We start from the raw sequence: 72,089 nt of genomic DNA, 5'->3' as shown, positions 1-72,089 counted from the left end.
TGCATATCTCTCTATCAGTGTTATAGAGGGCGAACAATTTATGAGTTTACCCTGCATAAGCAGGGTAAAACGGATTTATTTGGGTTTAGACCCCATTGGGAGTTGGGCATCTGAGTGCTAAAGACAAGCATACTTCTGTGAGTTGTCTTCAGGTTTCTGTGATCCAACCCGTCACAATAACCACTTGATCATGGCTATGACCCCAGTGAAAATGAGCATGTAAAGTACTGCTGTTTGTGTTGGCAGTGGTTTTAAACCAAAGGTGTGAAATGGCCAGACTGGGGTCGTAGACCCATTGAGATCGTCCGATGGAAGGTGCAGAGTGACTGCAAAGTAATGCCATTACTGTTAGTCCACGGAAATGTGTCTGTTAATGGCACAGTGGAAAGCGCGTGGAGGTTCCAGGGCCTTTAACCTAAGACCCCTTGTCTGCTAGAGAGCACATTACGGGGCTTTAAAGTGCGCAAGGGGTCTTAATGTAAATGAGAATCCAGCCCAATGTCTCTAGCCATAGTTAATTACGTTGCTAAATAGAAACCATTTGGATCTGAACAGGAGTGTCAGGAGCCTAGATCTAACCTTGATCGCTTTCCTTCAGAGGTGCTGCTATGTAGTGAGACAGTTTTGTCAAGTTGTTCGCCATTTGGATACATTCGCTAAAACCCTTCAGGGAGGGGGTAATAGCACATTTATTTGTACAAGCATCAAGAAAGGAAACTCGGCAATTTCATGCAGCTGCCTCTGTGACTTTGATGCTCTGGTTCTCCCTGAGGTATCTGTGTTATCCACCATCACTGTTTAAGCCCCTGGTTTCTTTGTTTCATGGCTGACTGGGCATTCTGCAGCCGCGTAGCCATATAAAACCATTGTCAGGAGAATGTGTACAGTGCAGTTTATTCCTTGTATGCCTGTTTGCATTTGGTGCTCTTAATTAATTAATGAGCTGGCTGGTTTGTCTTTACCTCTGTAATGGATGACAAATTACAGCTTGATTTTCTGCTTCACCAGTTCGTTCTGCCTTTGCTTGTTTTGTCTTGGTTCTCATCTATGACAGAAACATTATCTGCTTGATTATTTTACAAGCAAGGTGTCAGATGCATCCCTGGTATAATCCCACTGAAGTCAGCAATGAATTTGACTAGCCCAATGGCTTTTCTCTTTAAATAAAAAAAAAAATGTCTACAGCTAGAGTTTGACTCTCCATTGCCTTGAATCTTGTGTCGTTGTTTACATCTGCACAAAGTGAATGTAAAATAATCACTATAAAGGGGATTTGACTCCCACTTTGGACTCACTTTACATAGATGTAAATGACCTCCATGAGGTGCAGAGCACTGAGAAGAAGGGCCCCTGGCTGGATTTTTTTATTATTATGCCTCCACTTTTTATATCTTGGATTTCATTTTTTTGGATAATTGACGTACCTGAGAACAAATAATTTGAGGTTTTATGAAGGACAGCGTGGTTGAGAGATTACTATTACATGGCACACTCTTTTCAAGGAGAACAGATACTGGACCAGATTCTTAGCTGGTGTAAATCGGCCTGGCTTCACTGAAATCAAAAGGACTATCCTGATTTATACCATCTCAGCTCTAGCCCATTGTCATCGTGATACTTTGAATAATGCTTGACTAGCGTCAACCGTTCTTTTTTGTCTAGAAGTGTTTGAGAAGTAGAGTTATATTTTGAGATTCCCTTTCCTTCTAAAACTGTGATTTAGACTTCTATGTTTTTAAATCTTTTCCAATTGCTTGGATGAAATGTCTCTTCAGGTCTAATAATCTCCTTTGGCAGGATATGCAGTGGAATTTTTCCACTTTGACAAATCCAGTCTTATTTGGTTAAATGAAGTTCAGCTTTAAAACAGAGAGCGACCCAGGTATATGAAAATGTAAGTGAGGAGAGATCAGGACATACAGAGCTATGAAGCGGGGAGAAATTCTTAACAGCTGTAACTCAAAGCATTGTGCAGCAGCATGCACATCTTTTAATCTAATTTCACCCCCATTACAGGATTTTCAGATCTGTTTCAGTTGAGTGATTGTTCTCAGGTTCTTATTTACACAAGTTATTTAGTGCCAAAAAAACCCCCCACAACCCCCCCCCCCAAAAACCCAACCAAAACCTCCCCCTGCCATGTCCTCCAAAATACAAAGAAAACCCAGATCAAACTTCTGTAGTTTCACGGGAACAGGACAGAATTATTTCCAATGAGAGAAGTAACCACATCAAAAATATCCTGTTGGGCTGCTAAGTGTTTCATGAAAAGAGAATCATTAAAAAGCAGAAGGTTTAAACACAAATGTTTAAAGTGTCTTGCCAAGATCAAGCCCTTCAGAGTTCATGAGGGAGAGATCAAAGAGAGTAAATTTTCTTATTTTGCAACATGAAATAATGTAATAAAAAGACTCAGGAACGGTGGGGTGGGGGGGACTGATACAAGACAAATGAGTTATGAAGACAAAGTGTACTGCAAGGTGTACTCTATTTACTTCTCAAAGAGAGACCCTCAGTAATTCACCGTGGAAGGATATTTAGAGAGTATTTTGTGTTGGGATGTGGGGGACAATCTATTTTGTTGTCTTTTGATCTACTTTAACCCCAGTGAGTGGGTGTTACAAGTGCCCATTCCCCAAGAGATATGAGTCTGTTGCAGCCCTAACTCGAGAGATGTAGTTCATCCTGTAGTAATTCCCACTTTTAGCTCGGAAGGGCAGTGGCTCAATACCCATTATGCTGGCAAAGATGGTAACTGCCACACCTGCCTAGCACCTCAGTTTTTGGACTGGTGCTTTTATAAATCCAAATAAATTATTAAAATAAAACAGAGAGGCTATGCCAATATTAGATCTGCCAGGGTGCTCAAATAAGAACAAAATACAGGCTGTTGAGTGTAAGAAATGGGAGACTAACAACAACAACAAAATTTCTGAAGCCATTCCCCATTCCAGAAGTAGAAATGTTACATAAATGTACCAATTCCTCTACCAAAAAAGATCTTCCCACGTAATTAACTTTGCAAGTTACATGGACTTTGCAGGCAGACGAGGGTGGGGATTAAACATTTTGCTTGGAGACAGACATGTCAGTAATTCCCAGCATTCAAGTCTAAAAACGAATTAAATGAAAAATAAAGGAAAAGTGTCGAGAGAGAGAGAGAGAGAACTGATTTGCAAGCACACCTCTTCAGTTCTTATGCTTCTTATTGTGTGGCTTGTAGTGCAAACGGATCTTAACAGAGATCTTCGGTTCTGGTTGTGTAATTACGTCCCTGCAATTATACACGTTCCAAACCATATTTATCTACTGCTCCATTTAATTAATAATTACTCATTTCAAAGCACCTTTAAAAATAAAAATATTTCTCTCTGATTCACTGATGTCTCATGGTACCACTTTTTCAATTATCTGTTACCTCCTGCTGAATAGTATTATTATCAGAAGATAATTCGACCACCTAGTTGTCTGTAAATATTTAAATATTAAATTCCAGGTTTGAATCATTTACAATTAGCAGGGAATTGTACAAGTTTAGAGACTTGATTGAAGAGGATGACAGTAGATCTTATTGTGCTGTGTTAACTTAAGATTTATTTTGCTTGATGTTCCTTTGGTCTCCACTCCTATTTGTGATTGCTGATATGCATATTCCTTTTAGGGGACTGACTTAATATCTTCTTATTGTCAATGTACATATCGCGCTAGCCCACGCATGCTTTTATCTCTAAAAATGTTCCAACCTAGAGCGTTCATTTGGATGACCTTTCCCATTGCTTAGTGCTTGCTGCAATCACATATTATCCCACCAGTAGTAGCCAAAGGGGACAATAGCTTTGATTAAGACTGAGCAGTGCATGCTGGGATCTGTAGTTTCTGCAGAGCACATTACCTAATTAAAATAAACATAGCCATGTTATGCTGCATTTTCTGGAAAGTCACTAGTGCAGCCTTCAAATGGGCAAAGTCTAGCAACTACTGATTTAACCAGATAGTAAGACAAATATGGTGTGTAAAATGTGTATGTAAATTGTGTGAAGCAAAAAAAAAATATATTTACAAAATTTAGGAAAAATTGCCATGTCTTTCAGAAAAATCAATTTACAGATGTTTGCAAGATTCTTTTAAACCTGTATATTCAGTACATTGCGTGTGTATGAGCCCATGCGTGCTCTTTTTTACATTGCGTGTTACATGCTTGGTGGTGTAGGTTATAAATAAAGAGATGTGGCATCCATAAATTGCACTCCATTGATCCATGTATTCAGACCAATGTCATGGAAAAGTGAATCAGATGTATCTTGCTCCATAAATATGTGGTCTCAGCTTGTTTGCGTACTATGGAAACTACTTTCTAAAGAAGAGCTTCCTGGAGGGACTGAGCATCGTACCTATAGATTGCTCCATGAAGGTATGTAGAGTAAATATGATCATGATGACCAATGCACATTAAGCTATTTAGCCCTAATCCTTAGCCAGTTTAAGCTTACCTGATCATCAACTGCTCACTACCAGATGCACTGCATAAACCAACCATAAAGAAATCAGCCCAGTGTCTGCATGCTTGGTCACAGCCTGGAACCTTCCATCATGCCTTACGCCATTGACCATGGGAAACTGGCTGTGGGAATATATGTGCGTGAGTGTGTTCCCATGTCAGGTTAACCTCAGGGTAGGTATGTAGGCAGGAAATGTGATCTCACTGTATTATTTTGGTTGTTATTACTTGCTGTTGATGAATGAGCATGCTAGGCAACTGAAATAAATATGATGAAGTTATATTAAAGCACAATAAAAAAGGGCAAAGCCATTAAAAATCCCCTGGAAGCGTGAAACTGAAATCGGTTCTCATATCACAAAATCATTCTCCCCTCCCCCCCCATCATGTTCACAGACTGGTTTGTTATTGTAGGGTTGCTCATAGGTGCTAGGCTGAATAACACATGATAGAACATCGCACGGGCTTGCACACTGGTGACCTGATCCAAAACCTGTTAAAGTCCATGGGCATTTCCTTAATTGATTTCAATGGGCTTTCGCTGAGGCCCAGTGATGGGCAGCATTGGAGCGAGGCAGGCTGCCCTGGACCCTGGGGAGTTGAGCAGTCTGTTTGCCCGCCCTCCAGGCAGGCAGCTGGCAAGCTAAACAATTCCCTTTCATTTCCCCCCCAAATGGCATTTTTCTGTCCTTTTCCTTCTTGTGAAAAACATGGAGATTTTGGGTTTTCATTCTGATTTGTAAAGACATTTCTCCCCGCCCCTATCTTGACACTGTTTGCAGAAGGAAAATCCTGTTCGTGCACAGCTCAGCTCCTGAGCACCGTAGGGCTCTTGACGCTATCGCTGATGTTCCAGGCCAGGGGCTAATTCCTGAAGCCCTTTTTCGGGTATTCCTATTGAAAGCAATGGAGCTTTACTTTATTAAAGATGTCAGGGTTTAGCCTTCTGCCTACCTGAAATCCAGTGGAGTGATCCAGATCCTCATCTGCTGTAAATAAGTGCAACTTCATTGACTTGAGCGGAGCTATGCTAATTTACAGCAGCTGAAGTTCTGGACCTTGGAATCTCATCCATAGGTCTGTATTTGCTGGCATTTGGTTAGAAACCCAGGGCATGTCTTCACTACCCGCCGATCCGGCGGGTAGCAATCGGTCTATCGGGGATCGACTTACCGCGTCTAGTGAAGACGCGGTAAAATCGATCCCTGATCGCTCTGCCGTCGACTCCGGAAATCCACCTCGGCAAGAGGCGGCAGCGGAGTCGGCGGCAGCGCGGCAGCGGTCGACTTTCCCGCGTCCTCACCGCCAGGTAAGCCGACCTAAAATACGCAACTTCAGCTACGGTATTCACGTAGCTGAAGTTGCGTATCTTAGGTCGGACCCCCGCTGTAGTGTAGACCCAGCCCCAGAAGTGCATTTTTAACACACTGTGTGGGAGTTTTTAGCGGCACGACTCCCATTGACTTTAATGGTAGCTAGATGGCTAAAACTCCACCCAACACTTGGAAAATGTATCTCTTGGGTATTGACCTAATGCCAGGAAATGCAGAGTTATGGCCAACACTCCACATGTAGAAGGCCAATGGATGTTGTTTAGACTTCTGCAATGGCATAGCCAGGAGGCAAAACCATGTGAGTTAAGGATGATGTTTCAGATTTCAAACCGAATAGGATTTCTTTGAAGGAAGTCTTTTGAACCATGTAAAGCTATAAAAACAATGAGGAGTCCAGTGGCACCTTAAAGACTAACAGATTTATTTAGGCATAAGCTTTTGTGGGTAAAAAAGCCCACTTCTTATTCACCTGATGTGAAGAAGTCTGAACTTCTCAAAGTTAAAGTGAAGTTTCCCTTGATAAGAAAATAAATACTAATTTTCAAAAAGTTCTTGATATATGAAACTTGCTTGTCCACGTCTTTTTTTCAATTGAGAAATACTTGTTCCTATATTCAACCCAATCTGCCCTTCCTCTTTTATCTGTTTGCAAGGCAATGAGATTCTTCCTAATCTGTTTTTTCCAAAGCAAATGCTCTAATGATACATTTTCAAAAACAAAATCTATGCTATTCCAACATAAAATCTATGCCCAATATGAACAACCCTACAATAACAAGCTAGTATGTGTGTTGATAGAAAGAAAATCTTTGCTATGGAAACAGATTTACATTTTATTCTTCCAGGATGTTATTTGGTTATTCTGTTCCAAGAATATTTTCTATGAAATATGGGCAATTGGGCATCTACTTGGGGGCAGATGATCCCATAATATTATTACCAATACTTTTTTAACCCATATCTTTTAAAATATATTTTAAATCTTTTAATACTTAAGCTCAGTAGTGTTACCGCTTAGCTGAAAATGGAATGTAGGTTGATGCGATCATTTAAAATAAATATTTTGTACCAAATACTTCTATGTATTACTTATGTTACCAGGTAGCCCTTAGCATAAATGCCATACATTTTTACCACATACATACTTATACTTATCTATATAACAACCAGTGTATCTACTGTAAAGTATATCAGGTAGGCAGGTAGATAGATCTCCTTCCTATCTATGCACTTTGGGGCAGGGACTCTTTGTGTTATGTGTTTGTGCCAGATGCTGTACAATAGTGTGTGTGACTGTGGCTCCTAGGTGCTACGATAATACAAATAAAAATAAGTCATATCTACCATTTGATATATAACAGCCATATAGACTTCTAGCAACAATAGCTAAATATTGATGAGTTTCTCTATATTTATTGTTTTTGCAGAGCCATATTAAAAGCCCACTGAAGTCATCTGGAGCATGTCCATTTACCTGAATGGCCTTTGATTCAGCTATATGAATTATTTTCATGGGGAGGTGTGTGCATTGGAGTGTGTGTGTGTGGACGTATATTCCAATGTGGATGCTTAGCTTTTTGCAGACTCACTGCAAAGGGAGGGATGTCGGGGCTAGGAAAAGATTCCAAGATAAAATAATTTCCCACGGAAAGCCAGCCAGATAAAACATTTTGGCTTTCTGATGTCCTGGGTTGCAACCTCTGCTACTGAACATATACGTATAAGGAAGCACATATACAGCCATGGTCCCATCTATAAAGGAACTTGACTTGAAGTGCTAACTTTGCCAGCCCTCTTGTATCATGGGGACTGCAAAATTGGGATTCAAGATGGTTATCAAAAAAGATCTATTTGAGATCCAGCACTGAATTAAAATGGAATTCAATTTAGTTTTTTACTATTCTAAAATATGTCTTTGAAATAAAAATGTTTCCAACTTAATCAGAGAATTTTTAAAGCTGGAAGGAGCCCAAGTCCTTAATCCATTTATTCTGGCAAGATTCTTTTCTTAAAAATCTACTTTTTTAAAAGATTGAGTATCACTTAAGGTCAATAGGAAGATTGCCTGAGTAAGGACTGCAAGACTTGGGGGCACGTCTTCACTACCCGCCGGATTGGCGGGTAGCAATCGATCTATTGGGGATCGACTTATCGCGTCTAGTGAAGACGCGATAAAATCGATCCCCGATGGCTCTGGCCCCGACTCCGGAAATCCACCGCGGCAAGAGGCGGCAGCAGAGTTGACGGCGGCGCGGCAGCGGTCGACTCGCCGCCGTCCTCACAGCCAGGTAAGTCGACCTAAAATACGCAACTTCAGCTACGCTATTCACGTAGCTGAAGTTGCGTATCTTAGGTCGACCCCGTAGTGTAGACCTAGATGTCCGTTGCAGGATTGGAATTGCACTTGCTTACGCCAGGCCAAAATTTGGTTCAAGATCCTAGGCAGAAAAGAGCACAAACAAACATCACTTTTGACTCAGTCTGTTAACAGTTAAATGTTGTTCAGTGAGATGAGATGCCATAAAGGGTAGGCGAGGACTGTTGTTATTTGCAGCAATGTCTTTTTCAGCAGAGAAAATAAAAGAAAACAACAATTAGAAATTTTTAGAGGGAGCCTTTTAATGTCATGAATAGAGACCAGCACTTGATCATCCTTTAACTGTTGGGACTGTGTAGACTCTGGCATTCAGCAACTGTGACAATGCCAGAATCTAATAGCCAGTCTTAGCCGTGAATGTAACTTGTTCCTTGGTAAATTTCAGTCTGAGTGTACCCAATCTCTTGTATCATTAATTCTGAGTACTCACAATCTAGTTCTATCTACAAGTACCCAAGTCATTTTTACTGAGCTGCTTTTTAATAAAGTCAGCGTTACGTTTCATACTCTGTAACTCATGCCATAACGTTGATGTCCTAGCCGAACAGAATCAGCTGATGAAACTTTATATCTGCTTCTCATGCATGTATGACAGTCCCTAATTTAAAAATCCCCCAAACTTGGATTCTTTTAAAATATTAACCAACGAACCCAAATCAAATCCGTTTGTTCTTCTATACCACACATAAAGTGGGACTGAGCAAACATGATTAAAAATAGTGTTTGGATTTCACCCAGCTCCAATTGTATTGTATTTACAGTTCAGGAGGGTAAACTCGCTAACAGATTCAATACCACCAGAAATAGTAGCTAAATGTGTTTTTCATGCACACCATGTAACAGGACCCCTTTCCTTTGCACCATTACTGTAGCTGGTCTCTCTTTCTTAGGCTGGCGTCAAGGTTATTGGCTGAGTGGTGAAGGGCTGATGCCTTGATATGTGCCAGCTAAATCTCCGAACAAGAAGAAATCCTATTAAATGAATTGTCTGTATGCTCTTGGTTTACATATTTCCATCCCATCTTCATTTACTCAAAACTAACTTTTATATGCCCCCAGTGCAATTAATTATTATGGCAGCTGGCATTTGTGGAGAGAGTTTATTTTGATTGAATTTAGTGGCTATTAGAGTTGATTGGGAATTTTCCTTTGAAACAAAACTTAGAACAAAAAATGGGGGAGGAGGGGAAATCACAAAAATGTCTGATTTCCTGCTTGTTGGTCTTTTGCTCTTTATACAACACGAAGAAATCGCACACAGAAACAGCTTATTAAATATACAGTACATACACATGCTAGACCTAGTTACTTACATCCTGCAACTCTGACGGGTTTTCTGGTTATTTATAAAACAGGGTGAGTGCCACTAGCAGATACTACCCTCTTCCTATACGTGCCAGCCCCCATTTTCTGGTCATTATTCAACTGCTTGTTAAAGGTGCTGGATCCCTGGGGATCCATCACAGCTGGGTAACAGCTTTGGGATCTCTACAGACCTGCCTTGATTTTTCGCATGATGAGTGAATATCTGGGGAAATATTGCAAAATGCAATATTCAGTAATGCAAAATCTGCAGGAGTAGCATCCCCAAGCAGAATGATGGAAGCCCCATTACTTGGGACTTTTAAAACTGGACTGGACAAAATGCTAAAAAATATGCTAGAGGAAACCATCCTGCATTGACTGGATGACTTGATGGGGCTTTTCCATCTTCTAATCGGAAGCACAGTATTTGTTATTAAAATAAGAGGTACGGGACTCTTCTTGCTTAAATAAATGCTTTCCCTCATTATACATCAGCCTGTGTGATTGAAGTAAGACTAATTAATTGACACCTTTCCTAGAGGTGGAAAGGGGAAAAAATGTCCCTCAAATCCTGGTCAGTTTCTATAGTCTGCTGTGACTCATAGACTTTAAGGTCAGAAGGGACCATTGTGATCATCTAGTCTGATCTCTTCTATATTGCAGGCCACAGAACCTCACCCACCCACTCCTGTAATAGACCCCGAACCTCTGGCTGAGTTACTGACGTCATCAAATCATGATTTAAAGACTTCAAGTTACAGAGACTCCACCATTTACACGAGTTTAAAACTGCAAGTGACTCATGCCCCATGCTGCAGAGGAAGGTGAACCCCCCCCCCCCCAGTGTTTCTGCCAATCTGACCTGGGGGGAAATTCCTTCCCGACCCCAACTATGGTGATCAGTTAGGCACTGAGCAGGTGGGAAAGACCCACCAGCCAGACGCGTGGGATAGAATTCTCTGTAGTAACTCAGAGCCCTCCCCATGTAATGACTCCTTGGCACTGCCAAGTGACCCTTAATCAGTTAGCTGAGGAGTCAATGGGAGTGGTGGGAATCCCTTGGTGGCACTACTCACCCATTACAGATCCTGGCCAGGGAGTGTGACCAGGTGAAAGGGGGAAATCACAGTTGTGCAGACTATAGCAGTCAGCAACAATGCCCATCTCAGAGTCTAACCTCAGAAGTCCTAGCACTGAATGTGACTTGTTCCTCTGTAAATTACAGGCCATGCACAATCTCTGTTATCTTTAAACTCGGAGCATCTCAAAGCGTCTCTGTGCTCTGGCAATCCGTGGCTACTAAACAGGGTCTGAGCCCAGGGCTCAGCTGCTGCAAAGGTTGGGATAAAACTACCTTCACGCCACTTAGCAATGGATCCTGTGCCAAGTAGATCTTGGATGACTCTGAGAATTGGGACCTTTGCATCCTCTTCCTGTTGGAAGGGGTGCACTGTGTTCTTGCTACTACCCGAGAAGCGGAAAAGGGAAAAATAAACTTTCTCCTTTTAATGCCAAGACTTCATGATGAGCGAACCTCCCGTGTCTGGGAGTGCAGTTGAGTTCTGGCAATAAGCACACACCAGCTTGGATGCTGATTCAAACCATCTGAAACTTTTAGGGTCTGCAAAAAACCTGGGATTTGCTGTAACTCTTGTGAGATGAGACTGCGGGGACCTACTTCTAGCTGGGTTGGAATGAGATCAGAATTCCTGGATGTATTTTGATACTTCCTGCTGGGCTCGTCTGGCTACAAATGCCCAGCAACAGAGAATTCCTTTGGCAAAGGGGAACTCTGCTTCGTGCAGGACGACTCCTCTACACCCAGGTGTAGGGGACTGGCTAGAATCACGTGAGCACAGGGAGGGGCTCCGTGATGCCAGTCCTCTATTGGCATAGGATCCATTAAGTGCAATGTACAGCTGTAAGTTGTATTTTGGTTGAGGCTGGCCCTGGGAATCAGGGATCTGCAATCGACTCTTAACAGACCTCCTCACCCACACGCCCTCATCTCTGAGCCAGGAGATCATCTTGATCAGGGTCCCCAGGCTGCAGAGCTGACTGGCTAAGAGGGCAAGTGACCTGTTAAGGGTGCTGGGAAAGGGCAACAACACAAATCCCGACCCTGAATTTGGCTCCATGTGCGTGCGGCTGCCTGCCCTCATGCAGAGCTTCCCTCAAGTCAGTCCAAACTGCTGAGCTGGCTGGGGCTGGGGAAAAAGTTAGACAATGTCATTCCCGCGCAGTGACGACTGTTAAGGGCAAGGAGATTGATTATGAAATATGAGTACGCCCCTTTCCCCCCTCCATCACACGAGGACTAAACGTGCTGTGTTCTCAGCCCGGAGTTGAAGCTTTGCTCAGCGTTGGAGGTTTGAAAGCAGTGCAGGAGCACGGGTCGATCACGCACAGGAAGGAAGGAATTCTGCGCTGGTGGCACATGGTGTTGACAGGAGCCTGGTTTACAGATCGTGATAGTGCTACAGAGATTTCTTTTTTTATTTTCATGCCTGAACTTTCACGGCTTGTTAAATTGAATGCAGTTGTCCCCAGACTGCTCTGGCTCAAATGGGGTTATCGGATGATGTATGGAAGAGGTGGATCTCACATAATTAGGGATTTAACAGGCTCAAAAAACCTAGTGAGTACAAAGTAGCTCTGAGACAGGCTCAGGCAGCAGAAATTCCACTGTGAAAAAGTTTCAGAGTGGTAGCCTGCTGATTATAGCCCACCTTAAGGCCTGGTCTACACTACGACTTTAATTCGGATTTAGCTGCGTTAATCCGAATTAACCCTTCACCCGTCCACACTACAGAGCCAGTTAATTCGAATTAAAGGGCACTTAAAATCGATTTCTGTACTCCACCTCGACGAGCGGAGTAGCGCCTAAATCGATTTTGTTAATTCGAATTAGGGTTAGTGTGGCCGCACACCACCGAATTACTGTGTTTAAGTTAATGGGGTAGTGTGGCCGCACACCACCGAATTAATGTGGTTAAAAACCGAATTAAGGTGCTTAGTGTGGCCGCGCACAATCGAATTTATACAACCTGTTTCCCAAATTCGAATTATCTAAATTCGGATTAATTCTGTAGTGTAGACATACCCTAACTGATTACTCTCATTGTAGTTGGTATGGCAACACCCATTTTTTCATGTCCTCTGTGTGTATATATATCTTCCTACTGTATTTTCCACTGCATGAATCTGATGAAGTGGCTTTTAGCCCACGAAAGTTTATGCTCAAATACATTTGTTAGTCTCTAAGGTGCCACAAGTACTCCTCGTTCTTTTTACTGTGAAAAAAATAATTATTGTATGAACAGGGCTAACCGGAGGCATTGCCGCAATCCCCAGCCCTGAACATACCGAAAAGACACATCTGTAGGGAGAAACACGCAATCCAGGTGCTAGCATGGGTGCTGGCTGGATCTAATAAGTAGCAGTGCTTCATTCCATCCTGAAACTTTCCTGTATTACTGCTCTGAGATTAGATTCACGTCAGTCTTTCCATCAAGGGGGGATACTTCATTTGTTTTGACATTTATAAATAATGTGTGTCCATCACAGCCTCTGAGAGGTAGTGTCTTCCAAGGGATAGGACTCTGGGCTGGGCCTCAACAGACCTGGGTTTTGTTCCTGGCACTGCCACTATCTTGCTATGTGACCTTAGGGAAGTCACAGCCTTTCTCTGTGCCTCGGTTTCCCCTCCCACCTTTATGTGTTATATACTTGGCGAATAAGCTACTCAGGACAAGGACTCTATCTTGCTATAGGTTTGTACAGTGCCTAGCACAAAGAGCCACTGGCTGTTAGGAGCATGGGCATTACCCAATCTGGGGGTCCATCTGGTAAGTATCCTGTCCAGGGCTGTGGCCAGTACCAGCTGCTTCAGAGTCAGAAATCACTGAGTGGATTAATTATCTGCCCACTGAAGCAGTTTCTTCCTTTCCCCAGTGAGCTAGAGGTGAAGTTGGTTTGTTTTTTTTTACGCGCCTCTACCCTTTGTGGAATTGTCTTTGACATATTCCTTGCATAGGCGCTGACTCCGTGGGTGCTCCGGGGTTGGAGCACCCATGGAAAAAAAATAGTGGGTGCTCAGTACCCACCAGCAGCCCCACCGATCAGCTCCTCCCCCTCCCCCCAGCTTCTCCCACCTGCTGGTGATCAGCTGTTCAGCAGCATGCAGGAGGTGCTGGGTGGGGGGAGAGGGAGGAGTGGGGGCAGGAAGAGGTGGAGCAAAACAGGGTGGGAAGAGGCAGGGTGGGGGTGGGCCCGGGGGGGAGGGGGGGGGGGGGGGGGTGGAGCCTGGGACGGAGCGGGGGTTGAGCACCCCCAGGGAAATGAAAAAGTTGGCACTTCTGGTTCCTTCTGTGAGCTCCCCATCTGGTTCCCTTTATGAATCTTCCCAGTTGTTCTTGTCTAATTCCAGCCCATCAGCTGATTGCAGTTTGGATTTATATAAGTGTTCTTAGATGTTGTACTAGGGAGGCCTGAGCCCATTACCTTTGTGATCAGCGCATTATCTTTTATTGGCTTGTAGATAACATCCGTCATTTGGTCACTTAATGACTTTTAAACACCGTTTTCTCTTCGAGCTGTTCCCTCCATTAATCACAGCTGCTTACATGTGTATCTCCTGGAGAATCCCAAAGCATGTTTGTGGGGGCCAGATCCTAATCTCAGGTACGTGGATGTAAATCTTGAGTGTCTCTGTTGCCTCCGTTATCATGGGGGGTACTCGGCATCAGACTCTGCTCCTGTGTATCTATATATTAATTTATCTCACTTATATGATCCTCATCACCATAGAATCTGGGCTCCTAGTGTATAGAGCTAGCGTGTGGCTTTGCCACCAGCCCTGTGTGAGGGGCACGGCACCATGTCGTTACACTGCCCCAGGAGCAGACTCAGTCACAGTCTGGTTCCAGGTAAAAGTAATTTGTGTCAGATCTACACCTGGTTGGCTCAGATATGCTGGTTAGCACCTTGGGGAGGAAGAAACCTGGATCCACGCACATTCATGGGAGGAGGAGGAGCAGCTCCATGGAGCTCATCCCATCCAGGACCCACGTCCCATCACCAGCCAATGACTGCCAGCATTCTATATCTTGCAATAATGCTAAAGCAGCAAAACATGTGATGAAATCCTGGACCCACTGAAGTCAATGGCAAAGGTCCCATTGATTTCAAGATTTCATCCAATGTCACTTCTTCTTCGCAAAACTCTCCTGAAAAAGGAAGAACAGTGAAAAAAGCATTGTGCATGGTTCTCACAACACTCTCTTCAATGATACCAGAGAGATTATTGCATAAGGAGGAAGAACATAAGGGAAAAGCATGTGAAAGTACTAGCCCACTTAGAATTTCTACATCTCTCATGGACTTAAAGGCCCCCAACATATTTTCTTTGTAAGATAACTACAAAATGTATATTCCAAGTGTATTCTAAATAGAAATTGCTATGTTTTTATCAAGAAAAAGCAATCCTGTGGAATGACTATTCAGTGTAATGAACAGTTATTGGAGGGAAGAGGCTATAGAATTAAGAAGAAATGAGTGTCTAGATGAGTTTAGCAAGGGCAGGTCTACACTAACCCCCCAATTCGAACTAAGGTACGCAACTTCAGCTACGTGAATAACGTAGCTGAAGTTCGAAGTACCTTAGTTCGAACTTACCTCGGTCCAGACGTGGCAGGCAGGCTCCCCCGTCGACTTCGCGTACTCCTCTCGCCAAGCTGGAGTACCGCAGTCGACGGCGAGCACTTCCGGGTTTGACTTATCGCGTCCAGACAAGACGCGATAAGTCGAACCCAGAAGTTCGATTTGCTTGCCGCCGAACTACTGGGTAAGTGTAGACCTACCCCAAGAAACTGTGAACGAGTGTCATTAACATTCACTTTGAGCAAAAGAACATCTTAGATAGCTTTTTACAAACTCCAGATCAGCAAGGGAGTGAGATTCCTACATATCTTGGAGGATTTGGGCCTAAGGGACAGATTTTAAAGGTATTTAGGTGCCTAAAGATGCAGATAGGAATCTAGTGGGAGTTTCAAAAGCACCTGAGTAGCTAAATATCTTTAAAAATCTGGGCCGAATTTGCTGGAGGAAAAAACCCTCCATTCTGTGAAATATTCATATTGAGACGGAAGTTAGCAGTGGTGATGCCAGGAGACATTGAAAAAAGAAAGTGTTCTTTCTTATTTTGTAGCAGCAAGTTATTACTCTAAAAGTCTTGCTCGGAAGGGTCCCAGTCTTTGATTTTTTTAAATATATTGTCAAATCGTCCAGGCCTGAGTTCCAGGTTTAAACTTGGTCTCTACCTCTTGTGGTTGCAGATCAGAGTAAATGAAAGAGATCCACAAACAGCCGTTCTGGGAGCTGAACTGCAATCTGCTTCTAAACCAACTATAAATCCCCCAGAGCTGTAGTGTACCCTCTAGCCCCATATTCAGTAAACAGTGTAGTTATGAAATGCATGTTTCATTAGTGTTTGACATTCGTCTATGTTGTCTGATTATCAACACAAAAGAGAATAATTAATCTGCAGCTCCAGCCTGTGGTAACAGATGGGGTGCTTCTCAAAGGTTTCACCACAACCTTAATTTTTTACTTCAAGAAAACAACATCGCTTCACTTCCAGTTTCCCCATATGCTTTTCGCTGTTGCCAGCCATCCGGAGTCTGGGGAGCAATTCTGACGCCCAGTTAACAAAGACAGCCAGAGACCGAAACAAGAGTAAAGCAACAAAAACATTCAAGGCATCATTTGAAACAAAAAGTTTAAAGCAGATAAATAAATAAAGTTACACACTGCAGCTGACTTGTTTAACCTGTAGCGTTATTTTTTGGGGCAACTCTGGTGCATGGATGCTATTTACATATCTGTAAAAGGAGGAGAACGTGATTTACCTATAAAAAGAACAGAAGTACTTGCGGCACCTTAGAGACTAACAAATTTATTTGAGCATAAGCTTTCGTGGGCTACAGCCCACTTCTTCGGATGCATAGAATGGAACATATATTGAGGAGATATATATATATATACCCATACAGAGAGCATGAAAAGGTGGGAGTTGTCTTACCAACTCTGAGGGGCCAATTAAGTAAGAGGAAAAAACTTTTGAATTGATAATCAAGATAGCCCAGTACAGACAGTTTGATAAGAAGTATGAGAATACTTACATGGGGAGATAGATTCAATTTGTAATGGCTCAGCCATTCCCCATCTCTATTCAAGCCTATTCTATTTACCTATGTCACAGGGGTGCTGCTGTGAGGATCAATCAATCCAGGGCTCTGCATAACAGGGAAAATGTTACGGCCAATCTTATTCATTATTTTAGTTGATCATTTACTTAAAACTGTTTTTACCCACTTATTTGGAAGACAGTGTGCCCAGGTATAATACATTCTGATGTGTTCCCCTGTGCTAAACAATTAAATACACCTGGGGGGACCGGGGAGTGGAAAATAATAAAATATTTTCCCGAGGAAATAACCTTAGTTTGTAACAGATTAAAATGTAGCACAAGACAGAGCAACTATAACTAAAGAGGGAAATGTTAACATTTCCTTTAATGCCTTTGTTACCCCCATTGTAAATCCAGACTAACACCCTGAGCAGTTACTACAGATTTATGCCAGTGTAACTGACGTCAGCACCCAGATCCTAATTCTTTAAGCTATTCTTTAGATGACCAGGTGAAGCGGTGGCCTCTTTCGCCACCTAGGGGATAGAACTATAAATGCAGCAATTGTACAGTATGTAGATACCCCAGCAGCAGCATATTTTATCCATGATGAATGACTCCTGAAGGGCTGACTCCAGTCTCCTTTCCTCCTCCCCCGCTTCCCTGCTTTCTCACCACCTGGATTCATTTGAGAGCAAAGTTGTGGAGCAGCCAGGCAGTCTCACAGTGGGGGATTCTCACCTGAACTCTTCTGAGCATGCAACTCCTTGGTCTTGTGTTTTAAGCAGAAAACAGCAACTTCAAGAAGGAAAGCTGGGAGCTGCCAAAGGAGGGAGCGGAGGAAGGTAAGAAAGCACCTTTTAATTTTGATCTGTTATGTTAGCAGTATTTTGATTGGTCTACGTCCCCAGCTCTGCTTGTGGCTTTTTCAGATGAAGATGGAAAAACTCACTGCAAGTGGGAGAGGGAAATCCAATGATTCCTTGTCCGACCCTCCTGGCTGGTTGTTGCTATGAAGTGAATGAGGGGGAAATGATTGAGAGGTTCTTGACATGTACATTTCAGTAGGAAAAAAGCAATGCTCTGGGAAGGCCCTGCAGTGACTCTGAACGGGATGGGGAGGGAGAGACATTGCTACTGAGATGGGACAGTGACGTTGGTTTGCTGTAATGCTCCCTCCCTTGCTTTGTTTCTGTTTGAGGAGGACACGCCAAGTGCCTTCGGAGGGGATGAGGTGGATTTGGATGCTAGGACTATCTCTGCCTCAGGAGGACTGAGACTGGCTCCCCTTGGCTCATCTGGAAGGAAGAGAGGACAAGCTCCCAGGCCAGCAGTCACCGCTACTGAAACCAACAGAGAGGGAAAGGAATCAAAACTTGGGAAGAGAAGAGAAAAGAAACAGAGGGAAGGGGAGTTCCAGAGGCAGGAGAGAAGAGCTAAAAACCATTAGGTCTCCTGCAAGGGGAGGCTGTAAAGGCGAGACACTGCACAGGAGACCCACACTGAAACTCTTGTTGGTGCAAAGTGCTGCATGGGAAGGGGCTGGCCATGGAGAAGTTGTCCCTGGAAGGGAACGACCTGTGGATTATCAACGGCTCACTGATCAACTCCAGCCTGAGCCTTGAGAACCGGACTTATGGGGTCAACAGCACCACTGATCCCCTGAAGAGGAATGAGGACATGGCCAAGGTGGAGGTGACGGTGCTCTGCCTCATCCTCTTCCTCGCTCTGACGGGCAACCTGTGCGTGCTGCTGGCCATCCACACCACCCGGCACAAGCACTCCCGCATGTACTATTTCATGAAGCACCTGAGCATCGCTGACCTAGTGGTGGCCATTTTCCAGGTTCTGCCTCAACTCATCTGGGACATCACCTTCAGGTTCTATGGGCCAGATTTCCTCTGCCGGCTGGTCAAGTACCTGCAGGTGGTGGGGATGTTTGCTTCCACCTATATGCTCCTGCTGATGTCCTTCGACCGGTGCCTGGCCATCTGTCAGCCCCTGAGGTCATTGCACAGGAGGTCTGACCGGGTATCTGTCCTCCTCACCTGGCTGCTATGCCTGCTGGTCAGCATCCCCCAGATCCACATATTTTCCCTTCGGGACGTGGGCAATGGGGTGTATGACTGCTGGGCAGATTTCATCCAGCCCTGGGGAGCCAAAGCATATATCACCTGGATAACCCTGACTGTTTACATTATCCCTGTGCTGATGCTGAGCGTCTGCTATGGCTTGATCAGCTTCAAAATCTGGCAGAACGTGAAGCTAAAAACAGCCCATGAGAACAACATGAACCTGTCCTCCAGCGGTGCAGGCCTCTCCAGGGTCAGCAGCATCAAGCTAATTTCTAAAGCCAAGATCCGGACAGTCAAAATGACCTTCATCATAGTCTTAGCTTTCGTAGTGTGCTGGACTCCTTTTTTCTTTGTGCAGATGTGGTCTGTGTGGGACAAGAATGCTCCCAAAGAAGGTAAAGTTCTCCCTCATTTCATATATAGAAAATATATATTTGCATGTAATAGTTAGTGTTGGTGACTAATAATTAACACATCAGTTGGCTGCAAAACAACCATTCCAGATGTGATGGGGGTGGTAGAGAGATTTCAGTCTGAATCAAGGCTCATTCGGGTGCTGAAAGGAGAGAGACTGATGACTTGCATCTGATCCAAGGCATGCAGTTTTGACACTTCATTGGAGTCACTCCTGGTTTTCTGGGGGATAAGGAACCAGAATCAGCCCCTCGGGGTCTTGAACTGAAACCTGGAAAACAGTTTCCCTCCCTGTTTGCCAAGGCAATTCTCATTTGCACACAATGTGCACTTCTCTCTTTTGTCTGTCAGCACGGCATAGTTATAGCAGCTTGAGCATGTCTGCTGAAATGGCACCCTGCAGGGTTGGGTGTGTCAGGGATCCAGGCTGGGGTCCTGGGGAGCCCTCCTGGCTAGGCCCGTGGAACCTTTCTGGAGACTTGAAAGTAGGTCTGCCACACCTTAGGCCAGGGCCTTAACCACCACTCTACCCCCTTCCTAAACAGAAAAGCTCTGGTTTCAGTGCAAAGCCGGATGTTCCAACACAAATCTGTTTTTGCAAACAAAAAGATTGAGAGGTTTGGTTGTCATTCCAATGTGGAACAAACATACAAACCTCGGAATTTGCTGCAAAACAGAATATTCGTCCCTGGCTCACCTGTACTGGACACCTTCTTTGTAGTGTAAATTCAAGGTCATTTACAGGAGTCAAGCTTCATTAATAATAATGCCTAGAGATGGCTTCCCCATTAATTTCTGCAGCGCTTTGCAGGCATATACTTCCGACTGCTGGGTTTTTAAAAATATCAGGTACTGGCCATGACTAATGTTAAATGTATCAACAGCACAGAGCAGCCGCTCTCAGTGGCAGGGGAATTGGGGGTGAGAAACCCTGAAACCAGCTGGTTTGATATCTCAGTCTCACATTCCCCAGCATCTTCTCTTCCCTTTCAATGCCCCTTTCTTCTCTCTCCTCTCCTCTCCTCTCCTCTTTACTCTGTTCTTTTTTGCTTTCCTTCCTCCCTTTCTTCCCTCCGCTCCCTTTCTCTCTTCTCTCCATTCTCTACACTCACTGCGATGCTCTTTGATGCTGGCTGTAGGTAGCACGTTTCCCTTAATGTTCCAGTGATTTATTAGTGAGTTGGAAAGAAAACATTTTTCAAAGGGCGAAGTGCCATTTTTCATACAGGAACGCTGCAGTAGCTAAGGCTGATAACAGGCAATAAAATCCATTACAACTCTCTATTTCCCCAGTACTTTCGAAAGCACTTTCCCCTTCGGGCTTTCTATTTCCCCTTTCTATTCTCACTCTGTGCTCTGAATTGGAGTCGGAAAGTTTGAGGAAAATCCTTTCCGTCCTTTTTTGAGGTAGGGGAGAGTGAAAAAAATATATCTTGGGAACGGCAGTTTTTAAACAGATCAACAGAAACTTGGCCTGGCCAGAGCCCTCGCTGAGGGCTAGCACCTTTGCGTGGTTTGGGGGAAAAATAACTGCTAAGTGGACACACTAATGCTACTGGAGACAGCCTGCTCCTCAGCAGCTGACTTCACAGCTGCCCATAGGGCAATGCAGCTCCTGCCTTCCCACAAGATGCTCCTCTCCCTCCTTCGGGCAAGCTCCTTTCAATGATCAATTACTGTGTGTAAAAACCGAACCCCCCCATGGGAGATTTTTACATGTCCCCAGTAAATCTGAAACAGAGGCTGTGCCTCAATGTATGTATCTGCCGTTCTTTAGTCTTCTCTCTGCTCTCCTTATTGCTGGTGGAGGGAGTATCCCATGGGAACTTTGTCCTGGCCAGCTGCTCACCACATGTGTCTCGGTTGTTCACACTGGTAATTGCATCTGCTTTGTAGATGTCTAATGGGATAAGAAGGGTCCTTATTTCCTTTCATTTTATTTTAAACATCGGCTAAGAAGGGCTTGCTAATGATGCCCTCGCAAACATAACTCTCTGTCGCGCTGTTGAGCTCCCTTTCAGAACAGGATAGAATTGTAGATTCAGAACCGATGATTGCTTACACATTGCTTTCCGGGCCTGCATGTTTGTGCCACTCGTTCTCATTTACTCTGTCAAATGATCGGTCCTGTGGTGCTTTACCTAAGAACAAGCAGACTTTGAAGGCAGAGCATGTTAATAACTCATCCTGGTTATTCACACATCGGGCTTGGGAGCCAGGTGTTTTGTCTACAGCAAAGGATGTTATTTTAGCAAGAGCATCCAGTATATAATAGGATCTAATGGCACAGGAGGAAAACCTCTTGTGAGTTATATTAGGAACAGTGAATGGTAGTAACACTTAGCAGGGTCAATAGTGTGAATTGCACCTTTGACTTCCTTCTCCAAAGCGCACGTTTCCACCACTTGAGCTAAAGGACTAACTCCTTTAGCTAGCAGCAGTAGTAGGCTCTTAGCCTTGATGAGGGGCAGTAACTCAAGGGGGACACAGCACCCAGCACGCATAACTGATTCGTTACCTAGCAGTCTGGGATACTATAACCCTTTGAACCCAGTGGATATAAAGTTTCCACCACTAAGCAAGCACCCTGCCTCCCTTTTCACGCTGCTTTCTCCCTTAAACAAAATAAGACCCCTCTGAACTGTCTGCCAAGTCCCAGCAGTTGAAACAGCACTGCTGGGTGGGTACAGTGCCTCATGCTTCCAACCTACTTTGCTGCAGTGCTGGTGCTGTCTTTCTGTAGAAAACCTTTTGGGGTACTTCTTAGCCACTAATCTTGGCTCCTGATTCATGCCCCTTTCCCCTGCTACTGCTGCTTCTAAATCAGATAGAGCAGTTTGGAAAGTCAGCAAAGGGGAATGGGGGGGGGCATAGCAGGAATGGAAAGTAGAGGTAAGACTTTCACCAGGTGATGGAGGTGGGGTGAGACAGACTCAGCAAACCCAACACATGCTCACCTCCAACTGATTCAAAAAATCTACCTGCTCCCTCGCATTGTGCCCACTAGTGGTTTCCCCCAGGTCCTTGGAAATTACCCAGATTCTAGCTCAGGGATTGGCAACCTTTGGCACATCGCCTATCAGGGAAATCCGCTGGCAGGCCGGGATGGTTTGTTTACCTTCAGTGTCCCCAGGTTCGGCTGATCACAGAATGGAAAACCTGTCGTATGAAAGGAGACTCGAGGAGCTTGGTTTGTTTACCCTAACCAAAAGAAGGCTGAGAAGGGGATATGATTGCTCTCTTTAAATATATCAGAGGGATAAATACCAGGGAGGGAGAGGAATTATTTCAGCTCAGTACTAATGTGGACACGAGAACGAATGGATATAAACTGGCCGTCGGGAAGTTTAGGCTTGAAATTAGACGATGGTTTCTAACCGTCAGAGGGGTGAAGTTCTGGAACAGCCTTCCGAGGGAAACGGTGGGGGCGAAAGATCTCTCTGGCTTTAAGATTAAGCTTGATAAGTTTATGGAGGGGATGGTTTGATGGGATAACGTGATTTTAGTCAATAGGTCAATAACGTGCCATCGAAGGTAATTAGTATCAACGGTCAATGCGGGTCTGGCTGGAGAATCTTGCCCGCATGCTCGGGGTTCTGCTGATCGCCATATTTGGGGTTGGGAAGGAATTTTCCTCCAGGGTAGATTGGCAAAGGCCCTGGAGGTTTTCCGCCTTCCTCCGCAGCATGGGGCAGGGGTCGCTGGCCGGAGGATTCTCTGCGACTTGAAGTCTTCAAATCATGATTTGGGGACTTCAACAGCTGAGTCAAGGGAGAGAATTATTCCAGGAGTGGGTGGGTCAGCTTTTGTGGCCTGCATCATGCAGGAGGTCAGACTAGATGATCATATTGGTCCCTTCTGACCTTAAAGTCTATGAGTCTATGAGCTCCCACTGGCTGCGGTTTGCCATTCCAGGCCAATGGGGGCTGCGGGAAGTGGCAGCCAGCACGTCTCTCGGCCCAGGCTGCTTCTCGCAGCCCCCATTGGCCTGGAACAGCCAACCGCGGCCAGTGGGAGCTGTGATCGGCCGAACCTGTGGATGCTGCAAGTAAACAAACCAAAGGCTGCCGATCCCTGTTCTAGCTGATATCTCTTTGAGAATGAATTAGGCTCCAAAGGGTTCGGTGTCTGTTTTGCCAGATGTTTTGTCTCTGCAGTTTTGTGTGGGTGTGCACTGTTTTCTGGATTTCTGTTTCTTTGCGCAAAGGAGTGTATCTCATTGGAAGGAAGGATTCAAGAGACGTGTGCAAAGAGGTGTAGCAATCAATCGAAATGTAACTGAACTGTGTGCCATTGCACAATGCCCCTGGTTTTCTTGGGCATAATAGTAAAAGAAAGGGAATGCGTCACAAATAGCTGGCAAGGTTTACACGATGTATGCAAATTGCAGAAGTCAACAAACAGCAAACAAAGCCCTCTGCTTGAACACACAATTATTAGGGGGCCAGATGTTGGGGGGAAGGAAACATGTTTAAAAAGGCTGCATGATGCGCTGTTTCTTAATGAACAAAATGTTTATCAGCCACCATGTGGAAAGCCTTCATCATGGGATCTGGAAAGGGCCACAAACAAATGAATGTCAAATGTTTTCCAAATTAGTCCTAAATTGTCCCCTTGCAAATTGACTCCAGGGCTCCAAAACCTGCAGTGTTTGAAAAGTCTGTCTGAGAAATTATCAAACAGATAATGAGTTATTGGTCTTGGAAGAGGAAAAAATCCTCAACTGCTTCTCTGAGTGTGTTTGCACCGTATCTAAACAGTGAGGGAGTATGCAATGTTACTCGAAATTGTTGTAAGCTAGTCACTGTCACCTTCTAGTGTTTCCCCTTGATGCCTCTCTATGAAAGGGGAAGCGTACTTTTAATTTTGTCATGGAAGCAAAACATTTCTGTGTCATTTTGCATGATGCTGAAACCTATTGCGATGAGCAGGCTGCCGCGTATGGAGTTATATTGCCACCTGTAGGACGTGACCGGACTACTTTGTTTAGAAACTTGTCCAGTGGTTGTTAATTGCATGTTCTTGATAAATAAGATCCAGCTATCATGCACAGGGTCAAAATCTCTGCCTTTGCACTCCAGAGGGAAGTTGGAGAACCTTTTCCTCTGAAGTCGGATTTTCCTTTTATCATGGAGCAGTTCTCCTATGTAAACCTAGGCTAAATACTTTATCAATTATTATTATTATTAATTATGTGTGTTGCGTTAGCGCCTTGGAGCCCCAGTCATGGACCAGGACCCCATTGTGCAAGGCACTATATAAACACAGAAAAAAGAGAGAGTCCCTGCCCCAAGGAGTTTACAATTCATAGATTCATAGATTCTAGGACTGGAAGGGACCTCGAGAGGTCATCGAGTCCAGTCCCCTGCCCGCATGGCAGGACCAATCTAAGGCAAGAGTTTAGAATTTTCTTTTACTTTTCTTTTACTTCTCTATCGCTAACTCAGCCGACTTCCGTTTACACTGAATTAAACAAACAACACTCTTCCCTCCAGTACCTTGCTGATAATTCGACAGAGTAAATAGGAATGAATGACCCCAATATCAAAGCAATCTGTTTGGTTCCTCTGCAACGGCTGTGGGTGCTATGCTTTACTGTGTGTGCTTTGCATTGTGTCTTCTTGCATTTGTCCTGGGGCTTAAAAGAGGCCTGAGCCTGCGTCACTTGAACAGACCCCAACTCCCTATGATGTGGAAGTTTGGAGTGTGTAAGGAATAAAAGACTGGGCCCTAAAGAAAGAATTTAAAAGGTCCTTTGCTAGTTTAATACATTACTAATTTGAGGCCTGATCCTGCAAACATTTAGGTACCTGAGAAACTATCCACATATGTAAAAGCAGCAAAGAGTCCGGTGGCACCTTATAGACTAACAGACGTATAGGAGCATGAGCTTTCGTGGGTGAATGCCCACTTCTTCGGATGCCTGGGTATTCACCCACGAAAGCTCATGCTCCTATACGTCTGTTAGTCTATAAGGTCCCACAGGACTCTTTGCTGCTTTTACAGATCCAGACTAACACGGCTACCCCTTTGATACTGTACACATATGAGGAGTCCTATTGACTTCATTTCAAAAAAGAAGTGAAATAAGGATGTTCTCGAAATACACCTCCACACACGTATATACATATGTTGCCTGACTCATATTATTTACTATCTTCACAGCATGGGAACATGCGCTCCCCTCCTTGCTATATTCTTCTGTGATTTGCATTACCTAGTGTTATGACACCCCGATCTACTCAGACCGCAGCTTCAAGTCCTCTTTCATGGTTGCATCTTCCTCCTGGGAATCCCACTGGCTTGAAATATTTGTCAGGGAATTCCCAAAAGCAGTTATGTGTATGTTTAAAATATTCATCCGTTTTAATCTCTTGTGGTTACACCATATAGTGTAATTTTTAAACATGTTTCATAGGCTTGTGTGGTGTGTCCTGTGTCTTAACCTATGTTTAAATGGGACTGAAGTAAAAAGTAAGCAAACACTTCAACATCTGAGTAACTTTATGCTCCAGAAACTTTTCACCATTTCAGGGGGGTTTAGATCTTGGGGGATTAGCCTGGCCCTTTTCAGAGAGAGAGAATTGGCCCAGCTGGGGAAAAAACATTAATTTCCCCGCTGTACAGGGAGGAGATCTGGGTATGGGAGATTTGATCTAGGTCCAACACAGTTCTTCTTGCTCCATGCCCTTAAGAAAATGCCTGTTTCATGCCACTTGCCTTCTTATATGATGGGCCAGGGTTTTGTGTTGTACTTGAAAGACAGGACCCATAGCAGCAGCGTAGTGCCACCACCCATGTTGCTGATTGCTCAACATCATTCTCAGTTGCGGGAGCACTGGGTCAGCTGTGAGTGAGAGAGAACAAGGCAACTACAGACCCACCAACATTTCTTGCCATACATGCAGATCTGTCATCTAAGTACTGGCTAGGCCCAGCCCCACTTAGCTTGGGAGAGCTACTAAGTTAATAGAAATAAGAGATGGAATAGATCCATAGAGGTCTCATCCATTCTCTGACTAGACTGTACCCTACAGTTAATAATCGTAATGAAGACCTACTTCTTATATAGCACTTTTCATCAGTAGATCTCAAAGTGGTTTACAAAGGAGGCAAATATCATAATCCTCATTTTATAGATGGGGAAACCGAGGCATGGAGCGGTGAAGTGACTTGCCCAAGGTCATTCAGCAGTCCAGTAGCAGAGCTGGGCATATGACCCAAGTCTCCTGAGTCCCAATGCTGTGCTTTATTGACTGGGTGATTAAAACCTCCCAATTCTCCTTTGTCTATTTCAGTTTGAAGTATGAACACAGTCCCAGCTCATATGGCTGCCGTCAGTCCATTGTGGAGAACTTTTTCCGACATTGCCCAGTACAAACAATTCATAATGCTTTGGAATTTTGCAGCCATTTTCATGACATGAACATGACATGAACTGTTCTGGCAGCCGATGTTCCCTTTTGTTGATGCTGGAATTGGTCTGGGTAAATGTATGTTGGCGTTATACCACGGCAGATCAGAACAGACAGCATGTGGATCAGTTTAGGGTGTCATTCAAATCACACATCATCACTTTCTTTCCCTACAGAAAAACCTTACAGCTAAGGGTACGTCTACACTACGAGATTAATTCGAATTTAGATAATTCGAATTTGGGAAACAGATTGTATAAATTCGATTGTGTGCGGCCACACTAAGCACATTAATTCGTTTTTTAACCACATTAATTCGGTGGTGTGCGGCCACACTACCCCATTAATTTTAACCACATTAATTCGGTGGTGTGCGGCCACACTACCCCTAATTCGAATTTACAAAATCGATTTTGGTGCTACTCCGCTCGTCGGGGTGGAGTAGAGAAATCGATTTTAAGCGCCCTTTAATTCGAAGTAACTGGCTCCGTTGTGTGGACGGGTTAAGGATTAATTCGGATTAACTCAGCTAAATCCGAATTAAAGTCGTAGTGTAGACCAGGCCTAAGATGCAGTATAGTTGACATACTAATCTTTATATCAAAGAAAACAGTTGTAAATGTTTGTAAAGATCGGTAAATGGAGATGATGCTGCAACTCACCTAATGGCATCATATTTGTCAGGATATTGGGACATTCCCCTCAGCAGTGTCACTCACTCATTTTAAACTAATCAACATATTATTTTCACTCCTAATCTGGAGTGAAATGAGAATGAATTACAAGCATGTCTCCAGTACAGTGGGCACATTGATATTGGGATACTAAAGCCCATCCATACTGGGCTACCTTTAATACTCCATACTAGTCAATAATTAATGATACTCAATCATAATTTACCTGTAGATACTGCCTTTCACATCAAAGATCCCAAAGCACTTCCCTACCTATGGCACATTGCTTAAGTGCTTTGCTGAATCAAGGCCTACTAGAATGCACCCACTTCTGGAGTGGAGGGTATTCGACACAACATCACAAGGGCAAGACTTTTATATGACTTGGTTAAAGGTGCACTGTGAACGTTTTTCTTTTAAGCTGAAAAACTTCGGCTGATTTTTACCAAGGCAGAAAGAAATAGAAGAAGGATCTCAGTTATAAACAGATATCCAGTGAAGTTACGTGGCAGCTCATGTTGATAGTTGTGAAATGTGTGGGGGGTTTTTAATCTATGTTCATTGACAAAGCTTCCTCAGAGCCTAGCCAAGGTAATGGAACTCTACCGCTGATCAACATGTGCCTTTCTCGGAGAGAGCTCATTTCCCTTTGAGTTTTGCATGTGTGGCTATAAATGGCACTGCCTTTTGGCCAAAGGTTTTTCCAGAGGCGGTGCTACTGATTTCCATGTGCTGAAGCAGCCTTGTTGTTTTGTGACCAAGGCCCTGCTATCCTTTCCTAAAGCGCATTTGTAGCTCAGGTCTCCGGATATTCATTTGCCAGAGGACCTTTTTACCACTTAGTAGATTCATTCATTTATAAGATATTCACAGGGTGCCTTGCACTCTCAATACCTACTATGCAGAGCTGGTCAACATTTTTTTTACAATACATTTTTCTTTGTTAAAAAACAGGGTTGCTATGATGATGAAATTTCTTGCCAAAATGTCATGGCTGACAAACCTTTTCATTTTTGGATTTTCTTTCGTTCAGAATGGTGAGAAAATTTCCCATTTCACCCCCCACTTCCTGTAACCAACAGGGAAAAAAAAAGTTTCCCCTCCACTCCTCCCTTTGTCTTACTTTTTTCCCCAAAGAAGGGGGGAGGGGGAATAAAAAAGTGAGAAAAGGGGGTAAAGGAACCAAAAATTCAATATGAAATTTTTCATTTAAAATATTTTCCATGGAGAAATGGAAAAAAAGTTGTGAAAACTTTGGAATGAAACCAAACCTCCTCGGTTTTCAACAGCTTTTTGAGAACACGTCTCCCCAAAACTTTTGACCAGCTCTACTATTGGGAGTGGATGGTGCTCATTCCTCACAGGATCAGTTGCATTTTTATCTAGCCAAAAAGAGCCATGTACCATGCCGAGGGAATACATTAAAGCTGGGATGCAACCCGATGGCGGGGAGGTGTGTGGCTGGATGCCAGTTAGCTGTTGCTTGATGATTTTGGCATGCAGTTGCTATGGGTGCTCAGTAGGTCTGATCAAAGGTTGAACTGATTGGACTTAGGTTCAACCCCGTTCATAAATGAAGACAGTGGTAGTGGAATGTTATTAAGCAGAGTAAAAAACACCTGCCAGAGAGTGACTCTTTAGCTAGTTTTTATTTTTAAATCTCCGTTTCTGTTGGGTGTTTCCTTTACAAAAAGTGGAGCCTGCCCCCGACCTTCTTGCCAATCTAGGACAGAAGCCAGGGGGTGAATGATCAAGGAGACTGAATTACCATGCAGTCCCATATTCAGGCCCTGGGCTGGGCAGTAGATTTCATCCCTCATGCACATGAGCGTCATCTACTTGGGCTTTGTTGTCCTTATCTCAGGACTTCCACTGACTTCACTGGGCGTTGGATGAGGCCCCATGAGGGTTAAATGACTTTCAGCCACAGTAGGGTCTCATCTTTCTCAAGGTAAATCCCACAGGGATGTACCTCCTTGCAGATCCAGTGTCACCCAGATCAATCTATAGCTATGTCCTGAAGACTGTCTGGCTGGATATTCAGTGACCAGGAGCACCAGAAGCTCACTAGAAGTGGAGGGGCCACCGGTGCCCAAACCATGGCCCCACCCCCACTCCTCTCCTCCCCTCAAGGCCACATCCTCATCCCGCCTCTTCCCCAAGGCCCCAGCCCCCACTCGCTCTATGCCCCTTCTCCCCAGTCGCTCACCTTTAAGGCAGGTAAAAAGTGGTGGGGCCATGGCCTGCTGACCCACCCTGTTCTGGCGCCCCTGTCCATGACTGGTGATTTTATTGATCCCTGACCATGTAGCAGCATTCCTTGGTAAACATGCTTTGTAATTCATGCTGAGGAAGATTGAAGAGTGGTGTATTGACATTTTTACTCTCATCATCATTGTCAGCTGCTCCATATTAAGTGGCAGGGCAAGATCAGCAATGAGACTATTCATAGCCGAACCCACTGACTGCCTCCATTGGCACTGATTCGGTTTCAGCAGTTTTCTTGGTATGGGCATATTATTAGGATGGAAGACCAACGAATTATGCAAGCCATTATAGGTAACTTATAGCAACATGCCTGTGCGTGAACTCCATTTAAAAATAATTGTCAAAGGGTTCTCTCCCCCCACCTGCCCTGCCCCACCCCAAAACTGCACTCTTGAACTGGCAGACTTCACGCATCTTGTGTTTTCAATGTACAAACCTCACCTGTGGGGTGGAAAGCCATGTATTCTGTGTGTTTGCAATACTGACAATCAATCAGATGCATATAGGTCTGGTACAATGCCACCTGCATCCACTTCCCCTCCTCCCCCTTGCCCTGATTTAACTGTTAATTGAAGAATCGTGGTTATGCAATTAGACGTTGTTACATAAATTTGAAATAACCATAATTTCCAATGGCAAAGCTTTGAATATGAAAATGTTCAATTAAATGTCAAAGAAAAATGACAGATTCTTCCCATTCTAAAAGAGTCTCACTCTAATTAGGTGGCTTGAATGTGAGCAAATGCTGACTACGGATGGCCTTGATGATCTAGAAATGCAATGTAGGCCTTTTCACGCTACAGCCTGAACACACACAATGGCCTGGTCTACACTACGACTTTAATTCGGATTTAGCTGCGTTAATCCGAATTAACCCTTCACCCGTCCACACTACAGAGCCAGTTAATTCGAATTAAAGGGCACTTAAAATCGATTTCTGTACTCCACCTCGACGAGCGGAGTAGAGCCTAAATCGATTTTGTTAATTCGAATTAGGGTTAGTGTGGCCGCACACCACCGAATTACTGTGGTTAAATTAATGGGGTAGTGTGGCCGCACACCACCGAATTAATGTGGTTAAAAACCGAATTAATGTGCTTAGTGTGGCCGCGCACAATCGAATTTATACAACCTGTTTCCCAAATTCGAATTATCTAAATTCGGATTAATCCCGTAGTGTAGACATACCCAATGACTGGTAATTTCTAAATTGGCTAGTAGGGAAAAAGATAGGTAGACGGATGGAAAAGCAAGGAAGCTTTGATATGACAACTTCTTTAGAGCTTATTCACTTCCTAATCAGACAATGGCAAGTGGGCATCAGGCTGCTGAGTAGTGGGGTATCTCAGCTTTCCAGCATAACACAAAATAAGGAGCAAGAAATTCACTGAGATGGGGAAAAATGGCTTCTATCCTGGGGAAGACTTAAAAACAATGTGTCTTAAACATCAATTGATTTATTTTCCCCATATTTTTTCACAATTTCTTTTTACCACGTGCAGCAATTGAGCTATTTTTGCTTAAAGGGACATAATTTGTTCTGTCCTGGACTATGGAAGGGTTTGGGGGGAAATTCCATTGGTTTGTCACGGTAGCATTAAATCAGCGAGAGTTGGGCCCACAAATTTGTGTGTTGATCAACTGGGGACATGGGAGTCAGGCCAGGATGTTGGGGAGGATGTAGGTGGATTCTGGGATCAGGATCTCCAAAAGCCACTATTTCACTAGGAGGGTGGTGAAGCACTGGAATGGGATAACCTAAGGAGGTGGTGGAATCTCCATCCTTAGAGGTTTTTAAGGTCAGGCTTGACAAAGCCTTGGCTGGGATGATTTAGTTGGTGTTAGTCCTGCTTTGAGCAGGGGATTGGACTAGGTGACCTCCTGAGGTCTCTTCCAACCCTAATATTCTGTGATTCTATGAAAAGCCACAATATCTTCTCACTGGACATGCCCAGGTTTTCTTGCCAATGCCTAAAGATCATTGAATGGCACTTTCACGTTGTTTTCCTGCTATGCTTTCTACCTTGCAGCATCCCCATTTATCATCGCCATGCTCCTAGCAAGTTTAAACAGCTGTTGCAACCCGTGGATCTACATGCTTTTCACGGGCCATCTCTTCCACGACCTTATACACCGGTTCCTCTGCTGCTCCACACGCTATTTAAAATCCAGGCAAGGATGTGACCTGAGCGTCAGCAAAAAAAGCAACTCCTCCACATTTGTCCTGAGTTGCAGGAGTTCAAGTCAGAAGAGCTTCACTCAGCCTTCCACAGCCTGAGAACTGTCCCAGCGCTCCATGGACTCCATTACTACTTCACTCTGACCATCTTTAATACATATTTGTAAAAAAGCTGTGATTCAGAATATGGTGGGGAGGGATTTATATATGTATATATATATATGTGTGTGTGTGTGTGTGTGTGTTGAATTCTTTATTTAACTGAGGCAGGAATAAGAAAAGAACTGCTGTAGTCAAAAGCACAGTTTGGAATGGATAGCTTAATGGAGTTCAATTCAACGGATCAGATCCTGAATCCTTCACTCGTTCAAGTCAATGGAGGTTTTGCATAACGACTGAATAATAACTATGGGGCTTGTCATGAAAGCTGAGTAGACTTACTGAAGCTGATGAGCCAAATTCTAACCTGGTGTAAGTGGGTACAGCTCCACTGACTTTAAGGAGTTGCACCACAGGGATGGCACTGAGTAAAAGCCACCCGGGCTGTCCTTACTCAAGTAAGAACGTATTACTCATGGAAGCAGTTCCATTGATTTCTGTTTGGCTCAAGGTTTGTTTAAGGCCTTCTAATATGTCTTTATTCAGCAATAATGCTCCATTGGCATCAAGTGAGTTTTGACTGAGTAAGGATTTTGGCCCTGATCCTGAAACTATGTATGCACATGATTAGCTTGAAGCATGTGAGTAAGTCCCATTGGCTTCAGAGGGACCATGCATGTGTTTCAGTTTAAGGATGTGCATAAATGCCTATGAGATCAGGGTGCCGGTACAGTAACATGTATGCTGATTGTGTTCAAAAGCTTTAATTAAGGCAAATACTTGGGGTGAATTTCTGGCTCCATTAAAGTCAATGATAAAACTTCAGTGGGGCCAGGCTTTCATTCTTTGGTTTACCATAGGCCGTGAAGTATTACACCAGTACAATTTTCTTGCCATGTAATTCACGCGATCTTGGTTATGGCATGGAGTATTCGTTAAAAGATTGTTTTTTTTTGTAAATTAAATTTTATAAATTCAACTTGAAGCAAAGAGGGGAGCAGTGAAGAAGAAGAAAAAAAAAAAAGCATGTGAAGGAAACCTGGGAGGAAAAAATGCTTCATGCACAAAATACAAGTATATCTAGATTGTATGGAATGCTTTTGTTTCTAGACTAACGCACCAAACTTTTATGACCTGTACAACATTGTATTACGTAAACATAAAGCTAGCACCACTGTGCTACCACTTTGGAGAAGTGCAAATAGTTATGGCACGATCCTGTTCCCGGTGAAGTCAGTGTGAATTTCCCCGCTGAATTCAATGGCAGCAAGATAAGCCATGCCAGGCTGAGTGGGCAACTCTTTGTTCATGTTCATCGTCCTTTCTCACACAAGTCGTTCCAAAATCAATGGGACACCATGCATGAGTTATGACTGCACATGAAGGAGGGGCTGAGGGATTTGACTGTATTTTTGCAATGGATATAAATACTGCATATTTATCAGTTTTGCTGTTTCATTATCATCAACTGATCCATTTTCAGCTTTTAGTTCTATAGATTTTGTTTTGGTCTCCAGGCACTTTTTAAAAATAGTAGCTTGGGACTGACTTTTAAGCATCGTGCCACTCATTAGTTCAGCTTGGAGCTTAAATCCCAGCTTGTTCTCATGCACTAAAGCAGTGGAACAGTGGAGTTCTGCACTTTCTCCATCCTCTATCCATTTAAACTCAAGGAAAATGAGAAATGTGTAGATTGTCCCCTTTCTGCACTCCCCAAGGAAAGGAATGTACTTTTATTTTAATGATTTTATTGTGATCATGGAAAAAAGCTACAGCTAGAAATACAGGATCTCATTCATCACTGTTTACTCTTGTTTTATGCTGGTCAACTCCACTGATTTCAGTAGAGTCAGGCCTGTTGAGAGTAACTTGGGTCCCCGGTACATCATGTGTGCTGCCCCCCCTCCCATTTCACCTCAGTTACAGATGCTTTAGGGCCCCCCCCTGAGCTTGGGGCCCTGGTGCAATTGTCCCTCTTCCCCTCCATCAGCCCTGAGTGGAGTTCCGGTGGTGTAAAGCAGAAGTAGCATAGGTGAAAGTAGACTGGTACGGTGTACCAGTAAGAAGTGGCCACCGGTACCGGCCTGTACGCAGCCGACGTTAAAGCGCTACTGCGGCAGCGCTTTAATGTCGTTGCCCCTTTTGCCCTCCCCCATCGGTGGCCCTGCCAGTAGGGACCCTCCCGGCAGGATTGCTGCTGATGGGGAGGGGGGCAAAAGGGGCATCTGCCACAGGGCCAGTGATTTAAAAGGGCGTGGGGTCCCCGGCTGCTGCCGCTGCTACCGCAGCAGCGGCTGGAGCCCCGGGCCTTTTAAATCGCCGCCGAAGCCCCGGATGGCAGAGGCCAGGCTGTGCAGATGGGCTGGCTGGGGGAGGCTGACCCACAGCCCTGACCCTTCCGCCCGAGGCCCTACCCCTTCCTGGGACCCGGAGCCAGGCCCCCGTACCGGTAAGTGCTTAATGTTACTTTCACCCCAGCAGAGCTGTGACTCAGTCCCACAGCCGAGCCCCAGGCTAGTCCTGCAATCTTAGCATGCGCAAAACTCCAGTTGGACGATGTCCAATCTCGCATGGTTCTATCACGCACAACTCCCACGGAGTCGAAGCGTGCACTGCCTGACGGAGTGGGATTCTGATTTAGTTAATTGCAAGATTTCAAAGCACTTATTTCCTATTCAAACTAGAGAAAGGACAAAACCAAAACCCGACATCTAATCTTTCCCAACGTTTAGAAAATTCAGAATCTTATTTATATAATAGGCCCAAACAAAATCCTAAATCCCACCCACACATGCCCTCATATCTCAGGATTATTTAGATTTAACTTTGTGGCTTGGACATGTCTCTACAAATTGCCCATGACTCTGCCTTTTTATATAAAACATAGTAGACCTGATTCTCCTCTGGGCCCCATTTGCAACTGGGCAAATTGGGTGTTACTACGATAGCCAATGATGGCCATAAATTGAGGACCAACCTAGAGACAGAGCCAGGTGGTGCTCCAGGAGGGTATGGCCCTTTAGGATTGGATAGGATGATTAATGATGAAAGTGGGTGTTAAACGCTATTTGTTTTGCTCTGACAAAGTTTTAGTGCCACTTTGCACAGGCGTAAGTGACTCCATAATGTGCCAGCCAGTGGAGAATCCAGGGCCATTGCGGTTTCCTTGTGTTATTCCTACCATCCATTGTACATTCCAGATCTTTCTGGAACTGATTACTGTGCACTGCATTATATTTCACAGTGTGCTGGAAATAGAGGGCCAGCACGTAACCTTCTTACTCAACCCTTACTTGGGCAAAACTCCCATTGACGTCAATGAACTTCAGTTTTGTCTGAATAAGGACTTAGGATTTTGTCCACTGAGCTTGATCGTGCTCTTATTAAAGCCCAATCCTGCACTTTCGTCTTACCATCATCCAGGTAAGGTAGTTTAATCAGTTTGTCCTGCATCTGCATCAGCATTCTGTATATTAAGGGAAGTGAATGATGAGCTTCTTTGCAGAAATGGTTTACGACCAGAAAGCTCAGTAAATTGTTTTTGAGAAATGATCGCTGATTATAATTTAAACCTAGGGACCAACAAATCACAATAATAAAAAATAAAGGCTCCACCCCCCAATCTACTTATTTTTTAAGCTTTATTATTTAGGACAGGTCATGATCCTGGATACAATCCTACTGCATAGTCAGCCACTTTGCTGCACTGTCTAGGCTATTGGTATTGTGTGTGGATGCAGGGGAAGAGCAGCCACCACTGAGCCACTCCTCCTCCTCCTCCAGTGAGTGGTGATGGGTGGGCAGAGATGTGAAGTGGGTGGAGCCAAGGCTCTGGCACTCCCTCCCCACCAAGTACCAGGCAGCATAGCTGAACTAGCATGGACGAGTGTGTGAACTGTACCAGGAAAAGGTCTGATGCCACTTACTTCCTCCACCAAGCAAGAGGGAAGCAGGGAAGCTTCTGGGATGATGCAACTACTCAGTATTGATTAGACTGCGAGGTGTTAGTAAGCCCATTGGAAGGATTTCACTAGAACACTGCACGGCAGAATCCCTGACCCAAAGCACTTATAACCTAAGATGCAGATGAATGGGTTGGCAGCCCAGGAGAACTGCCCTTTATCATCCAGACCCCCTGCTCTGAAATGGCTAACTTTAGAACATTGAAAAGATGAAACAAGACACCTTTCACAAGAGAAAAATGAATAAATGCATTGCATTAACACATTTCAAAAGGACATGAGCTCAGATACAATGCCGTAAAGGCTGCACGCCTACTAATAGCCCAAGACTACAGCTGGGAAGAGTTGTGGGTGTAGCTTTTTGAATTGAGTGTGTAATCAATAAAACAAAAATCACCCTCACATCACCTTTCATTATAACTTTTATTACAGTGAAAAACTAAAAATATTGCTCATAACCATATGATGTTCTCTGGGTATCAGGTCATAAGAGGCAAAGAACAAAGAATCAATTTAGAGTGTTTCTTTAAGGATTAACTCACTCTCAGAAACAATGGACATGTCCTATTCCAATGCAACTTCTCAAGCAATTCTGTCATCTTTTGGGTTTTCATGTTTTGCACCTGCAATATATGCACAAATTATAGCATTTTGACTGCTACCTACCTGACTGTGCCCTCAAATCAGGTAGCTGGTTACCTAATAGGCATCATTTCTGCCTGCACTGGCTGCACAATTAGAAGTGAGGCTGAAGTTTCTTTAAAAATGTGTCCCATAGTGAATAGCTTGGAGCATACTCACATGTCTGCCTAGACCAGCAATACAGCTGTTTAAGGCAAACTCTTAGACAAAGCTGAGCCATTCTATTTTCAATCACCACATTCTTTTTTTCTCTATTAGTCCTTTTAAAACGTTAGTGTCATTGGCGTGTTTAGTGCCATTACTTTGCAATAATGAGAGCACAAATCCCTGACGTCATTGGAGTAGTGCCAGTAGAGAATTTGGCTCTTAGTAGTCATTGGAGGAGGCAATTAGGCACCTAAATACCTTTTGAGGATCTGGGACCTACTACTTGTGGGAAGCCAATGCACTGAACTGAGGAAAGGACCATTAACCCTACCAGGAAAAATGTCTGAAAAGTAAGCTAGCTCAGGCACTGATTCAACAAGGTACTTAAGCATGTTTAAAGTTAAGCATGTGCTTAAGTGCCTTGCTTGATAGTAATGGAATTACTCACATGCTTTACATCCAGAATAATCTTCCTAGGGAATTGATGAGTTCCTCACTGTGTGATTCATTAAACACGGGCTGGACAAATTACCTGAGAATACAGAGTAGGAAATAACCTTGCCTTTGACTGAATGGCCTTTTTTTAATCCCTAATTTTTATGGGCCAAAACCCCTCTGACCTGAAATGTGCAACTTCCATTGAAAACAAAGGGTCTCATTCGCCTCTTGCTTACACGGAGGTATATCTGAACTAACTGCATTAAATACACTCGGGTGTCTCGTGTTAAACATTGCATGAGCGAATTAGGCCCAATGAGCTAAAATCTATTCTTGTTTACACCAGTGCAATGCCACTGATGTTAATGGGGGCCCCACAATTCTAGGAATTTTAGCTAATTCTTGCTCCAGTGTTAAGACAGCTGTAACTACAGGGAACATAGAAACATGGCAACAGGACTGATTAGCTACGACTAAATGCAGTTAGGGAGGAAAATGAATTCCCCAGTTTATCGTGATCAAACAAGAAAATAACACAAAATTCCCCACCTCCTCAACAAATAAGCCAAAACCTTTTATGAAAGCCAACCTGGTCACTATTTAAGGGAATTAGTCAAATATGTTTGCGGTCATTGAGGTAAATATTCAGATGTGGTAGGGAGGCCCAGTCGTCTGGTTTGTAAGTGTAATTTGGGTCTGAGAAAAAAATGGGGCCAAATGTCTGCAGTTTTTGTGCCTGCCCTTGAATCCTGGATACAGATTGTAATAGCTGCATGTTTAACTACCTGATTTATTCCCACAGTTAGTTAAGGGGTCCAAATGCCATGATATGCACTTGCAGCCACAAAACAACAGACACAAACTGCACTCCCGAAAAAACATGTTGAGCCGTCAAAAATGTACCCAATAAGGTTACCTGGATTTAAAAGCTTTGCTTAAATGGAAACACACACAGAAACAAAACTTTGTCATTTACATCATCAAGCCATACACTTTTGGCATATTGCGAATTAAAACAAAAGCGTTTACAACAGCCACTATTTGCAGCAATAATAATTATTACATACCTGTGCTTCCTGGTACTATTTTGAGCTAATGGCTAACTAAACAGACAATTTTGCATTGTACCCAAATGTACTTTAGCTTTCTCACACCCTTATTTGTTACTTAATAAATGCATGTGTTAATCTAAGGTTGTGGTCCATGAAATAATTACAGAGGAAGTTCTGCTCTCCTTTACATTAGATTGACTGTGTAGTAGCTGCATAGGTGTCATTGGAGTGACTCCAATGTAACTGAGAGAAGAATATGGTGCACAGTCTTTCAGGAAAACTTTGAAAGTGTGATTGTTGGGTGAGTGATTGTTTCTGCTAGTTTTCTCCACCAATTGCTCTAGATTTCCTTGCGTAGGGCAACTTTGATGCTGCTAAAGATCTTCCCCAGGGCCTCGCACAGTGGGTCACAGAAGGTGTGGATGCACAGGGAGTAAATTCTGCTGACACACTGGATTTCGATCACGTAGCTTTTGATGCAGGGCACTACTGCCCAGATATGACAAAAGGAGATTAAAGCAAAGAGGAAGCCCCAGATGACTGCCAGAGGGATTCCCAACACAACCGAAAGCAGCCGGTAGCACCAGTACTTGCTGACCGTGAAGGTGGTGTAGCTGGTTTTCCATACTCCATCAAAACTGTATGTACCTGCTGGCTCAGCAATGACATCTTCAAAATCCACCTGGAATGCAGACAAGACAGAGGGGTGGGTTAGGGCGGTGCCACTCACACAGAATTCAAGCAGGGCAGGTAATTATCATCCAACTGGAGAACAGTGCTCACAATCACTTGTCTGTTTATTGGCCAGCTGAGATCTGTCATACATAGGCATGCCCCTATTCTACTAGTGATGATTCCGAAGAACTGGAGAAAATAGAGGGTACAGTGAAGGAAATTAGGTATATGATATCAGACTCTGTACCCCTTCCAAAATAAAAGGCCCAAGCCAAGAACCAGTGGGAAATGGGTCCTGTGTGGAAGGTGAAAGTGTCTGCCCTACTCTCCATTCACTTCTCATCAGCTGGCTCTGGTGCACCTGGGCCAGAGAAACTGCCGTTGTCCAAAAGGTCTACTTCACACTTGAGTTTGGGGGACAAAATTAGCTGCAAAATGTTGAGCCCTCAGCCAGTTCTTCACCAAATTACCATCTCTTTTTCTTACATCATATGGCACAAATGTATGGTCAGACGTAACAGGGTCCACAACTGGGTTGCCTCTGAGCAGGCCTGTTATGGGGCACAAAACATTTTTACCCCCTACGCTGATGCAGGACTACCCCTAAATCATGGTTTAATTTTGAGGACAATCTTTTTAGCATTAGCTAAAGTATGATTGGGGTGAGCAGGTAGTCCCCGCACTTTAAACTGTTGAATACCGCTACTACAAAATACAACAATTTGAGTGATTTGGGTGTCAGGAAGGAAATGTGAAGGCAGTTATATAATGAAGAGCATGCAAGAGCAAAAACATTGGTGTCTGAAACACATTTACTGCTCTTGGGATGCTTCCTTTTCATATATGATTTAATATCTGAGTAATGAAAATGCATCCCACGGTGGTTTGGGCTGTGCAACGAAAAAACGTAAGGATGCAGCTAAACCTTATCCAGGTACATTCTAAGATATTGTACCTGCTGAAATGAGTGGGGACCCAACCAGGTCAGACTTGTGGTGAGATTTCCCCTACATCCTGCTTCTCCGTGGGTCTGAAATGCCACTAGAGCAGCTGTTTAGTGAGGTCTGCACTTCTGATTCTGCATGGAGACAATGCAGCAGGTTGTGATGCTGTTCTTGGGAAGGGTAATACTGCCCCAGGAAATATCAGAACTAAAAACAGGAGGCACACGGAAAGGCTGGCTCAGAGAAAGGTAGGGGTGAATACTGGGGAGCAAGTTGTATCTTCCTGATCCAACCCTAACACCACTTAGAGCTACTGCTGGGCAGTTCTAAGTAGCAGCCCTGATATAAGGCCCTACACGGACTCTATAACAATGGAGGATTGGTGGAATGGAGCTCCACTCCACCATGATCCCTTCCCAGCCCCACTCTTCCCTCTCCTCTATGTCGGGGTGGTAGTGGGGTCAGATGCTGCAGTGCTTTTACACCCAGTAGAGAGTTACCCCATGCCAAGGGGGAATTCTCATTTGCAGCTGGATAATGGCTCTTTTTCATTGAGCTGCACAAAGGGGCTGTAACACACAAGAATCTGACCCAGAGAGTTGAGGTGTTTTTTGTGGAAAATCATTGCCTTTATTAATCTAGCTCTTGGTGCTTAGATACCTTGATTAGTGGGCATTAGAAACGGACAAAGAAACACAAAGCTCCCCACTGGAAGAGGAAGATACATAAAGACTAAATTAAATTAAAAACAATATTAACGGACATGCGCCAGTCTACGGCATTGGTTGCCTCACAAATCCCGAAGACAAGGGCCCTCAGCTGGGGAGGCTTTTCAATTGGTCGTAAGGGTTCAATGGTAGGCATGTTTTTTTAGTATCTCGTGCAGTCTGAATTGCCACTAGGCGTCTCAGGAATGACAGGTGATTCAGGAAGGTGGGTTCCAAACATGCAGGTCTTTGTCCCCATGACGCTTTGTTCCCCCCACCACAACGCTCACAGGTCCGCCACCTTGAGCACCCGGGGCAGGAAATGTGCTGTGAAACTGTTTACTCTTGAAATAACACACACCGCCTATTCCTACCCTTTCGAGCCTTCAAGGGCATTGGCGGGCTTGCTGCTAAGAGGCGGATTGCACTCATAAAATGCCCACAAACCTTCTGATTTATTATTTGTTTTTTTTTTAAATATTCAGAGCTCAATTAATCAGCTTTACACACTCTGAGGGAGGTAGATCCACTTTCCTCTCCACATCTCCCAGGGACATTGCTGCTACCCGGCAGAACTTTGAGGTGGGGTTTCTTTTAATTACAGATCTGCTTAGTTGAGATTAAGAAACGTCTGCGAGAAAGCAGGAGCTGACGTATTTCTCGTGGGGAACGTATTCATCAGCTGCATTTATCACTGTAGCGTTGACAAAAAAATATTAATCATGGATGATAAACACAGGTTAAAAGGCATTTGTCATTTTATTATGAAACCATTATAAATTGTGCTTGCTGATTCTCCACATTAAAGAACTGTGGGCATGACTGATCATTAGAGAATGGTTTTATGCTTGACCTAGGCTCTTTTCAATAAGGCGTTTAAGGACATGCCTAACTTTAAGTACGTGAGTAGTCCCATTGAAGTGGAGGAGTGATATCCTGGCTCTGAAGTCAACAGGACACCAGTGGAACCAGAATTGCATCCAAAATACTTAAGTGCATGCCTGATTTTGAAGCCAGAAAGTACTTCAGCATGTGCCTAACTTTAAGCACATGAAGAGTCCTTTTGACTTCCTAGTGGGGAAGCCCCTTTTTCAAAGAAGGGTGCACTTGGTCCTAATTCTTCAGGGAGTGGAGTGCCCTTAGCAACCCCCATTTGTTCTCTTCTGGTGCAGACAGGCTCAGGGAGCACAGATGAGGTTCCACCAGAGGTAATTGTTGTATTACCGATGACCCAGAAGTGCCACACATAGTCAATAATACTTGGAGGGAGAGTGAGCCCTACAACAGGAACTCTAGCTGTCTTCCAGTACACACCTGAGGTCAACTGGCTCTAACAGGAGTTGAAGGCACTGAGCACCTTGCTTGACATTCAGTTTGGATCTTAGGTGCACAGAATACATATTTATATGAGCATCTAACTGCTGACTTGAGTGTCCTAATATGGACTTGGGTCCCCTAACTTAGGCATGCTGTCAGTTGACCTCTTCTACTTGTTAGGAAACTGCATGGCAGCCAATAATATGCATTTCCCTTATTCTTCTGAAAGTGACAGCCACGAAGCCTAAGGGCATTGACAAAGAGCTGTGATCAACTCCTCCAAGCTGGCATCGCTGCTTAACTCAAGCAAGGGACACCGATTCAGCCAGCACAGTAAGGCCTTGGAGATTTGTAAATGGAAATCCACCTGGACCCGAGGGAAGCATGTGACTCAGCATGACTTCTTCCCCAGTCTCTCCCACTCCCTGTATATACCTCGAAGCTGCAGATTCTCTTGGGCTTCAGTGGTGTCTGGGAGCCAGAAGGAGAATGCAGGAACCACACTTCCCCACACTCCACAGGATTGGGACCTAAACAACTGCATTTTGCTACCTTCAGGGCCGTGTAGCAAGCAGTGGCATAGGGCTTCAGTTTCTGAAGATGGAATCGTAACATACAAGTAATTGTGTTAGATCTGTAGAAGCACAGATCTTTCAGCCACAAGGCTCCTTTTAATCTCACTTCAATCTAATACCATTTTCCTCCTGGAAATTTCAAAGCGATTCCTTGATGTAATTCTGATAAAATCCTATCGTTCCATCTGTAGCAACCTTACACATTTACACTCTTTCTTTTTCATTTAGGTATGGAGACACAGCCAAAATAAGCCAGACTGGTATATATGTTTACCCCCCTATATGATCAAAAATAGCCTTACTCCATATGTACATTGGTATAGCTGAGTGCAGTATCTGGACCAATATATTTACAGGTACTAACAAAACAGATAGTGATGTGCAGAAGAGATACAGGAATGCATGTTTGGTGAGGAACATATGCTGGATATAACACCACTACCCAGCTGTCCCAATCCCATTTTGCCCTGCTCACTGAATGTCCATCTACCACACAGTAGCTGTTGCACTTGGTGGCCGATCATTCAGCCTCCCACTTCGAATACTAACCTGGCCTTTGCGTCACCTGTTTTCAAAGGTGGCTCTTTTTCTAAATGCAGAAACCAAAGCTCACATTCCAAGACCTCCTCTATTGACTTTAAGAAGAGGTTCAATCCACACTCATTTATCTCATCTGAATTGCTGTGATGCTTCAAGGAAAAAGAATAATTTAACAGAGCCTTTTCAATCTTCTCGCTTACCCTCCTGGGGCCAAATTCACCCTTGGTGTAACTCCATTTAAGAGGCTATTGTTGCACCAAGCCCACACGCTTCAATGGTCAAAGTTAGAGACAACGCCCTTTTGAGGTTCAGTCCAGTATTCCTCGCTCAGTGTCTCTGTTGATCAGGGCATGTCGGTATGAGGGAGAAACAATTCCGTTCTAAATAAGACGGTGAACACATTCAGCTGCCCCATCGTCTCCTGCGCTGCTCTGAACAGGGACAACTTGCTGAGACAATCAGTGTCATGAATTTTGGCAGAGGTTTTTTTTTTTAAAGGTTCACTTTAATTATTTAGAGTGACATGGGCATGAGTCTCTGTTTTATATTTGGCTTCCTGCTCCCCAAGACTAATGGGAAAATGTCAGTCAATTGGCAAGCTACAGCCACGGAAGTTGGAGTGAGTATGTTCAAAGAATTAAACAAGCACATTCATCAGAGATGGGAAAGCCACCTGAAATCACCTAGTCAGTGTATGCATCTCCCTGGCAATGCAGGATTTCCCCCGACAGCACATTTTCAAACTACTGCCCTCGATAATCCCGCTTCCCCTGGCATATTGTCCAGCTACACCCTATATTTAGTGATTTAAACATACTGTAGAATTTGAGCCTGATATAAAAGCAAACTACCAATAGATTTATTGCACTAAAATGCAGAGATGCTTATAAAAATCAAAGGCGCTCAGAAAATGTACCTTTATAACATCTTCATTAATGTGCTTTGGATCTCTGTTCACCAGGTCTATTTCCTTTGTGTGCTGGTCCTTTATTATTATCCTCTCCTCAAGTCCAGTTTGCTCTTCTGCCATAGTTTCTCGATAGAAGGGCACAAGTCAATTTAAAAAAAGTCCCAGAACCCTTGCTCTGCTGGCAAAATACCTCGAAAGAAAGTTGTGCATTCAGTAGCCCAAGCTTTGTGCTCTTCTTTACTTAGCAAACCCCACCCTGGATACCAGTGAACAGCTGCCGCGCTATAGCTTCAAGACCCTCTGTGAAATCTGCCTGTGGCAAACCTCCAAGCTAAAATTAATAGTGTAGCTCACACTGAGGCCTGAAAGCATTCCTTAAAGGGGCACTGGATTCATCTATGCTTTCACACCATAGAGCTAGCTTTTCAAAGGCGTTAGCCTGGATGATTCATAGAGAGATTGAAGAAGGGTCATTTTAAAGAGAAAATGATGCAAAATATATTATTGGAGGCTTTAATGGGACTGCACTCTAGGGGGGTGTTCGTTCAGAGTATAGACTAGAGAACTTCAGGGGCTCTACGGGGTGCCTGCTGGAATAGGAACTTAGCATCCATTTCCAGAGTGCAGTATGATCACACTCTGCAGGTTTAGCTCCACTGGCGACTGCAGAGGGGACTTGGACTATCCTACTCCCATGTGGACAGTCTAACGCTGGTGGCTGTGCTAGACTAATGCAGTGTCAGGACTGATCACCATAGTTACGTCTACTGTTGCAGAGGGAGGGGATAGGAAGTAGGCTTGTGCCTCCTTGCCTCTTGTACACCTGTGTAAGGCCAGCCACAAGCTGGACCATGGCATCACTCATTCATCCTTCGGTGTGCCCAATGGCAGAAGGTAAGCCCACCTAGAAACGTACAAGAGACATTATGGGCCAGATAGTGGCTAGTGTTTGAGTAGGTGTGGAGCCTGCTCCCTGAGAATAACTCTTTGGTCTCACGGCGCCCCACAAAAGGGTAAGGAAGGTGAGGTGGGCTGAAGGCCCTGCATCCTACACACTAGCTAACTGACCAGGTGACGGAGAGGGAAGGGAGAAACGCATACAATCTGCTCCTAAGGGATTGTGTAGCAAGTATGCGCTCCTCTGTATGGTGGAGCACAATGTTTCCCTGTGCTACCAGGAGGCAGCATGATACATCCCATTGCTCCCACTGAAGCTTTGCACTTCCCCCAACACAGGTCATCAACTGACTGCCAACAGCCAGGCAACACACGTAAGAGAACCACGTGGGCAGCACCATGATGAACTATGCTCCGTGCAATCCCAGTATCAATAAGGGTTGTATTTTAAACATCCTTCCAGTTCCCCATTACCAAAGGAGACAGAAGAAAGCAACAAAAATGATACATAGATCAGAGAGCAAGACCATATGAGAGGCTGAGGCAAATAGAGTTATTTGGAGCCTGTAAAAGAAGTGACTCAGGAGAGGCAGCTCATGGTCTATAAATATCTCCAAAGAAGCCATATTGTCACGGAACAGCCGAACAAATCCCCAGAGTCCTTTTAAAAGGCAGCCAAAAATATATAGTCTCGGGGAAGGAACTTGGAGTCTTCTAGCTTTTTCATGTAAAGAACATTTCAACCAAACAGAAATAATCAAAGTCACAAATCAAGTAGGGCACATACTCAGGGATATCTGGCTCCTTAGAAAGTTAGGCAGAGTGCCATCATAACTATATTAATTAGGATTCATCGAACACTTATTGCATTTAAATATCCATCTGCTATCTCTTTCCAGTGCTTTGTAGGTTCTGGTGACTAAGTTAATGCATTTATTCTAAATGCAGTGTAAAAAAATTCCAGTATGAAAAAATATATTTACAAACATCTTAATTTGAAGAAATGACACAGACTATCTGGACAATAACTAATCATTATTTTCTCCCACCATAGACATGTAGGGATTGGAAGGACCTTGCTAGATCATCTAGTCTAGTCCCCCGCATTGTGTTATCATGTGCTATTGTGGAATAAACAACTAAACAAGAGTTATTTTTAAGTTTTAGATTTTCACTAACGGGGTTGCCAATATTACCTACATTAGCTACTGCACAAATAGCAGAGTCCCACAACAAACTGCTGTCTGGCTGGCCTATTATAATCTAGTGGAGTTAGGTAAGACAAACACGGTCTGTTCACAAACAGTGTGTTGTGACATAAATCAATGATCAAAATGGGCCAAATTCAAATAATCTACAGTGAAAAGCAAATGAATGATTCACACTGTCAGAGGATGGTAAAGTAAGGCAAATAATAATGGCTAGCATATAAAGGAAGGGCCTGATTCTCCCCTGCTTTGTACCCATTACAAAGACATGAACTGTTGTGTAACCATTACAACTGAGCAAAGAGGGAGCAAAATGAGTGTAAACAGTCCTGCAAAACTGAAGGAGTCACACTTGAAGATGTCTTCAAACCCTTCTGAACAGTCGGTGTCATTAGGGAGTCATTTGCCAGTTTCATTGGCTGGACTGGTGAATGGATTGTGGAATTTGCAATTCAGTCAGAAGCATGGTAATGTTTTCATTTACATGGGTTAATAGATTTCTAGTTGGGACCCATTCAGTTTATTTTTCACACAAATGAAGCTAAGATCACAGCTAAATACAGAAAAGGAACCTATTAGTATGTCACAGTTCTATTCTCTATGGTAGGCAACGGTGGCCATGTTGGATGGGTGCGTCTATCTAATGAAAGAATTCTCTTCCCTCAACTGAGACAAGCTGTGTTGCAAGATGATGCCAAAGCCGAAACACTAGTGCAAATGTGAGTTTTCACACATTCTGTGACTTCTCCCAAGAGGCAATACTTCAATCAAAGGTATTTGTGTCTCTGTGTGTGTGTGTACATAGACATTTATGTCTGCATGTTGTGTGTGTGAAGGGAGATTTGGGATGTGTTGGGGGTGTTTTCAGTAGGTCCACAAAGAGTGAGGAATGGTAGGTGAAGGGAGGAAACTATTAACGGCAAGAGTTTACAGTCTCTGTCCTAACATAGAATATCAGGGTTGGAAGGGACCTCAGGAAGTCATCTAGTCCAACCCCCTGCTCAAAGCAGGACCAAGCCCGAGATGGATTTTTGCCCCACATCCCTCTCAAGGATTGAGCTCACAACCCTGGGTTTAGCAGGCCAATGGTCAAACCACTGAGCTATGTATAATTGGATATGACTAGTCTAGTTACCTACAGACTTGGTTTTGGTCTCACTCAGATTGTACACCAGTCTGACTCCACTGAGTTCATTTACAGAAATGCAGAATCAGGTCCCAGACTCACAAGAGTTGCAGTGCTGAACATCATTCTATAGCTACGGCTGAAGTCAGTAGGTGCTTTGCACCTCTGAAAATCAGACTCTGCCTGCTGTGCATTTCAGCTGATTATCCCTAGCATGATCTGAGCAAGGGCTGGTAGCAGCTTATTCAACAGTTGCCGTCACTTCCCCTTATAACTTTCTGAAACCTTCATGTCTTGGACTCTTTCTTACAACAGACACTGAGCAGAGATAGTTAGCTACTGCACAAGCAGCAGATTCCCACAACAAAGCTACTGTCTGTCTGGCCTATTATAATCTAGTGGAGTTAGATAAACCAAATGCAGTCTGTACACAAACAGTGTGTTGTGACATAAATCAACGATCAAAATAGACCAAATTCAAATAGTCTGCAGTGAAAAGTACAGATTTAATTCAGTCATCTGGTTCTACTGAGGTCATAGACATGTAGGCTGGGGCACTTTCCAACATCAGCTCCCTTGGGCCTATGATTTAGTACTGGACAATGTGTTCCGGTTTTATGGACTCTTTCCTTTACAAGCATCTTGCTGGTAAAAAGTTCCTTCCAGGTCAAAAATCTGCCAGAGTCTGATTTAGAGCCTATTATGATGAGACTGTATAATGAAAGTAGTAGGAAAAAAGAAAGATATATGACTCATTAGAGGAAAGATCATTGCCTAGAGACACAAGCAACTACCAAATAAGAATCGGTGATTTATAGCGAAGATTTTATTATGTAAGCAATACACCACAAATGACTGCAGCCACTTGGAATGGGGCTAAAACATCACAATAGCAAAAAAATACATTCCCATCAGCTTCAACACCCCCAGAGCAGTGCCTCTGCTGCTTTCATCAACAACAGTCTGATGTTTGAGGTTATCAGTGCTGAGGTATTTTCTGTACAAACCCTTTCTCCTTAACTACCTCTTTAAAGCAGTTCATATAATGAAGCACTAAAACCGGATTTCATTCTCTCTTTCATTGGTTGAAATGTGACAGGCCTCTTATAATCATCTCTCCTACTAGGGCACCTTTTGTACTGTTAGGGACCTGACTGAATTCCAACCACCTTCCGCTTGCTTGAATTCTAGAGTGCACCGTACTGGTTTTCATATTAAAGTCAATGGAATCACCCAAGGAAAAAGATATCTTCAACATGTTTAAGGGGATCACCATCAGGTCCTATGTGATGGCCACCATCTTGGCTAACACATGTGGGATTGAACCAGGGACCTCCAGAGCTAAAGGCATGAGCTGCTATGGCATGAATTAAAAAGCCTCCAACCCCTAGCTGGGGGCTGTAACAAACTCAAACCAGCTCAGGATTGGCACAAAGGCGGACTGTAATCCACACCGGCCAGTGAGTTTTATGGAAATAATCCCCATCCCCGTTCCCTCCCCAATTCAGGCCCAAATTCAGCAAGATATACAAATACGTCGTCCTAGTGTCTTCAGTGCTCACATGCTTAAAGTTAGGCATGTGCTTAATCAAGTGCTTAAAGTCAAACATGTAACTTGGTAACTTACTGGATCAGGGCCCAGAGAAGATTGTTGATGAACAGGAAGAACTACTGTGTTTATTCACAGGCAATGCAACAACCAAGAAACAAAGAGTACTGGCAGGTCCTGATTTAATAAACCAAATCCAGCCTGGGTATAATTCCATTTGAGTCCTTCCTAGGTAATGCTGGGTTCGCTTGTTTACTTTCTGCAGCATTAAAGTTAGGCCTGCCCACCATGAAGCTAAATAGCCTTGAAACTAGTCCTAATGCTCTTCAAGAAAGGAGAGATGACCACATCCAGAATGGAGCCCTCACATGGTCTGGAGACCAGGCATATGAATTAGGAGTGTTTTAACAATATTTGCAATTTTTTTTTTTGAGACAAGGGTCCTGTGAGTAAAAGCAGCATTAATCCGTAGCTATGCCTATTGTGGTTTGTTCTCAGCATTTCAGGAAGTTCAAGGGTTTTGATGTAAGTTAAGGGTTAGCTAGTATGGGGGTGTCGGAGAAAAACACAGTTCTCACTCTTTTGGTTGGGTACAGCAAAGTCAGATACTTTATTTTCTCAAGCAACTACAGAGTTAACTTCTCACTCTCTTTTCTTAAATCACTTGTTTGTCTCCCAAAACGACACCCAACCAAAAGAGTCAGCACCTCGGGCTACAGAAAGAGTAAATCTCAGTGATGTTTTCCTTGCAGAGATTTCTCTCCAATTATTCCGTCATAGTGTGGGGTTTGACACTGTGACCCAGCAACCTCTTGGTGCCCACTGGCAGAGGATAGAGGGGTGCATAAGAGTTAGAGGGTCTGGTAGCTACATACTAGTTTGCCAGCGAATGTCATGTAAGGGCTCTACTGAAAGCCCGTGTCACACTGATCACCATAATTATTGTGAAATGTGTGTACAGATAACATGTAAGGAGTTGTGTATTGTGTGTCTTTCAATGGAAGTCTATTTGCATATGGACTTACCAGCTGATCAAGATTGCAAAGTTGACAAGAAACACAAAATCTGCAGGAAGGAACACCTAGCAGGAGGGTGTCTGGTTTAGGACTAAGCTAAAATAATTAGTCTGGTATATCAGGAAAATGCAAGGAGACACCTGATATCCTTCACCTAGTAATGAAGCTGACAGTGGGCTTGCTTCATGCACAGAAGCTCACAGCCAAGCCTGGCAGTAATACATTGGAAGGATTTTGGGTGAGCTTTTGCCCTCATAACATAGTAATGTCCTATTAGTTAAGTTTAGGCTCTGGTGTGTGTGCTATGATTTTATTTTATATGTAACCCTTTGTTTCCAACATTTCTGCTGGCTAGCGTTTGAATCTCCAGTCTTTGTTAAATAAACGTATACTTGCTTTCTCTATGAACACACCCAAGTGCTGTGTGGTAAGTGGAGCTGTGGTCTAAGGTGTAACCAGTAAGTCGTGGTGTCCTGTTCCTTTGGGGACAGCGGTTCTGGTGATTCTGCGAGTGTGCTGTGGAGCTGGATGTGTACACCCCAGGGAGATGCTTGGATGACCCAAAGGTTGGCATGTGCCTATCCCTAACCTGCAGAGGGACAGCAGAGCTTATGTGGGCTGAGAGGGGAGGGCTTGTCTGCCTGTGGCTGGTGGAGTCAGGATGCTGACACCTGCCAGGCATAGACAAGGCTTGTTCATGTTAAGGGCAGTTGGTAGGAAGATGCCTCAGGTACCCAGGGGCTACCTCTGGGAAACGACACAACCACCTGCCCCGTCTTTCTCCCACTAACACCCCCCCCCAATCTGGGCAGGGGTACTAACCTCCAAGAAGTCCTGGGATCTTATATGTCCTAGGCAGGGATATAAGGGTTCCTAGAGTGAAAGTCTCCACAACTCTACACCAGCTCCGGCTGTCTGGAGTTTAGGGTGACCAGATGTTCTGATTTTATAGGGAGAGTCCCGATTTTTGGGTCTTTTTCTTATATAGGCTCCTATTATTCCCCACCCCCTGTCCTGATTTTTCACATTTGCTGTCTGGTCACCCTACTGGAGCTCCACCCTCTGTTCCCTGGAAGCCCCCCAGGACCACCCTCTGCATTCAAGATCCCCACCTGAGTGGGAGAAAAGTGCAGAAAAGTGATGCAGCCACAGACCATATTTCCTCTGTGGGGGGGAGTGGAAAAATGATGTATGTCACACCCAGTACACACCCACTGTGCTTGGATGGATCATCAGACCTGTGGAGTGCCCGCCATGCCATCTGAGAACAGGGAGATGGCGCTGTGGAGATGGTTGACCCTTCTTTCCGTGCGGGAGTGGGAGATGCATACAGGAAGGCTTCCCTTTGCAGGCAGATCTTGGGGGAATGATCAGGCTTACCGCTGCTTCCTTTGAACTGCTAGCCAAGATAGGACTTGTCAGTTCTGTATTAAGTGTCCATTTGTTAACGTACCAAATATGTACAAAGCTCAGGAGAGTAATGAGGCTCCCAGAGACCAAAGCAACAGGAATAGGAAGGAGGAGAGAGATGACCCTACACCTCCAAAGTTGGGATCCTTCAGATAAGTTCCTGTCTTTACCACAGGCTTCCTTCTGCCACCTGAGGCAAGTTCATTAGAGGTCTACATGCAAGGTCCATTTGTGTTTGAGTCCTGCGATGAACTGTGCCTCCTCCCCCCCCCCAGCAGTTCTTTGGCTGCAATGAACTGCCAACAAAATGTCCAAATGATGCGTGGGCACAGAACAGTGGGTGCAATGCATTAAGGGTACAAAATCATGGATGCAAAAACAGATATTATGAATTAGATACACAATCCGTTGCTGAAATGCACCCACGTCTGTGAGGGAAGGAAGCAGCTTTTAAATTGTGTAAATCCGTGCTACCCAGGACAGATTGTGAAGCATACCTTATCCAAAGGAAGCTATTTTCGCCTTGCTCTGGGGTTGGGACACACACTTCCCAGTGCAATCAGTCATTTCATTCCAGAGCCCTAGCAGTGGAGTCGATTGCTGAAAATGTATGAGCAACATAAATCTCATGGAAGAGCAATGCTTGTCTGGCAGGGATCCAGAGAACGGGCGGTGAAATTAGGAAACACAGCTGTTCCGAGCAATACCATCTCCTGACAGACGGAGAAGGGAGTGATCTGGGATATTTTCCCCACTAGCAATCCTGTCTTTGACACTGAGCAATGATAATGTTAAGGGTCCTGCTCTGGTTTTTACCAGCAGTACATGCACTAGGAGGTGGGGTATAGGGGAAAGAAGGAAGAGGGCTGGTCTGAAGATGCTCCGGCCCACTAGCAGACCCAGAAAGTATTCTAGCTGACTGGGCCAGAATGCCTTTAGGAGCAATGGGGACGTGAGAATGCCAGAGCAGAGGCTGTAACATAGTTTGAAAGGGTGCAGCACGCACCCTCCCCTACTTTGACTGTGCCCTGCCCCCACGCTGCTCCCTCTAGGATGTCTAATGGTGGTAGTCATTCACTGTCTTTATTCCCCAGGAGACTTAATCCCCCCCCCCCCCATTCACACACAGACACAAAGAACTCTGTTGAATTCAGAGGAAGAGGAAGTTACTCAGATAGTTTTGTGATAAAGGCAATGGCCTGGAACTTGGAAGGTCTGAGTGAGATTCCTGGCTCCGCCACAGACTCCAGGTTTGACCTTGGGCAAATCACTCTCTCTCTCTGTGCCTCAGTTCCCCATCTCTAAGAAGGGGATAATAAAATGTCCTTCCCTCACCGGGCGGGGTGAGGATAAATCTGCTAGTGTTTATGAGCACCTTAGATTCTATGTAGTGGGGGGGCCTTATAAATACTTCTGGGCCCTAGGGGTGGAAGGGCTAATATTGGTGCTTCCTATGCTACATAAGGTGGGAGCTAGAAGAGCTCCTGCCAGACTTCCTTAAGGTCAACCATAATCTAGCGCTGAATGTCTTTCTCCTTTCTCCCTACCCTCCTGGTTGCCAAAATCCATTTGCCACACATTCCTGAGCACCAAAAGCACCAGCTTTCCCAGCTGGCCAAACCTTCAGATACCACCCCCACCCGGCCCGCCAACTTCCACAATGGTTCTTCACTGTCCATACAAAAATCTGCAGCACACTGAGCAATGAAAATTGGAGGTGGGAGGTGCGAGAGGGGTGGATACTCTATTGAATTTAATAGCAAAATAAATAAAAGACGGTGGAAGCTGTAGTGTACTGGACTTGCCTGGCTTGGGAGACCATAATGGATGGGGATGCTTGGGGATAGACAGGTGTATAAGCCTAAAGGTCCTGCTATATAACTTAGACCTGATGTACAGCACAGGACACAGGGCTTGTGCATGCTAGATGGAAGGCTACACGTGGGTCTATGCGGTATGTGCCTACCATCGTCTAAATATTACACTGTTGCATTGCATTTTATAGTGTATAGCTCTGCTACATGTGTTATTCATACCTACTTTCTGTGTTGTGTGCTACAGTCTCGGGTCATTAAAATCCTCCCTGCCCTGCCTTGTGGAATAACACTGATTTCCTATAAAAAATGACCTTGATCCTTCGCTTCCTTTTCAACAACAACATAAAAAAAGCTGAAAAACTGCTAGAAAGGAGCAGCTGAGGATGCCCCCACCAGAGGGGAATCCTCTGGTGGTACATAAGTGGTGTAACCAACTCCTATCCCTCTCCACCCTGAATGATGGGCATGTTGGGGGCAAGATGGGGTCATACCAAGGGCAGGGCTGAGCACATTGTGCTCTGACAGTTCCTCGGTGGGGGAAGGTAGAGCAGCCTGAGGCTGCTCTATGTTACACTGAGGGCTGTTTTGGCTTAGAACTATCTTCCCACCCACTCAGCCCATCTGTAGAATAGGTGGGACTTTGAGTCCAGGTCTGTAGGGCAATTTTTCTTTTTTTAAAAAAGAAATATTAAACAAACAAAAAAGATCCCCAACTCATTAATTAGCACTACAGACCTTGGACACTTTTCTCTACTCATTCTCTTCAGTCTCCCAACCCTTAAGAAAATACTGACTGAAAGCCAGCAAAAGTCACAGGTTACCCAGAAGCGACTGAAGTGAAGGAGACCAATCCACTCCCCCACCCTATGAATCAGTCCCTCGTGGAAACCAATCCGTCCTTCCAAAGAACTACTTCCAGTTATTCATTTGAATCAACAACGCCACCTCCCGCTGCCTGCCGTTTCAGGGAAAGAAATCACTCCTCCAAAAGGCCAATCTCAGATGTCGGGTCATTTTCTCCACTTCATTCATCTGCTAGCCCAGCTGATTAGAATGAATAACTCTACGCTGTTCTTTTTGGGAGAGAAACCTGGGCTCTTTCTTGACTTGTTTCTGGGTATTTCTCGCTCTTTTCTTTCAGCATTCTCTGGGGTTGGGGTGTGGATGCCTGCGAGTGTGGAAATAGGAGCTAATTTCCAACTCCCACTTCTGCTGGTGATATTTATGGGTCACTTCTGAGATGCTGACACACAGAACAAACAGCAACGAGTAGGACGCATGAATGAAAGACACCCGAGACCCTGGAATTACCATTGCACTTTTCCCTCAGGGAAATAACACCATTTTGTCTGGGGTATAAAGACTGGGATGCTCCATAACTACAATATGCTGCAGAGTGGGCTGTCTAATTAAACCATAAAGGTCAGGAGAAGAGCTGGGAGAGCTCCATTTATTCAGATTTAACTTTCCTGGTATAATAATTCAGATTATATTTGGTTCTGTTTCATGGCTTTAAATTAATGGAGATATCCTATCTCCTCGAACTGGAAGGGACCTTGAAAGGTCATCAAGTCCAGTCCCCTGCCTTCACTAGCAGGACCAAGTACTGATTTTGCCCCAGATCCCTAAGCAGCCCCCTCAAGGATTGAACTCACAACCCCGGGTTTAAACAGGCCAATGCTCAAACCACTGAGCTATTCCTCCCCCACATACATGCTTTGGGGCCAGCGGACACTGTTATGTAGATGCATGCCTTTTAGGGTAAATTGGAAGGCCTTGGATGCAATGAAACTCGTGTGTTTCTGCCAGGCAGCAAGTCTGTACCACTAACTGCCACAGGACGGTGTTCTATGGAGGTTCCTTGCACCCTGACTGAGGGATGTTTAGAAAGCAGGGAAGGGGCCAGGGTCAATGGTGCTTTAACTATGCAGATTTGTCACCATCACGGGTTGGGTACACAACAGCTACAAGGGCTACTGCAACCCCGAGGCTGGAATAATGGCTGCGAAGCAGCTCCACTGCTACTTCTTGACCTACGGGGGAGGAACTAAGACTCCTCCTGATTGCCTTGGACCTCCCCTGCTCACGGCCTTTTTGCCTAGGGTTTGCATTAGAGAGAGGCCCGTTCTGCACAACGATGGGATAGGCCTTTACTATGAACTAAAGGTGCATGCCGCACACATTTCAAGGCACAAGTTTGCAAAGGGTTGTTAGAATAGTGTTTCAACTTCATGCCCTTTGGGGGCTTATAGAAACGTATTTGACCTGGGAATGTTCTATGTGGTGCATTGAATGGTTCAGAACCACAGGCAATGTCAAAGGAAAGTAAATAAAGAGTCCGAAAATAATGGAATTATCAAGGGTGCTCATTGGCCTCCACTGCTGGACTGACATGCACAAACCCATTCCCTACTTAATATTTCTACTCCAAAGTGGAAGCTATGAAATAATTGCCTAGTTTGGACTCTCAGAACCGAATACTGTGACCATTGGATCCTTCCCCCTGTATTGCTGGGAATACAGGACACTAATTTTCAATGGCACCTAAGAGACTGAAATTCAATAGGAGATGGGTGCCTCAATTGTTTAGGTTCCTTGAAAATCCCTGCCCAAAAATCTATTGATAGTTAAACTCTCTACCAGTACTATCTAGCATTCATCTCACGAACTAGAACCCCTGATTACATTCCTAATTCCAACCAGGCAGCGGGGATCCCATTTGTAAACACATCATCAGCCTCCTCAATTGTTCCACGGGATAGGTCTATTTACAACATAAACCTGGAGGGCTCCTGTTTCCTTAGATCTAGCAAGGGAAGCATATTGCTCTAGATTAGAGAAGAAATAAACAGACACAAATAAGCCAAACCTGCAGAAAATTGAAGCAACCAAACAGCGCAGGGCCACAGAGGGTAATAAAGAGAAAAGGAATTTGGGGAGCTAAAAACCGTTGACACTGAGTCATCCTATAACAGCCTGGGACGTGTTATGAGTGGGAAAGGGAAACCAGGCAGAAAAGTGATGCTTATAAATTAGGACCTCATGTTAAAGTAACAAAACACCCAGTGTTAAGTAGGTGCAAAGGAGCTGCACCTGGGCTGAATATGCCCTGCTTTTGGAACTGCTAAATCTGAAAACTCAACCAGGAATCTGCAGACAAACCTGGACTCTGCCTTTGTCTTTCTCACCGGATTGAGAGACTGTCCCTTTGTAGTGTAGCTGATAATTTTGTTCACGCTGCATGAGGCACAATGGAGTTCAGCTAGCTCTTCCATATCATTTGTCACCCTAGCCGTAAAAGGTAGTAAAAACCTAATTATGCCATTCAAGCCAGCAAATTGGGTTTAAAGACACATGGGGAACAGATGTGCCAAGTTAGAAGTTTCCATTGTTATGCAGTTTTCTAGCAACACATTTTAAGTATGCTTCAGGGAATTACACCTGCTTTAGAGTTATAAAGGAAATTTTAGGAATTGATCTTCCCCATTTACCTACCCAAAATATTTATTTTCTAGCTTTAGGGACCCTGTTCTCCACCAGAGGAACCTTATCTTCAGAAATCTCATCCTGATCACAAACCTTTTCTTCTCCATCTTCAAGGTCTGTCTGGACTTTCTCTTTTCTCAGCATGACTGCATCTATTAATCTGGAAGAGAAGTCCAACCTTACTACAATGCTTTGTTAATATCTGATCACTCAGATGAGACAGCTAATGCCCATAGGACTGAGACTCTTAGCCGGCATCAAATTTTCCTGTACATCTACTGAAGGAACGTTTGCAAGAAGGTGCAGCAAGCAAAGCACTGTAGCAATGGCCTTGGAAGCCAAATTACCCTGACTCACAATATTCTTTTATGAAAGGCCTGGGGTCTTTGCAGCAGGGCCAGCTCCAGGGTTTTGGCCGCCCCAAGCAGCCAAACAAACAAACAAACAATCGCAATCTGCGGCGGCAATTCGGCGGGAGGTCCTTCGCACCGAGCAGGAGTGAGGGACCGTCCGCCGAATTGCCGCCGAACAGATGGACGTGACACCCCTCTCCGAAGTGGCTGCCCCAAGCACCTGCTTGGTAAGCTGGTGCCTGGAGCCGGCCCTGCTTTGCAGCCTCAGTTTGAATTCAAGGAGCCCTCAAGTGGTAATGAAGACTGAAGCTGCTCAGAGTACTAGGGCATTAACATCATTACCGTTCAGACAGAGCTGGAAAATGTACGTTGCAAACAAAAAGCTCAAAGAGAAACTCTGTTGTATTTAATATCAATTAAAATTTTAAATTCACAGTGGAGGATGTACAAAAACATCTATTTATTATTAAAGTTAAATCTTTTCCTTAGCACTTTTAAATTTAAAGCAGTTTGGGACTTGAGAGAAAGAGGAAGCCTTTGAAAAATCAAACTCATGCCCTAGTGGCAAACCGCCCTCATCATTACGAAAGGAATAGATAATAAGACAGAAAATATCATATTGCCGCTATATAAATCCATGTATGTCCACATCTTGAATACTGCGTGCAGTTCATGTCACCCTGTCTCAAAAAAGAGATATTGGAATTGGAAAAAGTTCAGAAAAGGGCAACAAAAATGATTAGGGATATGGAACGACTGCCGTATGAGGAGAGATTAATAAGACTGGGACTTTTCAGCTTGGAAAAGAGCTGACTAAGGGGAGATATGATAGAGGTCTATAAAATCATGACTGCTGTGGAGAAAGTAAATAAGGAAATGTTATTTACTCCTTCCCATAACACAAGAACTAGGGTTCACCAAATGAAATTAATAGGCAGCAGGTTTAAAACAAACAAAAGGAAGTATTTTTTCACATAACGCACAGTCAACCTGTGGAACTCCTTGCCAGAGGATGTTGTGAAGGCCAAGACTATAACAGGGTTCAAAAAAGAACTAGATAAATTCATGGAGGATAGGTCCATCAATGGCTATTACCCGGGTTCGGCAGGGATGGTGTCCCTAGCCTCTGTTTGCCAGAAGTTGGGAATGGGCGACGGGATGGATCACTTGATGATTACCTGTTCCGTTCATTCCCTTTGGGGCACCTGGCATTGGTCACTGTTGGAAGACAGGATACTGGGCTAGATGGACCTTTGGTCTGACCCCATATTGCCATTCTTATGTTCTCTTTGCATTTATGGAAATGTTTATGTTAGGAGAGGAGATTAAATAAGACCCTCTTTACAGAGAAATGCCTTACAGGTGCTGATGTTCCGCTGATAGCAATTGTTTAGGGCAAAAATTATAATGGTTTTTCCAATCAGGTGAGATTTGGTGAGAGTAATGAGACATGTATAATAGGAACCTAGAATATGTTAGAGGAAATGATGGGCTCAAATCTGAATAAAGACTATCAGTGCAGAATAGGAAAGAAGATTTTTTGGCTGTCAGATGAGAGTGGATAGATGAAGGCACAGCAGTTTGTACCTCATCTAAGAAAAACTCTTTCATGCCTAGTTCTGCAATGGAATCTGCTAGCATGGATGTTTGTACTACTGCAGGGTCGGACAGATTTGCTACTTAATAGAAAAACAAAACCAGGACAATATTAATATTACAGTTGAATCCAAGCACAAGCAGAATGTGGACTAGCATGAAAGCACAGACTCCTGTGGGAAGATTCAGGACTGTGCACAGGGAGACTGTCTCAGGAAAGCCTGTCTGAATTTCAAACTCAGCTGAGGGTGCTCAGCTCCTTGCCCAATCTGGCCCCAGGCACTCAGAAATGCAGGCCACCAAAACTGCAGTCTGCTTTTGAAAATGTGGACCTAAAGTAGGCTGACCAGACAGCAAGTGTGAAAAATTGGGACAGGGGTGGGGGGTAATAGGAGCCTATATAAGAAAAAGCCCCAAATATCAGGACTGTCCCTATAAAATCGGGACATCTGGTCACCCTAACCTAAAGCACTCAAATGAGGTATTTACCCATCTTTGTGATGTGCCATGGGACTCTACAGAGGGACAAGCACTATGTAATTGAAACCTCTTACCAAAAGTTCCACCTCTCCAGTTAATACTGGTTTGTGTGATTTTGTTTTATTTATTATCTATCTACTGTTGTATTAGTTCAGATTGACAGTACTGTGAAGTGGGGTGGTAAACCCTGATAAACAGCTGCTGGAGCTGGCAATGAATGAGAGACGTTAGGCAGATGAATAGCGTGTACATAGAGTTATTGCTGAGACAATATTAGGTTAAAGATAACCCACAATATTGTATAGTCCCTAGTTGTTATTATCATTAAATGTTATTTGTTTAAAGGTGACAATGAACAGGGTACTATATAAAACACAGAGACAAATACAACTGTGTTTCCTATTATTATTTGCACTGTTCCCACAAGACACTAATCAGGGTTATAAGTAAGAGTGCCACATATTTACTGCTTTCTTTTAAATCTCACTACAGTTGCTGCTGAAGCCAAAAAAACTGAACAAATAACTATGCCCTTTATCATAAAAAAATTAGACACTAAAGAAGAGGGTATGATTAAAGGCAGGAACTTTTATGAAATCATCTGACATCCTGCAGCAAAGTTTCATGGTCACCTGTATTTCATGGATCCTATTCAGCTCTGGTGTGACTTCTGCGGTGCTTAAATCGTAAACATTCAGTTTCAGCCACATACAGCTGGACCAAATTATTAATAACTACAAAAAAGTCAATCAGAATCAGAATCCTTGCCTGTAACAGAAAGTGAAATGTGAATTCAAGGCAGTAGCATGGGGGAGCGCAAGTGTTTATTTAATACCCTCTAGATTGCTGGTTCTTTTCTACCAATATGCTTAGTTCCGATTACTATTGCTTTGTATGGCAGCACTACTGGTTGTTTATATAATCCAAGCAGTGGTTACAGGCCACACTTTTCCTAGCTACTTAAGTGAAACAACATAATAAAAGGTAATAATTAGTCTTAGTTGGAATATTAATTATATAAGCCAGGACTGATTAGCTGATTGTTTCATTTACAAGGCAAAAAATCCCAGCTGTATTTTTAACAAGCCAGAATGGGAAGCGTATTGATTCACACACAAATCTTTGAACGTTATTTGCTCACCAAGAGGGCATCTAGCAAAGCTGACATTATTGTTACCACAACGTTAGATCAAGATTGTAGAATTTTTCATGCAGCAGCAGTGCACAGGTCTGCCACACGGTGGTGCCAAACTAATTTTAAAAGGCTACTTTAACATCAATCAAGTTTTTTGCAATATCACAGCAAGTCTCTGGCCCGATGGAAGCATAAGACGGAAGTTTTGGAGCAGAGACTTTTAGCTTGAATTTATATCTGTCTTCACTCCAGTCTTATTCCCTCCTTTATGTATATATTTCTCTCTTGAATTTCACTTTATAACATCCTCATTTCACTCACTTGGCTTTTCCTTATTAAGAATGAGACTTTTGTTGATTTACCACCAATGACTTTACCAATCGGATAGTAATTAAACTAGATTAAACCAGTTTGTACGCTACAGGTCAGAAAACTATTGTCAATGTGTTGCTATCAGCTCCTGTTTATCTTTTTTTGCGGGGGGGGGGAAGGGGAGGTTTAGCTAGCTTTTATTCATTCATGCCCTAATGCAAAAATGCAGCAACATAATAAATAATTTATTATTATTAATAATAATTTATTTATTTAATAATAATAAAATAATAATTAATAATAATTTCTCCCCAAGAGAAGAAAAAACACACACACGAGCTGCAGGAAAGCTGTTACAAGCAGCACGGTAATCAATTGTTCTCCATGTTCACTAAAGATCGGCCAAGAAGCAATCTGCTTAATCTCCAGCAAGGGAGATTTAGGTTAGATATTTGGAAAAAACTTTGTAAGTAGAAGGGTAGTTAAATACTGGAATGGGCTTCCAGGGGAGGTTGTGGAATCCCCATCATTGGAGGTTTTAAGAACAGGCTGGACAAACACCTGTCAGGGAAGGTCTAGGTTTACTAGGTCCTGCTTCAGTGCAGAAGGCTGGATTTGATGTCCCTGCCAGCCCTACATTTCTCTAATTCTACCAGGAGTCAGGCCAATGAAAGAAATTATCACCAGTGTGCAGAAGACTCTATTCACTCCTAAAACAGGTACCATTTTATAGCAAGCTGCAATCAAAGAAACAGAAGAGAAGGCCATTTTATTATGTTTAATAGCCGAGTCAGGCTGATAAAAAAGCAAGCCACAAAAGCCCTGCAGCACAGGAACAGAGGGGGAAAGCGAACATTTTAATGCATTTTTTCCCTTTTGAGGTAGTTGTAAACGCAGCTGTACATCTATCTGGTTTGGAAATGTGGCCCTGGATGTCAGTTTTAAGCTGGGAGGAGTAGTGGTTAAAGGAGACTGAAAAGCGGGTGCTCTTATAACACCACCATAGGGGACGGGGAGCTGTGGGGAGCTCATCCAAGCCAGGGAATGGGGAAAGCATTCTTTATACTTTTAGCATCACCAGCCAAGGAGACAAGGAAGCCCTGCTTTTAACAGCAGGACTGTATTCTCCCCTGCCTTCCTTTATTTTAACCCCTGATGGGGAGGCTTTCGAGGAATGGAGATCACACAGATTGAGTAGGACAGCGTGGTGGGGCTTTGTGGGAAGAAATGTTGAGTCATAGTCAGTGTCTCGATATGATCCAGAATGAGAGTTTTTGGGGGTAGGGAGTGCGGGGAGATTGAGGGAAGAAACAACACTTACTACAGTTGAACATGGTGTCAATATATCTGATCCAGCTGGGGGCCAGTCATGGTGCTTTATTTTGACTCGGAACAAGAGAGTGAAAACGTGGGGAGTTCTGTTTGTGATCCACCTTCTGTGCTGTCTTTTGGCCCTTAATTAGAATTAATTTTAACAACTGGAACTTCATGCCAGAGACACACCCCCTGGTGGGATCAGGATTCAGAGCTCTGGAGCAGGCCAGACTGTTCAATGTACAGAGACTCAGGACACCAGAGGGAGGAGCAACTGAAGGTATGTCTACACTACCCACTGGATCGGCGGGCAGTGATCGATCCAGTGGGGGTCGATTTATCGCATCTAGTCTAGACGCGATAAATCGATCCCCGGGCGCTCTCCTGTCGACTCCATAAAGAGAGGCACAGGCGGAGTTGATGGGGGAGCTGCAGCAGTCAACTCACCGCGGTGAAGACACCACGGTAAGTCGATCTAAGTACGTCGACTTCAGCTACGTTATTCACGTAGCTGAAGTTGCGTAACTTAGATCGATTCCCCCCTCTGCCCCCCGCCTCCCAGTGTAGACCAGGCCTGAGTGATCTTTATTTGTGTACTATACTAGTCTTTTTAACTTTTCCTCTAATGCCCCCTAATGGCCTACCTACACAATGGTTCCAGGCAGCCACAACTACATAGCATTATGCAGCAGACTGGAACAGATCCTAAACAGCTGTTTACCTGCATTTCAGCGCATTGTCTCTCTCACTTTGCTTCCCCCCACCATAATCAAATGTGTATCTCCTCAGTATGCAGACAGGTGCTCCTGTCTCTTACAGGCAGCCCAGGAGGTAGAGATGATGCTTTCACTGTGCCCAACACTGTGATTCTATCAGTTATATCTACAGAACAGAGCCTGTTTTGCAATTCAAAGGTATGAAACTTTCCTGTGTTTAACTTTGCAAGGTTTTGGCAGTAGCTGCAATGTAGAAATGTTAAACGCAAGTAGCTGTGCCAAAGTCCTTCTTTACAGTAAGCTACCCCTGGTGGCAACAATTTCATAAAAAGCTCTTAACAACTGGGATAAACAAGGGCCAAGAGACAAAGATTTCTCTTGTTACATTACAGTTGCATTCTATAGCATAATTTGCTTCAATTGCAAAAAATCAGTTATGTTCCTTTAAAGATTCTAGGGCGAAATCAAATTTTGCTCTCAAGTTATACCAGTAAAAATTATTATTTATTATTTGTATTATCATAGCACCTAGAAGGTCCTAATAACCTCTACCAGGCTGGGGACTTATTGTGCTGTACAGACATGGTAAAAGACATTTCCCTAGTCTCTGCCCCGAATAGTTTGCAATCTTATTTTAAGATAAGAGATAACAGGCAAAACCCACACATTAATGGGCTGGAGTATATGGAGGGAGGACAGGTTCACCGTAACATGCACAAGTAGCTTCATAGGCTAGCTGTGTGCACAGTTTATACATAGCAATTTTGTTGTTGGCGCTTGAGACTGGGGGTCCCCTTCACTAACCCCCAGGGGGACTCTCACCTGTGTTAATGGAGACAAATGAGCAGATCATTAGAGATAGTTTCAGCTCCCCACCTGCCTACCCATTATCAGCATTCTGCAGGCATCATGGTCAAAGTACGTTTTATAGAGGGATCTGAAGAGGAACAGGGTTGTGGTTTCAAACTTTGTTGAGGAGGCTGTTCGCTGCATAAGGAATGTATTGGGAGACTGCACGAACGTGATATGGGAGAAATGGTCAAGTGCATGATCATGGCTGGAATAGCTAAAGGATTAATGGGGCAGGTAGCCACAGGGTAACAAGTCTTGTGGGTGAGGGAAGTGGTAGATGTGGTATAGCTTGACTTTAGTAAGGCTTTTGATACTGTCTTGCACGGCTTCCTCAAACAAACTAGTGAAATACAACCTTGATGGAGCTACTATAAGATGGGTGCATAACTGGTTGGAAAATCGTTCCTAGAGAATAGTTATCAGTGGGTCACAGTCAAGCTGGAAGGGCATATCAAGTGAGGTCCTGCAGGGATCAGTTCTGGGTCTGGTTCTGTTCAATATCTTCACCAGTGATTTAGATAATGGCATATAGAGTACACTTATAAAGTTTGCGGACGATACCAAGTTGGGAGGGGTTTCAAGTGCTTTGGAGGATAGGATTAAAATTCAAAATGATCTGGACAAACTGGAGAAATGGTCTGAAGTAAATAGGGGATGAATTCAATAAGGATAAATGCAAAGTACTCCTCTTAGGAAGGAACAATCAGTTGCACACATACAAAAGGGGAAATGACTGCCTAGGAAGAAGTATTGCGGAAAGGGATCTGAGGGGTCACAGTGGATCACAAGCGAAATATCAGTGTAACACTGTTACAAGAAAAGCAAACATCATTCTGGGATGTATTAGCAGAAGTATTGTAAGCAAGACCAAAGAAATAATTCTTTCGCTCCGCTCTGTGCTGATTAAGCCTCAACTGGAGTACTGTGTCCAGTTCTGGGTACCACATTTCAGGAGCAATGTAGACAAATTGGAGAAAGTCCAGAGAAGAACAACACAAATGATTAAAGGTCTAGACTTATGAGGGAAAAATGAAAACATTGGGTTTGTTTAGTCTAGAGAAGAGAAGACTGAGGGGGGAACATGATAACAGTTTTCAAGTACATAAAAGGTTGTTACGAGGAGGTGGGAGAAAAATTGTTCTTGTTGACCTCTGAGGATAGGACAAGAAGCAATGGGCTTAAATTGCAGCAAGGGAGTTTAGGTTGGACATTAGGAAAAACTTCCTGTTTGGGTAGTTAAACCCTGGAATAAATTATCTAGAGAGGGTGTGGAATCTCCATCATTGGAGATTTTTAAGAGCAGATTAGACAAACACCTGTCAGGGCTGGTCTAGATAAGAGGTCTTCAATCTGAGGGGTTTGAAGTAACATTCAGGGCGGGGCCGGGGCCTGGACCAGCCCCCACAGGGGGCGGGGAGGGAGTGCTACCCAGCTCCGCTCCTGACTCCGGCCCAGCCCTGGCTGCTGGCCCCACGCCCGGGGTCCTGGCTGCCGGTTCTGCGCCCAGCCATGGCTGCAGGCCTCGGCCCCTGGCCAAGGGTCTGCTCCCGCCCCTACCTGTGGCCTCAGCCCCCTTACCCATATCTGCATACCCCCCTCCTGGAGCCATGAGATAAAAAGGTTGGGGACCACTGGGTTAGATAATATTTAGTCCTGCCATGAGTGCAGGGGACTGGACTAGATGACCTCCCGAGGCCTCTTCCAGTCCTACAATTCTAGGATTCTATGCTGAGCTAATAGGTAGGGTGGGGGCTTCTCTCTATTTTAATTTATAATAAAGCTACCAGTGATTATAATCATGTGCATTCACATAGCACCTGTTCTTTACAAAGGGCCTTAGACATCTTTACAAAGAATGTCTGAGTTCACAGCACCTTTTTGAGCTAGAGCAGTATTATTATTTTACAAATGGGGCAATGGAAATACAGAGAGGTAATGTAATTTGTTCAGAGTCACACACACTGAGTTGGGAGTAGTATCCAGAAGTCCTGGCTCACTGTCCCTTTCCCTTCCTCTAAGCACTAGACCAGTGGTTTTCAACCTTCCTTTCATCTGCGGACCCCTAAAAAATTTTGAATAGAGGTGTGGATCCCTTTGGAAATCTTAGACATAGCCTGCAGACTCTCAGGGGTCCACGGACCAGAGGTTGAAAACCACTGCCCTAGTTGATACTGCCTCTTTGGTTTGTATGTCCAACTGCTGACTTGTTCTTTGACATTACTCCTCCTTGGGAATTCCTTCAGACCTGTTAAGCAACACTCCCCTTTACAAATCCAAGGAAAAATGCATTTTCCATAGCTCAGTGGTGAATGCACAGTCCCGACACAATTCTGTCCCCCAAACTCAGCGTTGTCCAGTTTTGCAAACTCAGCCACTGTTTGCATTGTCTCACTCTGTGTGAATAAGCAAGTCCATGAAGTTTCTGAATAGGGTGCCCAAGGCTGAAGCTGGAGATTGCAAGGCACTTTGCCGCTTATAAATACTGAATGATATACATGTTTGGAAGATGTTGCTGCAAGATTGCTCTCGACGCATATTAAAGGTTTCATTGAATATTGCTTAGGTGAGGAATGCCCAGAGGCTATGTGTAGATAAGATCATCCTTTAGAGGTGTGTAAGTGGTGCAGTTGCACAGATTACCTCACAATTATCTAATTCAGGATGCAGTTTTTTCTGTTGACTTGGGACTTAACCCAGCATTCCACAAAAGCTCCCTTTTCACTTCACTGGGAGTTTTAGGTGCACAAGAATTAAACCCCTGGTTTCATTTTTGCCATCTATTATCTTCTAATTCAGAATTACTATAATTACCTATCTTTCAGTCAGGGAATGACTGGGCTAGATACTGGGCCAGATTCAGCCCCACTCTGGCCCATAGAAATTTTTCCCAAGACAGGGGCAGTGTAGGGCCAAGGTGCAGTCTTATGCCATGCTCCTCTATAGCCCCTGGTGTAGGGGTGTACTGCAGGCAGGATAGGGAGTGGGAGTGGTCACAATAAGAGAAGGAGCAGGGAATGGCCAGATTAGCCTATATGTTATGGTTAGCCTGGTATAAATTAGAGTAACTCTGGGGTTGCTCTAAATTATGACAGGAACCATACCAACCTCTGGAGCAGTTAGAATTATGGTGGCATGAAACAGTAGCTGTGTCTGTGCTGTGCGACTCCTGGGAGGTGCACCACAGATTTTGGTCTACTACAGTGATGGACACTAAACAGCACCATAGACATAGACAGACACAGATACAGTAGCACGAAAAGAAACCAAGTCTTCATCTACCCCAGAGATTGTTTGTATCATCTGACCCAGCCAGACTATATTGCCAGAGAAAATTCTGTATATCTCCAGAGAAATATTGCTTGCCCCCATCAAACAGATCTACAGTGGTGTGTCCTAAGTCCATGAACCTAGTGTGATCTCTTGATCCCTAAAGTCTTTGAAACACAGAAACAAAGAGTACGGTGTTAAACAGCAGAAACAACAACAGCAAGACCACTTGTTTTATTCTGCTCCATACAGAATTAGGTTGACAGGAACAAATTGGCTTTTGATTTGTGCTTCAGTTCAATTCGCTTTGCTATTTCTTTCTATTTTTTTTAAATAAAATATATTAATTACATTTTGTTTAGGCATTCAGCATACAAGTACATGTCCAATTCCATCAAGGAGTTATTCCATTTTTTGTTGGTGTGCCTTCCTTTCTTCGACTTTTACTCTGTTGCCAACATAAAATAAATTGCAACAATTATCCCCATGTCATGCTGTATTTATAGACATATTTGATTCTTTAGCAATGCAATTGTACTGCTTTGCTTACCTAGCTGATGCATGGAGTTCTTGAGTCATCTAGGGTAGATGTGGAAATCAGTTGGGTATTTGCATTTACATTTGCAAAAGGGAATATGTGTGATGGGCTTACGTGGCCTCATCGGTCAAAACAAGAGAAATGTTTTGCACACTAGACATCACTTGCATTGCTCGACTCTGTGAATAAGCAGGTCCAGAACATTTTTGAACAGGTTACAAGGCACGTTACCTCATTCAGGAATACAAAGGCCAACAAAACTGTCTCATATCCAGTAGCTAATTCGCTATCCTTCAAAAAGCGTCATGCCTGTGTGCTCTATTTTTAAAAGCTTTTAGCTGTGGTTGTCTTGCTGAGGGGGGTCCTGCAGCTGAGGAGTTCTGTAGATAAAGGATGAAATCCTGACTCCACTGAAATCAGTGGCAAAACTTCCATTGACTTCAACAGAGTCAGGATTTCACCCAAGACCTCTAGTGTTCTCCCAGTATTGGAACAGAATAAATTATTCCATCATAATTCAAGATACAGTTTTGGAACCTTAGAGTTCCTTAAAAGCAAAGTCATTTCGTTATTGATATGGCCCCCATCATCACAGAAGATGAGAGCCTTAGAAACATTAGTGAAGTTATCCTCACAACAACCCTGAGAAGCAGGGAACTGTTAGCACACCAGCTATCTACATGGGCTAAGATCACTGCCGATCATGCTGACCAACACTGTCTCTTTGTTTCCTTTTAATCCCCCATTAATACATCTGTATCCATGTGTTGTCTCTTGGCTTAGACCTAGATTGTAAGGCAGGGCCTGTCTTTTTTTGTGTGTGTTTGTACAGCGCATAACATGACGGGGTCCTGGTCCACAACTGGAGTTCTTAGGTGCTACAATCATACGATAAATAAATAATATCCAAGGTCACACAGGAAGGCTGTGGAAGAGCCTGGAGTTGAACCCATCTCTCGAGGCTCAGTGTAAGTCCGCTCTTCTAGTGAATCACTTGACACTCTTTTAGGGCAGAAGCAAAGCTAGCGGGGAGGTTGTGGAATCAGTGTTACTGTCACTCAATGGCAGCCCCAACAGGTTGTCCTGATAGAGCTCCTGTTCCACAAGCCCTGCTATCTGCAGTGGTATCTGTTCTAGTTATCACTGCCAGCCACGCTATATTCCTCCTGCTCAGTAAGAGCGCCATTAGTTTGTGACGGTGGATGCTGGACTAACTCTAGCTTATTCCCCACCACTCCAGGTGGCAGGTTCCATCCTAAATGGTGACCAAAACCCTTCACTTTAAAGGGACATTGTCTCAATGTGCTCATTCCAACACGTTCCATTTTCAATTGAAGATCCTTCCCATTCTGAATCCTTGGACATTGTAGGCTCCAGAATTGTTTCCTGTTCTATTTATGGTTCTGCCCTCATTTATATTGCAGGGTGAAATCTAATTACATTTGATTCTTTATTATTTTTCCTCTATGTGCATTTTTCTTGCTATTCTAAGAGCAGCGATGTGTGCTGGAGCATGAGGTCCAGTGAGATACATGTGCTTCCCTTGCACTGGAGGCGCTCAGCTTATGGCCTTCTTCCTCCAAATGCACCCATGTTGAGCATCATTGGATGGTTACTTTTATAAATCTTATAAAGCATTACTGATGACATAGCTTATTATTTTTATGTCACTTTCAAAAAATATCACTTCCCCCATGTTTAAGAATAAAAATTGCTGAGTGCCCTGTGCTGCTCTGCGTTAGTGAAGTTCCTCTTTTCGCCAGCATGCCATGTGAAGGTTGGTCATGTGAAAGACCAAGTGAAAGGGAGAAGACAACATCCAACCTCCCTCCTCAAATCCGGACATGTTGCTCAATGACAAGGAACATCTCTTTGGGAGTTTCATTTCTTCTTTTAAAAATCAACAGCTAGCACGCACTCTTGCTGTACAAAATGGCCGCTGCCAGCTCCAGCTCCAGGCACCAGCACAGCAAGCAGGTGCTTGGGGCGGCCAACGCAAAGGGGCGGCATGTCTGGGTCTTCAGCGGCAATTTGGCGGCGGGTCCCTCGGTCCCTCTCGGAGGGAAGGACCTGCTGCCGAATTGCCGCCGAAGAATGCAGCGGCGGCGGTAGAGCTGCCGCAGAAGTGCCGCCCATTGCGGCTCCCCCCCACCCCGCCGCTTGGGGCAACAAAAACGCTGGAGCCGGCCCTGGCTGCTGCATAGCACCCAGGAAGTAGCTGCATTTTAACAGTTGGTGAGTGATACCCTGTACAGTTTTTCACCTCCGCTGCACTTCCCTAAGTCAGCAGGGATTCACCCAAACAGGAAGTTGGCGGATATTTTCAGTGAGGCGTGTCTCTCCCTTAGGAATTCTACTAGAAGAGGCTGCCTGTGAGACAATGAGCCAGTGCATTCCACAGACAATTTAGCCATTGCCCTTCCTAGCCAGTGGATCTTGCAATTTGGAGTGGAGCAGCCTGGGTTATCGAGTAAAGCCTGCAGAAGCCAATATAACTCAATATTGAATCAACAGGTAGATTTAGATTACTGTTGCAACAGAACACAGCCTAATGACTGTACTCAGGAGGCGAGGAACAAAACTATAAAGGCCAAGGAACAAGATGCACCCATAAATATCCACATGCTACATAAAAAAAGAGGCCTAAGGAGAACTCTTAGATTGTGGTGGGTTGAAAGAGTATGAATTTAATAGCAAAGCAGCATGTAACCTGATTGTTAGGAGGACTCAGTTATGATACTGATACTGAATATGATACAGTATCATCTAGAGTGCAGGGCCCCATTGTGCTAATCACTGTACACACAAATGCTGAGAGTCCAAGCCTGCCCCACAAAGCTTACAGACTGAAGAGACAAGCCAAAGAATGGGACAGGAAGTACTCCTAACCCCATAGAAATAGGGAATTCATGCATGGTGAGATTAAGTCACTTGACCAAGTTCACACAGGAAGTCCATGGTAAATTTGGAAATCTTATGTCCAGAGCAATCCTTCCTCTGAAATCCAAAATCTTTCATTTAAAATAATTTATTATTATTATTATGGAAAATTCATCAACCCCATGACAGGGGTCCTTGGCCATACAGACCCAAATATTCAGTACCATTCATTTTGGGAGCCTCAATTTCTGACTTAAGTAGGCACTCTTAATTTGAGCCGCTTCAAATTACTGGACATGTTTGAAACCACAAGCCATGTTGTATAAACTGTGGATCTTCCATCACTATCCAATCACTCACCAGCACCTCTGGCATGATTCCAAATCTATGCTTCATGCAGTACTCGTACTGAAGCCTGTGAAAGTTCCTTGCATGCAATGACAGCGGCATCAGGTGAGAGTATGCTAGGGTGTGCAGCACTGAAAGAGTTAAAAAATATTCCAGGAATCCCCATGTAAATATTCTTAGGAATCTCCTTAGAAAAAGTACTTATTCTATACCTCTCAACTGATTCAAAATCCAACAGCTGACAATAACCTCCTAGCAGCTGTGTGTGTGTGTGTGTGTTATTGATGCAGAACAATTTTTTTTTTACACACATTTTTAGCACCAACACCATCAATCTTCACAGTGGCCAGGTGGTGTCCCTAGAAGTGTGCATCTGAGTGGCACAACAGAACTCAGCACATAAGGGCCAAGACCACTCAATCCCAATGACACTATGCATTTTAACGTTGTACTTGTTCAAAACAGCAGCGGCAACCACAAAGTTTCCACAATAAATATATCAGCGAAGTAACAGCTGCACCCAGGATCGGAGCCGCTAACCTCTGCACCTGGGACCAAGCACTGTGACATCCACACTCAATAAGAGACTAACATCTGGCCGAGTTCAGTGCCCTGGTTGGTTTAAAGTAATGGAGGAGGACGCACTACCTACATATTTACCAATTTTTATTAAAGCTAACATTAAAATTATATAAGACACAGGTTGAGAAAAAGTGTCTGTACATCTGGGTACAGTGCTTGGCTTATCCACAAATACAAAGTTTGTTTTTAAAATTCATATGGTACACAATCAGCAAGAACGCAGATTTGGGGGAATACATTTAAGAATAAAGTTTAGATATTAGCAGCCCAGTATTCGGGTACGTCACTCATGCAAAGTTGTACAGTTGGCTGTGGAAAGCACAATATATCGATGCCTGAAGATTGTCCCTCAGGCATTGTGAATTAGGGTAAGTCTACACTTTAAATGCTCCAGGCATCAGCCTCTGCAGAGACAGCGAGGAGCCAGTAACTTGAGTCCAACCAAACCAGCCAGTGAAGGGTGCAGACGACGTAACCAAAAGCAGGGGGCTGGCTTCCCCAAGGAAGAGCATCGGCGAACAAGTGGGTGTGGGTGGGTAGGCAAAGTAGAGCAGCCCAGCACCAGCGTTCAGGACCCCCCCCAGCAGCTATGGCAGCGGAGGGCCAGGCGATCAGGTGAGGGCTTTTAACTTCGGCTCCTCTCTGGGACTGGTCGGGAGGCCCTTTGGGGAGAGCGCAGCCTGCCTGCCTTTCACTTTCGTTTCTCTTCGCTGCGGCCCTGCCTGCTCTGGGGTGGAGCAGGGGCCCTGGAAACGCACTGATCCGAGACAACAGCGACGGGGGGCTTTGGGGCAAGGGACCCAGAGAGCTGGAGCGCCCAGCGGCCCCCTCCATGTGACGTGCTCATCCTTACCCCTCTGCTCCTCCGATCAATACACACATCCTCTGGGCTGGGGCCGTAACAACGAGCCAGGCGTTCGCTTCCTTTAGGGCTCGCCTAGGGAAGCAGTGGACGCGCACCAGGGTCAATTGCGCACAGAGCAGCCCAAAGTTTTCCCCACGGGGAGCATGTTTCAGCCTCATGTAGCCGGGCTTTGGTGTTAGCTTGACTAGGAAGTGGGAGAGGTGAGTGGGCTACAGGGTTTTAGCTGCGGAGTGGGTGATCTAGCTGAGTCGTGTGACCCCCCCCCCCCAGTGATAAGTGCACCCAAAAGATATGGGGCCAGATTCACTGCTGGTGTAAATCAGTGTAACTCCATTGAAATATGTGACTTACAGCTAGGGTGACCAGACAGCAAGTGTGAAAAATCAGGACGGGAGTAGGGGGTAATAGGAGCCTATATAAGCAAAAGACCCAAAAATCGGGACTGTCCCTATAAAATCGGGACATCTGGTCACCCTACTTACAGCAGCAAAGGTTCTGGGATTTTTCTCTTTCCCTCCCATGAGCAAGGACTGCGCTGTGTGTGTGTGTTTGTCCTAGTGTTTTAGCTGGTTGGCTGGGTTAGAGAATTGGGCTGTGAGTTTTCCC

The 72,089-nt window shown here is 44.1% G+C and overlaps 3 protein-coding genes across 4 annotated transcripts in view; 2 read left to right on the top strand and 1 right to left on the bottom strand.

The window, feature by feature from the left end:
- Positions 1 to 17,421: 17,421 nt before the first annotated feature.
- Positions 17,422 to 31,930, top strand: OXTR (oxytocin receptor). Of its 2 annotated transcripts, none has more exons than XM_026650253.2 (3): positions 17,422 to 17,548; positions 17,908 to 19,173; positions 31,580 to 31,930. In XM_026650253.2, the coding sequence occupies exons 2-3, from the start codon at positions 18,252 to 18,254 to the stop codon at positions 31,825 to 31,827; spliced, it is 1,170 nt and encodes a 389-aa protein (XP_026506038.1). In that variant the 5' UTR covers positions 17,422 to 17,548; positions 17,908 to 18,251; the 3' UTR covers positions 31,828 to 31,930. The 2 variants fall into 2 exon arrangements, with proteins under 2 accessions (XP_026506038.1, XP_026506037.1); XM_026650252.2 differs by having other exon boundaries at positions 17,905 to 19,173.
- A 4,705-nt stretch (positions 31,931 to 36,635) lies between these two features.
- CAV3 (caveolin 3) lies at positions 36,636 to 44,023 on the bottom strand. Its single transcript, XM_024217106.2, has 2 exons — positions 43,743 to 44,023; positions 36,636 to 38,750 (listed from the first exon to the last, which is right to left on the bottom strand). The coding sequence occupies exons 1-2, from the start codon at positions 43,854 to 43,856 to the stop codon at positions 38,409 to 38,411; spliced, it is 456 nt and encodes a 151-aa protein (XP_024072874.1). The 5' UTR covers positions 43,857 to 44,023; the 3' UTR covers positions 36,636 to 38,408.
- A 27,078-nt stretch (positions 44,024 to 71,101) lies between these two features.
- The window catches only part of LOC112118699 (protein SSUH2 homolog), a 23,130-nt gene continuing 22,142 nt past the window's right edge, over positions 71,102 to 72,089 (top strand). The window contains exon 1 of the mRNA XM_024217113.3: positions 71,102 to 71,233. Coding sequence (XP_024072881.1) covers positions 71,208 to 71,233 — 26 coding nt within the window. The 5' untranslated portion in view covers positions 71,102 to 71,207. The remainder of the gene's footprint in view (positions 71,234 to 72,089) is intronic.

Source organism: Terrapene carolina, unplaced genomic scaffold (assembly GCF_002925995.2).
Source record: "Terrapene carolina triunguis isolate 2854851 unplaced genomic scaffold, T_m_triunguis-2.0 Scaffold89, whole genome shotgun sequence".
NCBI classification, from domain to species: domain Eukaryota; kingdom Metazoa; phylum Chordata; order Testudines; family Emydidae; genus Terrapene; species Terrapene triunguis.
The sequence above is the reverse complement of the archived record's forward strand: the minus strand, read 5'-3'. Positions and strand labels throughout refer to the sequence as shown.

Coding starts and splice junctions, on each gene's coding strand:
- OXTR (XM_026650253.2), top strand. CDS start 18,252: ATGGAGAAGTTGTCCCTGGAAGGGAACGACCTGTGGATTATCAACGGC. Junction 19,174..31,579: donor CAAGAATGCTCCCAAAGAAG/GTAAAGTTCTCC, acceptor TCTACCTTGCAG/CATCCCCATTTATCATCGCC.
- CAV3 (XM_024217106.2), bottom strand. CDS start 43,856: ATGGCAGAAGAGCAAACTGGACTTGAGGAGAGGATAATAATAAAGGAC. Junction 38,751..43,742: donor TTAATGAAGATGTTATAAAG/GTACATTTTCTG, acceptor TCTGCATTCCAG/GTGGATTTTGAAGATGTCAT.